Source organism: Pangasianodon hypophthalmus, chromosome 25 (assembly GCF_027358585.1).
Source record: "Pangasianodon hypophthalmus isolate fPanHyp1 chromosome 25, fPanHyp1.pri, whole genome shotgun sequence".
Lineage (NCBI taxonomy): Eukaryota > Metazoa > Chordata > Actinopteri > Siluriformes > Pangasiidae > Pangasianodon > Pangasianodon hypophthalmus.
The window spans coordinates 3,349,144-3,421,232 of record NC_069734.1 but is presented as its reverse complement, the minus strand read 5'-3'; the positions used below and the strand labels follow the sequence as shown (position 1 = coordinate 3,421,232).

The window sequence follows — 72,089 nt, the reverse complement described above, 5'->3', positions numbered from 1 at the left end:
CATTTATAAATGTATCTACAACATTAACATAAACGTTTTCCGTAAGTTTAGTGGCAATGTTCTAATAACGTTGTAAAGCCAACTTTTATTACTGTATACATTTTTAAAATGTTACAGGAGTGTTATTTCTGTAACGTTAAGCCTCCTAGGCCTTGTGGTATTTGTATGTAACGTTTAGAAACGTTCCTACAACGTTATATAGCGTTAACATTAACGTTTCCAAAATTTTACTTCATGTATAAAAGTGGGAACATTCTAATAACGTTGTGAAGCAAACCCTTATTACATTATACGTTTTTAAAATGTTGCAGGAGTTTTACTTTAGTAATGTTAACTTTGTTGTAACTTGGTATAATGTTGTAGAACATTCTGATACCATTTTGTGTTAGCGGATAGCTGTTCAGTTCGATTGAGTTTCAGTTCGTATGCAACATTTACAGTAAAACACTTAACGCGCTTAGCTGTGTAGCAGCGTGCAGTCATGTCCTGCTCGCTAAAGCATGAAGCAAACTCTGAGAAACACTGAGAGCTCTTGGCTGGAGTTTGTTCCTTTGATCACGGTATAGGGTGATCAGGTATGCAAACAAGCACTGACTGAGAACAATAAGAGAGCTTATCAGTATCCGTGTGTGTGTGTGTGTGTGTGTGTGTGTGTGTGTAAGTGATCTGAGAGTCATATCTCTCAAACGCTGCACTGACGTGCAACCACTGCTTCAGCTCTCAACATCTGGCAGCTATCACAGCTGGAGCAGGAAGTATATGTGTGCGTGTGTATGCGCACGTGTGTGTATGTGTGTGTGTGTATGTGTGTGTGCGTGGAAAGGTCAGAATTTGGTTAATTCAGCGTTAGGTTGTGTGCTTGACTCTGTCGTGGATTGGTCTCACCTCTACAGTGTCTGGCAGGGAGGCACATCAGATAACATCGGTCTGATTAAATGAAGAGAAAACACAGCGCAGCTCAACATTCTTAATCATCATTAACACAAGGATGTGTGTGTCTATGTGTGTGTGTGTGTGTGTCTGTGTTTGTGTGTGTGTGTGTGAGAGAGAGAGAGAGAGAAAATTTGTATTCGAGAGATCGTTCTGCAGAGCGTTCAACAAAGCCTGAATGAATTTATCAACACTGCAATTACTGCTAAGGCTGTGTGAGGTGAGATTGGCAAACCTTAGCTCTCACACATCTACACACCACACACCGCACACGTGCACACACACACACACACACACACACACACACACACACACACTGTAATATGTTGTTGGCATTGTATCAGTGACCTTGGGATGTTTCTACAACTTGTGGGGATAAAAAAAGAACGACAGATAGGCTTAGTCATTCTCCCAATACACAGCTGCGTCACAAATCACCCCCCACAAACACACACACACACACACACACACACACACACATACACACACACACACACACACACACACTCACACGCACATCTATTAAATACAGATTAATACAAATTCAATCAAAAATCTAAGGAAAAAATCAATATAAAATGTGTTAGTAAGGTTTCGGGCCACGATGAGAACAGCTTGGCATCGATTCCACACGTCTCTGGAGCGATGAACACGGCTCTTCCAGGAAATATTCCTTTTCTTTTACAGTGTAATAACATGTAAGCCTCTTGAAGTTATGACTTTGTATTACTACAATAAAATAATTTTTTATATTTCATATCTGCCACACTGACAGTACTCATTGAGAGTAGTATTTACATGCCACGTATACTACAGTCATGTTGAATTCTCAAATCCGATTGCTCAGGAGGTGTTGATTAATGTTCTATAACAGCAGCTCTGACAGTAGCTTCATCTGAAAGGCAAATCGTTGGCTTATTAATGCGCTCATTCTAATATGTTATCGTTTCTATAGTAACAGCTCATTTACAGGGACATGTAACAGAGTTTCCACTAAGAAATTTTGGTGCCGGCCATCGTGTTGGAGAATAGTAAAGTTCACCAGACAAAAGTTGCACTATTGCATGCTAGCTTGTCTTGTAATGTTTTAGCTATGTACCATGCACACACACACACACACACACACACACACACATACAACCTACATAAGTATCAAGGATGTAATTGCGAGCCAATCAGAGTAAATACATGTATAAATATATAAATAAATATTACAGGAGAAACATGTGACAAAAATATTTGCGCAGACAGACACTTTATATATATCGCAACTGCGAACGTACTTTGTCTAACGTATGTCTGCTTCATGTTCATATTTTTACAGACATTGTGTCCGACAATTTTGGATTTTTTCAGACACTGGGAATTTTTAATGGTCACAAACCAGCTCCACAAGATATTTTTAAAAATGTGTGTAATTAAATGTAACTATAAATGGATAAAAAGGTGTCATTCTTTAATCAATTGCAATCTGAAAAAATTGCAACGTGGTATAAATGGAATAAAACACTCCTCGGTGTGCAGTTACTGGAAAATAATCAACGTCAGGATGGTATTAGTAACTAGACTTGGCACCGTCTGTATCACACCACCCTGTCTTTGATTATTTTCCTATAATTGCATGTGCAGAGGTGTTTTATTGCTTATTTATAGTAAAAGAATATTGCTCTTGGTCCCAACATATAAAACTTTAGTATATCAGGATCATGATGTTTAATACATGGCCACACACATATTTACAAACCCCCCACCCTTCCCAGCATGGCTTGTTCCTCTTTAATATCTTCATCCTCCACAAGTTTGGCATGGATCTAGCGTGAACAAACAGGGATTTGAGCCGTAGCTGAGTAAACGGGTCTGTCGCCTCTATCTGAGCTATTAAGTCTCTGGCAGGACTTAACTCCGGCCGTGTTTTAGCCCGGCGCTCACACTCATGCTGAAGTTAGGTAACAGTGTGTGTATACACTCCGTGGTGGGTGTGGAGGCTGAAGCGTCTACTCTGTGACTCACTTCGCTACCATGAAGCTCAGTCAGGTCAGTTAGAAAGACCTCATCATGTTAAGGATAAAGCTGTTGACATTCTGTTCAACCTGTCGGCTTGACTACGGAAAAAAATACAGACGCTTCTGATGAGTCAGTGAAATGAAACTGATGAGCCGCCAAAATGTTACGGTGCAACACAATCCAAAGGAGATTAAGTCCAAAATTGGTTGCACGTTTTTAAAAATTTTCCTAAAAACATACTAAATTTGCCGGACTTGCTTATTTTTATGTTTTGGCAGTTAGTTAAAACAAATACTTGATTGAAAATACTCAGGAAATATTCTTTTTTTTTTTTTTACATTTTTCCTGCTACATCAATGAGAGAAAAAAAAAAGTTACTGGAATTTTCATGTCTATCTGTGGCTTTTTTTTTTTTTTTTAACATTTTTTTAGGATGCAATATTACATAAAATTTCGCTACTTATGGTATGTAGTCTGATGTTAATCTGAGGCATAATTAATAACACAAAAATGATTCGTTAAAAATTGTAACTGGTAATTGTATGTGCTTTCTTTTTTGCATTTGAACAGTACATCTACATACATATTCAATTTCTGGCAAATTAGCACTACTGGATACACTACTATTTATATATTCATTATTGTTTCATAACATGCGTTGAGAGACAGGTGCGTATACACACTGTGTGATTTATCGGGCATAATTCAAATATCATCCTCATGGCAACATTAAACAAGAATAATCCATATCGGAAAACAACGAAACACAAGCGAGGGTTGATACCAGGAATCTCAGAACATGGAAACTAGAAAACATGGCTCGGAACTTTAAATGCATGGTAAGACTTCGTGAGGAGACAAAGGCACCGAAGGGTTTATGCTGCCTTCAATTCCCTGGATGTTTGTGAGTATGAGTTCAGTGGTCATGATTACAATGTGGTGTAGATGTCTCATTCATATTGGTGACCACAATGATTTTCTGCTATTGACACGCCCCCTAGCACTTGGAAAGTCAGGGCTCACAGCAAAATACGAGTTCCTGAGTTGTCATTATGACATTGTGGTGCCATTCAAGTAATAGGACTTGAAGGCAGCTTGAAATACACAAACTAATCAGGAATGAATAACAAAACAGGTACACATAATCACGACACAACAAGAAGATAAACCAATGACAAGACAGGGGCGGAGACAAGAGTCTAATCATAACAAAGCGCACATGGCTTAATAAACCAAACAAAACACGGAAGTAGCAGTGTTCACGAAGGGAAATGGGATGTGTACTGAGAGGGGGAATTCGTGACATATTTATGCGATGTCTTTTATGACCAACTAAAAAAAACCACATCAGTTTGACGATCAGAAAAATGTCGCCTGGTCTTTTTCCAATCTTCAGATTTCTAGTTTTCAGTGAGCCTGTGCCCAGTGTAGCCTCAGACTCCTATGTGATCTGAGATGCTTTTCTGCTCACCACGGTGGTAAAGAGTGGTTATTTGAGTTACTGTAGTCTTCCTGTTAGCTTGAACCAGTCTGGTGAACCATTGTGTCTTTTTTTGGTTGTTTTCCAGAATTCAGAGTTTTTCCACGTATGTGGTATGTTAAAATAAATGTAACAGTTATATTGCTGTGAAATAATACTAAGAAAGCATGTGGTGAAACATTGCTAGGTCGTAAACAGAACATGAGAATTAAATGTGATACGCTCTCAAATGAGACTCGGTAATTCAGAGAGCTTCATCCACCTCAGCCGTTAATGAGAGGGTATCATGAAACAATCAGAGAGAAGCTCCAGAAGCCATCAGAAAGCCTGAGGTATGAAAAAAGCAGGGATGAAACCGGCGAAGAGAGCGAGTCAGTGCGAGAAAGATTAAAGCAGAAGAGTAAATGGCATATAATCTCTCGTACAATTAGCGTTGTTGGTGCTATTACGCCTTTGACTCACGTCGTTCTGAATGTCTGGCTGTGAGCCATCTTTCTGTCTTTCTCTCTTTTTCTCACTCTCGTGCGCTGAGTCTGGACGGATGGCGGATAATCTCTAGATTAAGCCCACGGTCTGTATGTGGAGGCGTGGTGCTCATTAAGCCATTGTGCTGATCCTCCATCATCACCCACTACAAAATAAACCGTGTGATTTGCCATGATGAGTTTCTCTCTCTCTCTCTCTCTCTCTCTGTCTATCTCTCCGTCCTCTAGAGGTGCTGCCCTCCCACGCCGTCTGTTTCCCAAAGCCCGGTCTCAGTCTAAACACACAAACATTTGTAACACACAGTAGCCATGGAGCTCATCTGGCTGTCTGTGAATGTTTATCAGAAGATGGACTGTCACATTTTTCTTTTCTCTTTACACACAAAAAAAAAAAACATGTTCACAGATCCAGTAAATAGAAAGTTTTAGAAAGTCTATGAAAAAGACAAGGCTGATAACTAAGTGATGACCTTGACTTCTTATAAGTAATGACACCCTTCCAGGGTCACAACCCCTCCGGTCACGTCCTCTTCGCAATGACCTTTGCACCATCGCTGTGTTTTTCTGTTTTGTTTTCTTTCGTCCCTTTTTGTTTGTCCTCCGGATATTTACATCCTCCGGCGAGAAATGCTGGGACGCGGCCCAAAACAGCTGAAGAGCTGCACCACAAGAGGGAAAAAGAAAACATAACAAAACACAACACAACAAAAGAGACACAGAGACACGAAGCATCCAGTGTCTCGAAGGCGGCCGAGTCGGAGCTATTTGTTTTCCGTAGCCAGGCCTCGAAGTATATTTCATATTGTTTTTTTTTTTTCCGGGGTAGCCTTTCTTGCGATTAAGTAAACACAGGGAGATGGAGAATGTTGCCTTTTCGCTCTTTTCACTTCCTTTTGTTTGATTAGAAAAACAGAATGAAAAAAAAAATACCATGTGGGATATGTAAACTGGGAAAACACAAAAAAGAGAGTTGATGAGGCTTGAGAGGCAGGAAATGATGCTGACAAATAGTGAGGACAGAATAAATGCAAGGAGAAAGAAAGAATCTAGGGACATGGCGCTCCTGGTTAAGAAAAAAAAAAGAAACTGAGACTGAATAAAATAGAAAAAATGGAACAGAACATTAAAAAAGGAAAGACGTTCGACATCTCATTACATGAATTGATGTGAAAAAATAAATAATTAAATAAATCCAAGTGACAGTGCAGGACCTCTTGCACCTTTAGCAACAAAATTGGTACAATCCTCTGATATTATATGATGTTTGTCATGTATAAAGAGTTAAAAGGATCACTGATTACTTAAAAAAAGAACTCTGAGAGAAGATATCTGAATATGGTTCCCATTAAATGAAAAAGTTCCGATGAAATTAAAATCATTTTACTTTGTTTGTTTTTTTCAGATATTTGACATCTCACTATTTTTCAGGAACAACAGAAGACTTGATGTGATTATTTTGATTAACAGGAAAAAGGGGGGAAATCATTTTAATCAAAAACAGATGAGGGTGTTGTCTGACATCTTAATCCATTTTAACCAAAAGATTAAATTTCACAAAAAACACAAGTGGCCATGTCAGACAGCTCAACACATTTCCTGTAAATAAATGTAATAATATTAGCTGGAAAATAAACAATATCTGAACAATGTCTAAAAAAATATTAACCAAAAAAAGTAACAGTGTCCTCCATTCCATCCTAATCAATGCTTAAAAAAATTTACCATTTCAAATCTCAGACATCTGAATATATTTTCCATTATCAGAAATGATTTTAGCAGGAAAAAAGTGCCAATTTCATACTTTTGAAAACTAATAGATTTTCCATGAACAACAGAAATGTAAATTCAAAGAAAAAAATTAAAAAATATTTTTTAACAACTTAATCAAAAGCAAAAATGTGAACAATTTGTCAAACCTCTGGCTTTTGAATATATATTCCATTAATGAAATAAAAATGATCATTTTAGCACAGAAAAAAACAACAACAATTAAACAAAAAATAATAATGTGGTCATTTTAACTAAAAACAAAACTTTTAGGTAAAAATTTCAGACCTTGTGATCATTTTAAGTAAGGGTAAAATTAATTTTAACTATAAAAGAAGGAGTGGCATTTCCAACCTTCTGATAACTTCAGAGATTTTTGTTTGGATTTAACAGTGAGTAAGAACAAAACAGACTCCTTTTGTTTTTCCTCGGTTGGCGCGTCCCACCTCATCTCAGCTCGTGTTCTGCTGACGATTACCGAGACAAACATGCTGGTGTGTCATAAACCTTCCTCCTGAAAAACAAATGAATAATCAGGCTCAGGTCCATGTGTATGAGTGGATCTGCTAAACGCTCTCTGAACGTGTAGCCGCGCCGATTGCATTACAAATCATTAGGATCATGTGATCTCATCTCTACTAAGCTTAAAAGAGACGTATGTTTGCAAAATCGTCGCTTATCGGTCGTAGCCGAGGTGTTTCAATACACGCGAATATCAAGTGGAAAGATTTTTCAGCACTGAACATACATATACGTATGTATATTGATTTAATTGTGATTAAAAAAAGCCGTAATCGCTACAGTTTCCCAAGGGGTGGAAAGAGCGTGGAAAAATTATATTTAATTGAAAATATGAGTATCGTGTCAAAATTGTACTCAATTAAAGGCAGTAGTTGGTCAAAAATATACTTACGTTAAAAAATGTCCACACTTAAATGCATTCAACTGATTATGATTATTTTTATCTTTCAGTATGGTACTGCAAATTTATGAGAATTATTCCAACATTTTATACGACTTTATTTTATCCAAAAAAATCCAAGTAGTTTTTGTTTGAATTCATATTTATTTTTCAAAATATCAAGCTGAATTTACATTACGCAAATGTATTTTAAAAATGGTAATGTTAAAATACACAGAAATGCGAATTGGTAGCCACGTGATATTAATTTTTTAAAAATTTAATTTTGGCAGCACTGTCTATGAAAGTCCTAGTTATAATGAAGAAGAAGAAGAAGAAGAAGAAGAAGAAGAAAACATACAGTTACTAACGGATGTCTACACACCTTTGGTGCTTGGCCCCCTAATGAGCATATTCATGTCATGTTATAACAAGGTATTACAAACATTGTTATAATATTCATGAAAATGTATTGCACTTTATAGCTATCTGTATTACGCATTAGGAATTGCTAGCAACTGTTAGTTATAAGTAGTGTTCATGAGACATTATAACACTTAGCACCTTTCTATAGTCCATCACCAGAACTGTCTGAGGGACAATTTATATATATTGGCAATATAATGTGTTATAAACACTGCTTATAATGCATTCTGTGCCAATTTACAGCATTATAAACATTGCTATACATTATAACGGCTTTTCCTAAACAATTATATCAATGTCTATAATGCCTTATGAAAGCATTATAACAGGTTATAAATGTATTCATGGGTCATTATACTCATAGAAAGTGTTTTTTTTTTTTTTTTTCATGCCTTGATAGAGAGGAGTACTGATTAAAATGATACTTAAAATAATACTTATAATTGTAAGTTAGGAAGAAATCATTTTGGTGTGTGCTGTTGTGGGAAAATAATCAATGACCAGGTGGTGTAATGAATCAGAGATAGTGTTACCACCCTAAAGTTCATTATTTTACAATAATATCACAAAATGTGAAGTGTTTTACGCCTCTTATACTACAGCAATTTGCCTACAATTACAATGTTTCATTTATTAAAGAAGGACATTGTACTTCTTATCCATTTATTGTTGTGGAATGTTTCCTCACTGACCTCTCTTATTTTCTCTCTCTCAAGTAAATAAGACAGAAAAACACAGCTTGTCATGTTAATGATAAAGTGTAAAGCTTTACTGCTGACTTTTACAAAGCGCTGACACTGGAGACTCCTTCCTCAAATTGCAAATAAATGTCTCCTAACAGAAAACTGCACCATATCAGTGATTACCTTTTTTCTTTGTTAAATCACAGGTTTTTTGTTGTTTGTTTGTTTGTTTGTTTGTTTGTTTGTTTTAGGCTTAGATTTTGTGGAGTGTCCACCAAACAATTCTCTATATGGTTACTATAGAAACGATAACAATAAACCTGTGATTTGTAGCTGCACCTACAGTCTGAGCTGCTGTTATAGAAAATGAATCAACACCTTCTAACCAGTCAGAATCAAGGATTCCATGAGAACCACAAGAACAGCTGACTAAACAGCTGATTAAAAGTGATTTCTACGGGAAATAAGAGGAACTTTAAAAACCTGAATTGATCATTTTGTTTGATTTCTAAACTTAAATTCATAAATAAATAATATATGAATTCTAACTCCACCCCTAACCCCTGACTTTAACCTTTTCAACCTTTCATATAAATGAAATTGTCCAAATTCTTACGTTGACTTTGGTCGCTATAATTCTCTGAAGGTTCGCATTGGGCGCCTCGCTGCGAATGTTCTACCAGACCCGACCTCCAACAGAGCGCTGTGGAATTCTGGTTCTCAAACCATTCCCAGCATTTGAAAGACAAGTGGGAACAATCCCGAAATGCTGCGGTTTGTGTCAGCAAGGATGACCAGAACCTAAAACATCTTGCAAGAATAATAGTCGTTAAAGGGCTTGAGGGAAAAAAAAACGAATGAAAAAGTGCTTCGGATGGCTTTTGTTAGGACACTGTGAATTCCATACTTGATGCCGAGCCAAGGTGGTGAGAGAGGGTTGGTACTGAGCCCTGTCCTGTCACTCTCTTTCTCACTCTCTCTCTCTCTCTCTCTCTCTCTCACACACACACACACACACACACACACACACACTTGTGTCAATGTTCACAAACACACTCACACAGGAGGTAGGGAAAGGTCCGGGGTCTGTGTCGCTGCATGGTTGTGGTCAGTGGAGAGGCGTGGGTGTTTGTGAGGTTTGGCTAGGACACACACACACACACATACACGTATAAACACACATGTACACTTACACTGCCCCCTGAGGTGAGGGCAAGCTGTGAAACCCCAGTACCCACAAAAATTCCCTGAACTCAAGAAATCCACACATGCCAGATTTCAACAGTTTTCAGGATAAGCTAATAAGTGAGAAAAAAAAATTATTTTCATTTTTTGTCCATAATTCCTCTATTCCTCTATATAACCTTCACCCCACACTCTCTCATTTTCTCAGTTTTTTCACTTTCTTGCCCTCTTTCTTTCCTTCAGAAAGGGCATGATAGAAAAAGAGAGAAAGAAAGAAAGAGAGAGAGAGAGAGAGAGAGAGAGAGGCATTTTTGCCAAGAGCTGAAACAATGGCTAAGCAATCCAGAACCTCCCTGGCTTAAAACAATACCATCAATCAAAGGCAACAGAAAGAACATACAAACACACAAATTTATGAAGAGGAGTTGCACAGATTCTTTAACTCTTCGCTCCCTCAAATCTCGAACTGGACCAAGATGGTCTGGTTGGCATACTGAACCCATTACAGAGAGCAGAACTCAGCTTGAGCAAAAAAAGCAAACTTCACAATCTGCATGCTTAGTAAAACAAACGTGTGCACTATATATCATGACAACTATTGTTCAGAAAAGTATTAAAAGGATTGGTATATTATATAACCTATACATAATATCAGGAGTGGCTCGTGATCATGGGATGAGATTTGAGTGATCTAATTATTTACAGAGGTGTAGCTACGAGACAGACGAGGCAGGAACTTGCTCGAGTTTTGAGATGGACCCTGAAGTCCATGAAAATATCTAATCTCAAAGAGCAGAACTCCCCAAAACCTCGGATGGGTAATGTACAACGCTATACCAGGAGCTCTCTCTTAACAGCGCCCTGTTTTGCTAGCATGTGGAAGCGAATGTACCTGTCTGGAAGCCAGGGAAAAAAAAGAGAAAACATGACATAGAGGAAAAAAGGAAGCAGTATTATGTGGTGGAGATAATCTAATACCAAAGTAATTACGGACGACAATAAGCTGTAGGCTGAGCCATAAAGTAATGTAATGCTAGCCCAGCGTCATATTAGCACTAGGTTTGGTGCACGTAATGTTATTTATTTAGCTAGCGATCTCAGTAGAATTTGTCATTTTTCTCAAATTGGTTTAATACGTTTATAAATTTAAACTATATACAGAGTATAATATAAAGTCAACACTTTACTGTAGGAGTTCTGTTGTAGCATGTGATCTAGCGATGGTTCATCTGATTGAGAAGCTTGATCTAAATCATCTTAAAGTTTACTGTGGTTCATCTCGTCTTTAACAAACTCTGCCCTGAGGTCACAGAGCTGGTCCAAGCACACACACACACACACACACACACACACACACACACACACACACAGAGGCCAAGCAACCCCCTATCAGTGTTCAATAGCAGTAAATATTATCAGTCCTGAGTAAACACCCAGTTTGGCCCCGTAGGCATTTCTGCTGTGTGTTTTTCAAATCAAGAGCTATGACTCCAGCAGCCATCTTAACATTTTTAAGGGTCATTCTTAGAAGAGCAAAAAAAAAAGAAACTAGATTTTTTTTCTTCCTACAGACCACCACCCTGTGCAAACACGATGTGTGTTTGTGTGTAAAAAAGATAGGCTGGGTGACAAGAGGGCAAAGTGCTAGATCAGAGATGAAACCACACACACACACACACACACATGCACACGCACACACATACACGCGCACACACATACACGCCCAATGCCATATTCAGCACAAGTGATTGATTATAAGGATAAGAGACGTCTACCTTCTGTACTACTTTGTATCTTTGTGTACTGATGAAGAGAGATTAGATTTCAGCAAACATTATTAAACTTGACATGAAGGAATGCACTGAAGCATGAATTATGCATGAGCACACATGCATAATACACATTGTAGCATTATACCTACTCTAGGTCAGTTGTTTGCCAAATTTTATGCATCAATCTTGCACTGATTTGTTTTAAGTTCTGGCTAAAGGGATTTCTGTGGGTTTTTTTAATACACAGAACTCATAAACTTTTCTAAGTAATTATGAATGTCAAGTGGACAAGTGTAACGCAATGACACTATCTGTATCTGTATTTGTATCTGTTTAGTGCTACAAATATCTGCACCTGTATCTGTATTCGAATTTATGGTGCAATCCAGTGTACAAGTTCCAAGTCGTTTTTTCCCCCTAAGTGCATTTCCTCAACCTCAGCTACATCACAAGTTCATAATTGCTATAGATTTAATCTCATTCACTTTATTATAATTTTGTTTGTATTATTGGCCTGTAATATTTTTCTAATAATTTAATTGGGTTTTTCCCGAAAATGAACACAAACTAGCAGCCTAATTTAATTTTAAACCACTGTGACCCTGACCAGGCAGTCACTAAGGATGAATGAATGCGTGCCATAAATGCATTGCTCATGTTAATAAACATGGTCTTTCTCTTTCTTCCAAGCTTCATATCTAACTGCTTGCTCCCGCCTGCATGATAGTGAAAACTTCCCACTTGTGTGACTTTTTGTTGCATCCTGATGCACACCTCGAGATGCCGAGTGAACTTCTCTGGCAAGCTTTCTTATGATTCGGCGTTCAGGTAAAATGATATTTAAAAGTTTTATCGAAGAATAAAAGGTACTTCAATGCAAAAAAGAAGGATCTTGTGTGAAAATTAAAAGGAATTATAACAAGTGAGAACATGTTCTTTGGGATTTCATATGAATAAGAAAAGCTATGACTTAAAATAATCCGATTGTAGTTACTTTAACAATTTATAAGTGTTCATGCGTTTAAAATTTTTGCAAATGTACAATTCTGAGATGCTGCTGCATAAAATTATGGCCTCATATCTTTTTCTACATCTTTTAATTCTGTGCATCTTTCAGGCATTATTTGTCAGTTTTAAATTTAACCTTAATTATTTGTTTTTTGTTTTTTTTTTATTAATGTGGAAATTCAATTATGAGGCAATGTCACTTAAAGAACTAAGGCCTCAGGTCTTTCCCTTTAGTTTTATATTTAACTCCTCTGGTTAAAGAGACGTCTTTTCTTTTCTTTTTTTTTTTTTAAACTTTATGATGATCCGACCAAATGGCACTCGACAGAATGAGCCTGTCATTGGCTGAAGGTCAGGACTCATGCTGATAAGCACATTACAATCCAATCAACACACAAAAAAGAGGCCAAGGTTCAATCAGGGCCTCGACTGAACATCATCTCACAAACGTCTTTATCAAAGCCATATTGATAAATCTCTCTCCATTCAAAGAGAAAAAAAAGGAGTTTGCTATCCTTCCATGATAAATTTTATCAATTACATCATCATGTGGAATTTACGACACTAATAGGGTGCGGCTCTCTGTAGGATTCAGTGCTTTTAAACGTGCAGAAATTCAGTTCGGGGTGAAACTCCCTGTTTTAAAATCTTATTCATCTTTATTTAAATCCTGCGTCTTAATCTTGACATAACCATGTTATAAACATGTCATGGAAGATATCATATAATCTCATGATTTGCCATAACAGTTTATGTCCAGTGATATGAGTATCAAGTTACTAATATTGATAACTGTCATCATTTTTGATATTTGCCATGACATACTGTACATGCACCAAAGCATCTTAATATCAGATAATATCCTGAATCTTGATTGTCTTTATCTCATTCTTTTTTTCCCCTTCTATTTCCTTTGTTCAATATTACCACTTACATATCCCATACTGAAAACACTAGTAGTACTCTAGTTAGTACATATGTTATGACAACTGTCATAACCCCCTTATGATGCTACCATAGACTTAGTAAGAGCAAAAATGAACTAAAAATTTGATAAAACTTCAGAGTTCAGAGTACAAAACACTTATTTTCTCACTTTGCTCGACCCTGTGTCATAAGAAAACAGGGGCTTTGTGATATAACATTTTATGAACACTACACTACTTCATAATGCTTCATAAAGGTATAATTATAATGATGTGTATAATGTCTTAGGAATGCATTATAACACGATATGAATGTTGATTGTAGATATGACTGACAAAGAAAGTGTTACGAAAACATTGCAAAATATCATTTTTGAATATCTTTTTTTATGAAGTTTAGGACTGTTGAATGATGAAGTTAATTTTGGAGATTTTTTTAAAATATATGTGTATATATTTATTATATTTATTATATTTATATATATAGAATAGAATTTATGTAGAAAGTTAGTAAAGCTATACCAGAGATATGGTGTGCTGCACTGAAAATGGTAAATAGTCTAGAAACTGTCTAGAGAAATCAATATAATGGTTTCTATTAACTTATAATAAAGGTCTCAAGTGAGTGGAGGTGATTTATATCTTATATTTTCCTAAGATTTAGCTGTAAGCCTTAAATCGACTGTCTATACGTGCACATGAAAGCGTTAAAACTTGTCTTTTCCTCCATCTTTCCTGTAAGCTGGGGCCCAAGAAGTGAAGATCTTTGCACAGCTTGATGCTATCAATTTAGAACCCGAGAGGTCATGAAGGTTAATTTTGAAACATTCATGGTTGAGTATTTTCTTGCATCCACAAACCGCACAAATGGTGGCAGCCGCCAGTTTGATGCTGTTGGTCCTATTCATAAAAGAGAGTGAACCATGTAAGGGTTCTGGGCTTCGGCGTTTTATAGCACCCAGAATTCCCCTAGTCAAATGGGGCATGGGTCTATGGGCCTATGTCGTTCTCTCTCTCTCTCTCTCTCTCTCATACTCTCTCTTCTCTTCTGCCTCTCAGTCTTCCCTGCTGGGTTGGGAACGCCAAGAATCCAGCCTCAAAATCACCAGGAACCAGTGTGTTTTCCACGAGGCGTACCATCCAGAGGTTTACACCCATATTAAAAATGCTTGGGCCCCAAAACTCTGCACCTTTAAAAGAATGTGGTTGGAAAATCAGGCACCCGTGGTTGTTAGGTGTGATTATGCATGAGAAGGCACTGACACCTCCAAGGGGGCAAAATGGATTATACACAAAAAAAGGGTGAGGAAAGATCAGTGCAAAGAAGTTATACAAGGTTCTACAAGGTTCTCCAACCCCTGAGATGCACCCCATGCCTGCCAGAAGCAATGAAACGGCCAACTTTAAGAGCTGCCCCGCTTTGAAACGCTCTCGGTCTAACTTCTAGCATATGCGAAATCCGAGAAGCTTCTCAGGATCCTAAGGGATATGCCTGGAATATTCTGTGTTGGACTCATGCCTGGTGTTATGTACTGTAAATGTCAGAATCGACAACTATAATCATCAGTGACGAGCTCAAAAACACTTTTCAGCTGGGGTTTATATTCTACTCAACTGCACACATTGCAGCAGGGATCGTAAAAACAAGTGACAAGTGACTTTGAAGGAGTTTGCGTTTTCGTTCAAAATGTATTTAAGAAGCATATAATGCAATCATATCAATCAAAAACTGTTAACACCCAGAATTATAGTCCATCTCATGTTTCAACAGTGTTGAAGTAAAAGGAATTAAGCTAGTATAATAAAATACAGCAGCTACTGGATCACTAAACAACCCTCTTAGATAAAGACAAATTTTGTTCCTGATGCAAAAAACATGCTTATACATGTTATAAAGTAACACTTTAATCAAACCCAGCATCATGTAACTGACATAGCTATGTTATAAACGTCCCATGACTAGTCATATACAAGTATTAGTGGTCATTGTCATGCAAGCTGCTATAATGGTTGATAGTCGCCACGACAGCTTATGTAAGGAAATAAAACAATGAAACACGCCTCCATGTTGTCTTGTTATTTTCATCTGTACTCTGATTGGTCGGTATGTGGTGATGGTAACAGCTAATTCGCAGGAACTTGTATGGCTGATGCTCCACATAATCTAAGCGACTCCAGTGTCAGAGCTTTGTAGCAATCACCAGGGTTTGGTGTTTCTCAGTTACATCAAGAGAAAGAAAAAAAGAGAGAGGCTGGTGAGGGAACAGCTTTTTTTTATAGCTTTCTATGTTTCTGCCGGTGTTGGCATTGAAATTGGGAAACTTTTTGATTAATTTCTGTGCTTACATTTTCATCTACAGCTTCTAAAGGTTATCATTACTACTTAATGGCCACTAACACCTTAAATGGTTCAAAAGCCCCGCCCCCACTTTAGTATGCAATTGGTTCAAGTAAACGTTACTTCTTTTTTACTAGTTTTGTGAGCGCTTGCAAAATAATATTAAATATAAGAAAGTAAAATATACACTTTGGGTTTTAGCTGCATATTTACATGAATTGATTTAGTATAGAACTTAAATAAGAAGCAGTTAAGTAATTCTAATAATTTTCATTTTCGTGTGAAATTCACAGATTTGTTTTTGTCATATTTACTGAACCACTGAATGGTTTTTTTTTTCAGTGGGTACAGGTGGTTTTAATAACTGCTTTCTGTTCATCCAGACCACATTATAACACTTCTCAAGTTGCAGCAGACAGAGAAAAGAAATTTGTATAATTAAACACAATACGTCTATTTTGCTCATGGAGCTACTGGATCACTAGCATCCGGTGAGTAAACTACAGCCATGGAGATGGCCTCTCTTAGATAAATACAAATTCATTTCTGATGCAAACAGCCTGTTTAGTGTGACAGGCTCTGACCTCGGTCCAAACCAGACAAAGTTTCTCTGACCACAAAAATTCTTATCGTTGGGTTTTAGCACGAAGGGGATGTGGAGGTTTTCATGCTAAGCCCTTGATCCCGAAGACCCACCACATAGGCAAAATACACAAATACATAAACACATTCTGCTGCCCAAAATCCAAACCACATGCCAATCTGATGTAAAAAAAAAAAAGTGTAACTCGTGTCCAAACCAGTTGTGAACGCTGTCGTTTCTGAGAAGCAATCTTTCAAACATGAAAGATCAGGAACATGTAGAAAACGCACTATGGAGAATCGTCTGTTCAATAGAGAAACGATGTTGAAGAGATATGAAGCAACGAAAAAATTTTTGGTTTTGCTTCTGAGTTTTGAGAGGTGTGATACACCACTATAATTGCTAATCTCGCACATGACTGAGACAAGCAGTCAGACGTTAGAGACAGCCCTCATAGCCAGGAAAGCATTAGCCCTTATTCATGCCAGATCTTTGCCAAACCACCATCACACACCTATGCACACAAAAAACCCACAATAAAGACTTACACTCTCCACTTTACATACTTTTTTCAAAAACAATTATTTTCACATGGACCTTGAGAAAAAATCAAAGGGCTGGAAGGGTGTTACTTTCTTGTGAATAAGATAAGATGTTTCAAGCTGTGAACAGGATAAGATGAAAAATAAAAAACAACTTTGATTTTGAGCCAGAGGCAAGTAGTAAAAGCAGCAAGGTGTTTAACCTTCTGACTTCCTTAGAATTATACGGTCACAGATCATTTCATTTTAGCATGAAAAATGAAACAATGCAGCAAAAAAAAGACTGATAAAGTTCTCAACTCCATGAACAGTGCCAAAAAAAGAAGAAAAACACAAAAGTCTTGTGATGGCTAGTAGAAAAACTACTAACATTGAATTTTTTTTTTTTAACTGAAACACTTCACACTGAAACGCTTTGACACAAAAATCGCTTACATTGTTTAATATAATAAATTTAATAAAGTGTAAAGTATAAATATAGTGAAATCAAACCTAAAAAAGAGAAAAAAAGTTTCTTTATATGAAAAAACTTCTTCCAAAAATACATTTCTTTTCCAAATCCAAACCTTTGCCATTTGTTACAGGATCAGTGCCATCTCTACTTAAAATCCTCATATTGGAATCATTTTAATAGTTTTTGTTCTCGCAAAGTCTCATTGCCTTTAAGATACAGATCTGATCATCTCAATCCCATACCCAAGTGTGCCAATAATTAAAAAGTTTCAGATTTTCCCTTTTTTCCTGGCCACAGATGGCTATAGCGTCGTTGGGATTTGAATTTGCGATCTCTCGAAAACATGCTTATTTACGCTTAATTCCTGCGAATACTATATATGCTTTTTGTTTTCTGTTTCATATGATAGAGTGTGTAGGTGGACTTGTCGTTTCATGTGTTACCATAATGTGAAGAGATAAGGCCTTGTCTGGAAGGCTACCAGTATAAACCATAGCTAAAAAACAAATGTGCAGGCTTCAGGGTGGAAAATAAACAGCGTTCTCAAATCTCACATCTTTGTCATGATGTCAGGTGAAGAACAGGTTAAGGCGGTGGGGGATGGAGGGAGATGAAAAAAATATCTTTGGACATCCATGAAAAAGAAAATTCCAACTTCTCGGAATAAGACACGGTGGCACAGCGTTGCCGCCTCCCAGCTCCAGGTTTCCAGGGTTCGATCCTGAGCTCGGGTTTATGTCTGTGTGGAGTTGTGCATGTTCTCCTGTGTCCGTGTGGATTTCCTTTGGGTTCTCCAGAGTCCTCCCACCTCCCAAAAACATGCAGGTAGGTGCACTGGCTGATCTGAATGAGTGTGTGAATGTGTGTGTGGTGCCCTGTGATGGACTGGCAACCCATGCACGGTGTATTCTCGCTTCACATCCAGTATTCCCAGGATTGGATCCGAAAATATGAAAATATGACCCTGTGCAGGATAAAGCAATTATTGACGATGAATGAAGGAATAAATATCTAGTCCATGTATTCACATGGTTTGTTAAGGGTTCATTAAGTAATTATGGGTCCTTAGCCTCTTAAAATGGTTTTGGAAACCTTTCTGATAGGGAAACACTCGATTATAAGGTTCAACATAAAATCCAAACCCACGAATACTCGGTAAGACTATTCATATCAACCCAGGATCTTACTGAAAGTGCTACAAACGCTGAACTCACTCCTCGCTTCAACCTGAAGCACTCATAAACCTTCCGTGAGGATCATGAAAATTTAGTACATTCTTTAAAATTTTTGTAATGTATAGGCCAAATGACTTGATTTCTTCAAGGAGTTCCTATATTAACTTTCCTCTTAACCAGTGACAGACCTCTGATGTCATCAGTGTGCGCCACCTACTTCTCCCACCAATCACTGAAGTGAGTTACCATCAGTAACTAGAATCAGTGGCTGCGTCCGAAATCACGTACTGTGACAGTACGTACTGCATTCGATACCGCTCGGCCGTTCATATGGTACGTACTGATCAGTACATGTGTAGTACGAATAAAATCCAGACATACTACGTCCGCCATGTTGGCATTGTCATGTGACCTACGACGTCATAGTAACCACAAAAACAACTGATTTTTTTAGAGCAACTGATTTTTCTTTCTTGTTTAAACCTTCAACAAGTTAACAGTTTACTCAGGTGTTGTTAAACAAGTACGTTTTAACCACAAGAAACAAGGCACAATGTTTCAAACCTATAGCACTTACACTTAAAAAGAGCCGACACGCTGCCTTCCGCCATTTTTACTCCAGTCCCGTTGCCTTATGGGATAGCGCAGTGTCCACTGCCTCCATACAAGCAGTAGGACATCCGGGTATTTCTTGCTAACTGTTTTATGAATGCTGAGAATTCGGACATATTGCTCCTTTGGCGTACTGCTTTTCGTCTACTGTATAGTAGGGTAGTAGGGATATTCGGACACAGCCAGTGTGTGATTTGAGGCAAACATCATTTTCTTTTGTGAATCTTTCTTCCACTTCTTTTTTTTTTACTTTTCTATTTTAAGTTGAGCAAATTTGAATTTGAAGCCATACTTCAACTTTTACCATTTTTTTACATGTAAAGATTTTCAGTACTTTTACCACCTCTGCATAAGAGTGAGAACTCTCACTTTATACGTACTTGTGTCTGAAATTCTCCTTTGAACATCCCCAGTACGGTCGCCTCTGGATGCTGAAACACTGTAAGCTATAGTCAGATCTTTCTTTCTAGCCAACCTCATGATTATGTTCCGAATTTATGATATTTTCTCTCTATTGATCTCAAGTTTTTCCCAGCGTGCGATAACTGTGATGTCATTAGAGATCTCTGTTGAGTTTAAACATTTCTACTTTTGAAGAACACACACATACACACACACTCGCTGTGGGTCATCCATATGGAGCAGCGCGTGGCTCACCATGACACACATCCAACGTGTCCACATTGGGATTCATCCATTGGCCAAGTAAACACACGTCATGTTCTATCATTCCCTAGTGTACGTCCGTGTTTAGCTGGGCGATAAATGAGGAATGTTAAGTTTTATTAGTGTAAACACTTCAGATTTTTTTTCAACTCTGTGATTACATAATGCAGGGTTCACGCATGCGGTTTATGGTACGGCCAGATGTCAGAGATACTGCCAGTAAATAGATAAGAATGGTTTATATGTGTAAGTGTGTGTACAGCTGAAGGAGATGGAAACGTGTGTCTGTGTGTGCATGCGTGTGTGTTTTCTCTCTCCTAGTTTTTACCACGTCCAATATAACATCCAATGTACAACTATTTTCCTTTTTTAATGCACCTATTAGTTTCTAATGACTTTAATAAATCATTTTCAGCAATAAATCATTGTTACTGCCGTTCATTACATCTTCCAGACCGCACAGACTGCATTACTACTGCTCCTGAAAAAACAAAATAATAACCCACGTATTACTTTGGCGCATTCGCTGTTATATTGGAAACCAAAATATTATGAAGTTGGTTATTTGCTTCCCTCAATAAAGTGGCCTGACTAGACATTTTTTGGTTATTCCTGAAAGCCTGTTTAATAAAATGACTTAAGTGCCTCCACCACAAAATTTCAGCCTTTTCAGCGCTTTATGGACCGTGCTGCTCATGTGAGCTGGTAACATAATTGTGCAGGATAATGATGATAAATGTAAATGCTTAGCAGCACCAACCCGAAGACCTTTTCCTAGATGACATTGAGTTTTATTTCCAGCTATTCTTACGTATTAATCTAGCAGACAGAGAGAGAGACTTATGGAGACACAGAGAGTGAGATATAACAGAGAGAGAGAGAGAGTGAGAGAGAATAAAAACAAGTGCAATGGGTTCTTCAGCAAAGTAAGAGAACTAATTTGGGAAAATAAGAAGAAATAACTAATGCACACATTTGTTCCTTTGTTTAATATTGAATTTAAGTCTTGATATTTCTAGCAATAAAACATTAAGAACATTAGAAATGTACATTCTCATTAACAACCTAAATCTATGTGCACATTAATGACCACAGAAAGCATATCTTTGAGTCCAAATATGGAAGATGAGCTGAGTGGGCGTGTCCTGAAGGCCATAGGTGGGAATGTGGGTATGTCTTTAAGTCTATATATGGAAAAAGATCTGAGAGGGTGTGTCCTGAAGGCCATAGGTGGGAATGTGGGTAAGTCTTTGACTCAATATATGGAAGAGGAAAGGGCATGTCCTGGAGGTAATAGGTTTATTTTTTTTAAAAAATGTAAAAGACATTACTTTCTGTAATGTGTTTCATCTGTGATGGATACATGACAAATGTAACCCTTGTTTTATTATATCTTGTTGTGAATAAAAGTTTTTTTGTTTGTTGTTTAACTCTATGCCATTTTGTAGATCAATTTGTGTTGTGTATAAACGGGGTAAACAACACATACGTTTGTGTCAGAATGATCGATTTTGAAGTTAGAAATGCTAGAAATGCAATGATATTAGATGACTAAATGACTTTATGTGCTGGGTGTAACTTTGTCTCTAATGGAGATTAGAGATTATGTGTAGCTCATTTTGTGTTGAGGGTAACAAGGTCAAATACAAGTGAAAATGAGAGTCAAAAAGATGCCATCAGGGGAGATTCCCAAATATGTGGTGCTCTGTTTCTATCAAAACTGCTCGTCTTGTGCATACTGCATGCATAAAAGGCATATTTTAACAGTTGTATTCCTTTCAATCCAGAATAAATGACATAGACACAATGGGGCCATGTATAAGTACACTTAAAAAAATCTTAAATCTAGAATTCTTAAGAGTTATTTGGTTGTTCCTTGGTTCCACAACAGTGTTTCATTATCAGATTCGAAAGCCATTTTAAAAATCAAAGAACCCTTAAAGAACCTTTTTTCCTAGTGTGTAGTGAACAGAACATAAGGGTTAAAGGTTAAGTCCTGCTAGTGGGTATGGAAAGGACTGGAGTGACTGGAGTGGATTGTCTTGAATTTGTGTGATATAAGAGGAAATAGCACTAGGTTAAAAACTCAAACACAAACTAAAAAGCGTGATAAAATATATCTAGTGGGAACAACAGGAATAACTGCAGATGTCTGGCTTTTGTACAAGGAAAGCTCTTTTCTCAGTCAAGAGCACGCAGTCAAATTCACAGTGAAAGGTCTGGTTAAAATTTTATCAAAAGACAAATAAAACAGAGTGGACAGTCAAATAGTACAGTTAAACATATGTGCACAACCCACCCTCCCTCTCACATACACACACACACACACACGTACACACACATGCATACACACACACAGTTATTGACAGTACCACAGTGTTTGACTTTACATATTTCTCAGTACACTCAGACTTTGATAAGGAATAGGAGCCAGCTGGAATTCTTCCATGAGGAATGCATTCAAAATAAAAGCTGCAACACGTAACGAACCACACATGAAGTGACGACAAGGGCTGAGGAAGAAAATGTGCAACGATGGATGTTACAGATAGATAATGCAGGATGTTAACTTTTCAATGTGTTCCTAAAGTTACAACAAATATAGAGGGAGAGATCGGTCATTGTTTTGTTACCCAATTGTGTTCACCTGTTCTGTGTTTAGTTTGGATTAGCTTGTCTGTTTATACCCTGTTGAGTCAGTGTCTTGTTGTGAAGTCTTATCATGTTTTTGTTATGAAGTTTACGCAATGCTTTCTGTGTTTCTAAGGCCCCGTCCATATGTATACAGATGTTTTTTAAAATGTCGTTTTTACACCTCTGTTTTCAAAAAATCCCTGGCAGCATTTTCGAAAATATTCCAATCCACTTATGTGAGCATGCTGGCATAATTACGTAGTGATGGTATTTCATTCTATCTTTAGGTGTAAAGATAGCATTATGTGTAGTCTTGAAGTGCAACATGCAAGTAAGAAATTAATTGTACTTCAGTGCACATGATAATAAAGCAACTTTGTCATTAACTGTTATGGTAAATGACTCAAGAATAACATTGAGAGTAGTAGAGTTGTGTGTTTTGAGCTGTAGAAAAGGAGAAAATGTGAAGGGAAAAAAACACCAACATGGTCAAAGGCTTATTCATTTATTCATCTTCTGCTCTGCCAAAAGTTTTCAAACAAAAAAAAATGACAAATGTGAGCATTTATATATGTGGCCAGACAGTGAGGTGGAACTACTGCTTAAGAATACACTATCCAAAATCTCAGTTCTCAGTGCTGTAGCTGTTGATTCAGGAGCAGTACAAAACCCACACAAGGGTCTACTAATAAAACAAAGCGAAATTATATTAATCAAATAAGAAATAACAGCTGCCATCATAAACAGAGTCCTAGCACATGTATAACAGATGCAAAACCACAATAAGCATGCACACGTTGACACTGTGATGTCAGTTTTGGAGGGTGTTTTTTAAAAAGTTTCTCTCTCTTTTTTTTTAAGTGAACCAAAATGCAGTTTTCGTGTGGACAGGAGGCCAAAACGCAGACAAAAAACTGTCAGTGTACATGCAAGCGTTCTATAGTTCCATATTTTCCTGTTTAAACCCCTCGCCTGTTTTCCTCATTTCCGATTATGGATTATCCTTGTTTAACTTGTCCCTGCCTGTGTTTGGACCTTCTCTATGGTCGTGGATTATGATTCTTGGATTCATCCCAAAAAAGCATTTAACAAGTTTGTGCTCTCTCACAGAAGGTTACACACATGACCAATCATCACATCATAATAATTTCATTATATTTAAGTTAATTCTGTGTTGTAGAATAAACAAGCCTGCACAATTGAAGAGGTGGAAACGACCGGACCAGCCAGTCACTATGATCACGCTGTTCACATTCGATATTTAGAGCAGTGGTTCGGAAAGTGATTTCCCCTAGGGGTCTGTGAATTTTTTTTTTTTTCTGCTGGAAATCACAACCTATTATTCTCAAAGCTATTATATTTATTTTTGAATTTGTACGTTTATTAGCATGTTTCACTGGTCACACGAGTTGAATGAGTTTAAATCCAAAACCTCAATAACTCAAATTCAAGTCTATAAATAACGTCAGTTTGGACCTAATATGTTCTGTCAGCAGGAATGTCAGGAATAAAGCTCTATGGCGCCAATAAACAGGCAAAATATTATTGCACATATTTAAAAATAATGAGCCTTGTTGGATTATCTGTACTGAGAGGGTGCGATGGAATTTATTTTACACTTCAAGAGATCCATGGCTGAAAAAAAATTCTATTATCCCTTTTTTTTTCAATTTTCCTTTTCAGATTATTTTCCCATTGGCAATCCATGTAAGTTTCTACATACATCACACGACATGATTAGAAAGGATAACAGCTGTAAATAATTCTTCCAAGATGAATACACTCTTTGCCTGGGTGTTAAACACTGGCCTTAAACATCAATACGATGACAAACGGATCTCGGCAGATTCGGTCCAAGCTGCAGGACACGCCTTTGCTTTTTAGTCATTGTTTACCAGTGAACCGTTCGGGAGTCAGCTATTAAACAAACTGGAAAACGTAGTGCAGATGCTGGGATGGAAAGTAAGTGTAGCATTGCACTTAGATTTCTAATCATATTTGTATGATGATATTCTTTCAGTCAGCAGGGTCACGATGTGCGTAGTTGCTTCAGGCCTGGAGGCTGCATGTCCTTGTGTTTGTTTAGCTCAGCCATGTAAATGTGTGAAGCACATCACAATTCATTCAGCTATCCTATCAAGATGTTGCTTGTCCAAGCAACACGTCATTGGACTGCATGTCATTAGGCAGAATTAAACAGTGCTGATTTGTCCCTGGCTACGAGCAGCACCAGAGCGCTCGAACATCTGTGCGGAAAGTCTTACCGGAGCCTCACGCTGGTGTGGGAGAGAAGCTGCATGAATGGGAGGGGAAAAGAGGACAGAACAGGGGGTTCGGCAGCAGAAAGAGAGGAAAAGTTAGTGAGAAACATATTGAAGACAGAAGTTGGACAGCAAAAAGGTGAAAGATGCACCCATCAACGTAAGCATTCGGATATCATTCACATGTGACGCTGAATGGGGATCAAACTGGCCTGAGAACTGAACTCGCTAGAGAGAAAGATGGAAAAAAAAACTGTGAGAGATGAACTGCAAAAAGGAGGGAAGATAAATGATAGAGTGCAAGAGAGATGAAGACAGACAGAGAGAGGGAAAGAGAGAGAGACAGACAAACAGACAGACAGACAGAGATAAAGAGAGAGAGAGAGAGAGAGAGAGAGAATTGTAGACAACATGGTGAAGAGATGAGGAGCAAAGGAGAGACAAGATAAATCCAGAAGACAGAGTCCAAAGAGAGGGGAGAGAGACAGAGAGAGAGAGGGAGGGAGAGAGAATCATGGATAACATGGTGTACATGAAGCAGAAATTCTATCAAGTCAACTGAATTAATGTGTGTGTGTGTGTGTGTGTGTGTGTTTGTGTGTGTGAGAGAGAGAGAGAGAGAGAGACAGAGAGACAGAGAGAGAGAAAAATACTAACATTATATTTATCAAATAACCAACTGAAACCAAAACGAATTAAAAAGGTTTTTAAAAAATGCGAGCTCTCCGATAGAGCTGAGTGCAAAAGTTTGCACACCCCATGGATTCAGGGTGAAAAAATGGAACATGTACCTCCGCTGTTTCCTCACCAGCCTCTTTTTTCCTCTCAACTTAATAAGACAAAAAACACACAGTGTCATGTTACAGAGAAACCGCAATGTGTAAAGTGGAAACTGTTACAAAGCGCTGACACTGGAGACTCCTTCCATAAATGTTAAATAGACGTCTCCTTACAGAAACCTTCAGCATATCAACAATTACACACATTTTAAAATCTGTTTATGTAGATCTTCTGCTGTACAAGACCTGTGAATGAGCTGTTACTATAGAAACGATAACGTATCAGAATGAGCGCATTAATATAAACCTGTGAATTGAATTATGGCTAGAAGTACTATCAGAACCTCTGTTATAGAAAATTAATGACCAATCTGACCAATCTGTGACTCCTGTTCTTGTGTATAAGCATCGATAATCACGTGACGAACACTGCAGCTCTGAAGCAGTGCTTTAATCTTCATTCTGAATGTCACTTTCGATCGTAAACAAGCGACTGACGCCTTCAGAGTCCTCACTGTAGCCTTTAGTGCTTAGACATGATCACCTCAGAATAAACGTTAGTCTCTATCAGTAACACACAGATCATTCTGTCCGACTCCATCTCTCCCTCACACACTTTCTCTCACCTTACCTCGTCCAAGACGCTACTCGGCGTGACGAGATCAGCGGCGTTTAATGGTAGATCACATACTGATCAATTCAGAGCTCAGGACAAAGGGCCTAATCAATGACGTGTACTGAAGAAAAGCCACGGAGATAGTGCTTATCAGTGATGACACTCATGACACTCATGACGCTGATGACGCTGATGACGCTGCGCTTATAACGTGTCATTTATTGCAAATGTACTACATGATTGTAAATGTTTGGGATATTTGTTAGGGGAATGATTGCTGACACTGTTGCAGGGTCGTTAGGCTCTTCAGCTCAAATAAAATTTAGAATATCAGCATGAAAAATAATTCAAATCAACTGAATAATTTAACATTGTATGTATGTATTTCCTGTATATGTGCAGATGATTTTTTACAACATATTATAATTTTCTCAGCATGTTTGCTCGATGATAGCTAACCTGAGTCTGAGAGTGGGGACAGGTTGATGTTAAAAAAAACAAAAGGCATAATAGGCATAATATAACTGGTTAGTGTTTTATTTCCTGCTTTTGTGTGCATAGTAAGGTTGTGAACCTTGATCCTACTGAATCTGCTATGATATGATTCAATTTAATATTCTCTGATCGATCGATGTGACCAACTTTGTTCAGAATCTGGATTAATTCATGGATGATGATGATGATGATGATGATGATGTAAAGAAGGACTGTTTTAAAAAAAAATGTCAGAGTTAAGGATGAAATCATCTTGCTAGCCTATGGTTAGCCACATATGTTTTAAAAAATATGAATTATTTTTTAGTTGTCCAGTTGTCTGTCTTTTTTTGATAATAATCTGTGATGCATCGATCCAAATTGTCGAATCTTTGCGTCTTTATTGCATAGTGATGCAGTGAAGTTTTAAATGGTATTGATAAAGTGTGCACTAAATGACCAGGAACTCAAACAAATAACGTAAAAAAGGTCAGTTTTGGTTTTACATTGAATTTACCTCGGGGTATTTAGTTAGTGGCATCAGATTTAACTACAATGTTAAATCAACAGTGTGATTGTTGAGCTGATGTTGAGTGATGAAGTTTCGAGCTATTTTGTCATTTAGAGCCATTATGATAGTGGCTTTACTTTGTCGTTTTAGTGTATAGGTGGTGATATTAAGTACGATATTAAATAATGCTACTTTTGACTGTACTACACCAATTCTCTTTTTACTATCAGGGAAAAGAATGAAGATGATGATGATGTGAATCCACAGTGTGGTGCAGTGGATAAGAGAAAGGTGTCGTATAAATGAAATGCAATGAATATTATATTCAGTAATGTTTTCTCAGCCAGGCTCTAACACACTTTAGCTGACTCATGAGGTGTTTAAGTACTTAATGGGTTAAATCAGGTGAATGACTTCCCCCGGATTGATATTTAATCTCCCACTCTTTTATCCAGTGTTTATCCAGAGCACATGACTTAATAGCGCCATCTACCGGTGAGGAAAAAGGCTCCCAGTGAATGAGCTATAAACTTTTTAGATGCAAACTTTGTGCTTAAATCAGTAGCTTAAATCAAGATCAGAATCCAACTCAAACTCAGGAGCCTGTGGAATAATGTACAATATCATCAGATGACAAATAACACCATGTTCTTATGTAACACCATGTTCTTTTATTATAATTTGTAAATTTTTTGGCGTGTGTATATATATATAATGTTGTTTTACATTTCAATAACAAACATTCATATAACATTTGCAATATGGCGGCTGTTGGATATTGTTGTTTTTGTTTTTTTTTTTCTAAAAGTGCTTTCTCTTCCTTGCTGTAGCCTATATTTCATTTTTTTTTAATGTGGAAAAAACATTCAAAACATTTCTCCCATGATGATGATGATGATGATGATGGAGACAAGTGAAAAGGCACTGAGATTGGAGTCTCCTACACAAAAACAAACAAATATGGGCTACACAGCACTTTCACTGCAAAAAAAAAAAAAAAAAAAAAAAAAATGATGCGAACAGCCATTGCATAGAGGCACCTTTTTCACATTTCATCTCAATTCTGCTGCATAAATACAAAGTTTGGACTGTAAAAAAGCGCCCTCACAAATTCACTCACTCACACACACACACACACACACACATGCATATACATACACGCGCGCGCGCCCTCCACATCAGTACCCGAGCCTATGGCAGTTTTTCAGAGTAAAAATGTGCTTCATCGGGTCGTACAGTCTCACGACTCATAGTGCATACGAGCTGAAGGGCAGACACCAGAGTTTGAAGATTTGGCTACGTCCCAAACCGCACATTATCACACTAAATAGTAAGCAATATATATAGTGCGCCACTATAAATTACCAGTTATGCACAGTTTGGGCATGGGATGTAGGAGGCGGTTTGGAATGTAGCCTGTTGTGTTCCAGTCCTTTGCTTTGGCATGTCGTTTTCAGTCCATTTGTAGACAAATTCCAACATACAACATCTTAAACATAGAACAGGAATAGCAGGGTGTTTTTTTTTTTTTTTCGTCAGTGCACTTTTGACGCTTTTGGTGAAGCCTTGTGCAGTTCTTACAGTTCAAGAGGGCACATTTTAGACACTTAGGCCCTAAGAAAAGTTACTTTTGTTTTTAATACACTTTTAATACAACTGCTGCTGATGTGAAGTCATGCCCTACAGGAGCTGCGCTGATACGTTTCGCACATTCTTTTAACATGGAGGACGCGAGTCCAGAGAGGAGCTTATCGAGTTTTTTATAGGGTACAAAAAAGGCACGTGTAGACGGCAGCTGCCTGGCTTCTGTATAGAAACAGTTTCAGTAATTATGATCTGTGACATCTGTCTAGTACATATCCAGCGGACGCTATAGGAATAGCACGATTTCAAAAAAAAAAAAGAGAAAAAAACACAAAAATAAAGAAAAAAAAGTCTGTCCTGTTAGGCGCAGCCGCCCATGGCTTTGACGTACGAGCCGTCGGGCAGCTGCCGGAAGATGCCCCGCAAAGTCTCGAGCTCGCGCGTGAGGTGATCGACCCGTTTGCGCAGTCTGTCGTTGTCCGCCGACAGCTCGATGACTTTCTGTTGCGTCTCGGCGTTGCGCATCTTGGCCTTATCGCGGCTCTTGCGCACGGCCACGTTGTTGCGCTCGCGCCGCAGCCGGTACTCGGCGCTGTTCTTGTCGACGTGCTTTTTGGTTTTGGGCCTGTCGCCTGTGCCGCTGCCCATCATTTTGATGCCGAGGCCGCCCTGCTGTTGGTGATGGTGCTGGTGCTGGTGGTGCGGGCTGGGCACCGGGGTGGGCGGAGGCGTCGGGTGACCCGGCTGCAGGTGCACGGCGGTTTGCGCGCAGTGGGCGATCTGGTACTGCAGGTGCGACAGGTGTGGGTGGTGCGGGTGGTGCGGGTGGTGGTGGTAAGCGCCGGACTGTGGCGCGTGCCCGAGCTCTCCGAGGTCGCTGTCCTCGCGCGGCTCTTGCTTGATCGCCACAGGTCTCATGCGCGCCTCGTGAGTCTCGTACATGGGCTCGAGCTTGGACGAGTCGCCGTAGCTCGCCACCGCGCAGCCGTACGAGTGCTGCGGGCCGGGTGCGCCGAGTCCCAGGCCGTGGCCGTACTCGTAGTCGCCGCCGTTCGCCAGCTTGAGCTTCTCGTGACGCGCGCCGCTGCTGTGGAAAAGGTCGGCCAGGAACTCGTCGTTAAACGCTCCTGGGTCGATGTACGCGCTGATATCGATGGAGCTCTCGTTCTCGCAGATCGCGCTCAGGTCGTCCTTGTAGCCGTAGGCGTTCTGCGCGCTCGGGGCGAGGTTCGTCACCAGGGGCCGAGGGGCTGCCTCGTACAGGTTTGCTTGCTCCATGGAGTACCTAAAACCCGCCTGACATGGTGAAGGGCTCCGGGAATCCAGCTTGCTCACACTACCCAGGGCAAACTTTAGAGAAAAAAAAAGGAAAAAAAGATAAAGAGTTTTCTAGAAGGCGCAAACTCGCCGGCCTGACCGCAGGGAAGCGGCTCCCGTTGTGGCTGGGAAGCGAAGCGGGAGTCACGGAAAGGCTCAGAGGAGCAGAGACTTCACCCTCCGTCTGTGTGTGTGCTTGACCTCACATCTGTCGCTCAGTGCAGCTCTGACACTCTTATATAGAGAGAAGTGCGCTTTGGTGGGGCACGCCCCGGGTCCTAATGCGCCGCTGAGACGGGTTTCTGACTGCGCCGAGCGCACGTAACACTCCACAGCGCAGACAGACTTATTTCACATAACCCGATAAAGAAGACAGAGTTATTTCAAATAGCCTGATAAAGACAATAATGTAACAGCAAACATTATTGCATATTTAAAATGTAAGCAATTACATCACCGTTTATACAGGCTATATAGCCATAACGCCTTACATGTTGCTATGATTTTTTTTTTTTTTTCAGATTTCATCACGCATACGAATCTCAGAATATTTGCCTTCCACTCATCACTGATTACCAGCTCTTTCATTTTGATATCAAACACATAAAGCACTGCACTGTGCGCTCCATCTAACAGACAAACCCGGGTTCACCACTTCATTTTTTTCCACCACTCATGTGCACTAATGTGCAAAAAAAGCAAAATAATACTTCAAGGATGCGTTTGGAAAACTGTGATCTAAGGATAGAGGGGTTGTTTTTGCTTTGTATGCAGAAAAATGTGTTCTAAGAGGGGAAAAAAACAACAAATTTGGCTTAAATACGTGGAAAGAAGAGAATTTGAAGAGCTGCGTGTTTTAGAGCTGAGTGTTCAGCTCACACTTCATGTGGATCTGCGTGGATATAAAGGATAGACAGAGACAGGTAAATAGCCTGTGTAATGCATTTATCTGCCAAATATCTCTAAATTAGAGCAAATTGTCTTGGTTGAATAAAATGTATAGGTAGAAAAGCACCACTAGTCTGACTCAAAGTTAAACTGAACAAGATTTAGTGCTACATATCATAAAGCATTTAACTTTAATGAGGATTTAATAATCATAGCAATAGCTTATTCGTTGAAATATCCGTGCATATGAAATGAAGGCTTTAGCGCGCGACCCTATATGACATCTGACAAGATGTCCATCCCGAGCCATAACGTTTGCACGCGTTGGCGCACACTGTAGTTTTTTTGTTTTTTTTTTTTTCTTTTTGTCCACCCCAGACACCTAAAGCAAACTCTCTGTCTCCAGTCTCAACGCGCCGGTGGTTGGATAAAACACAACAACGTGATAAAACGCACCAGAAACTGCCCCTGGCACGCGCGCTTCGGATCGCGCACCGATCAGCGCGTGCGCAGCTCCCTCTATTGTCCCAGCGCGCGCTTGGCACGAACCGAAACGCGCACAGCGAGAAGTGAGGCGAGGTAAAAACGATGTAGATCTAAAACTGAGCAAAACGGATCTTTAAGGGTTAATTTAGTTCTCTAGAACTCTAGAACCCGTTCTGATGGGAAAACAATCAACTATAGGGTTCTACAGAGAACCTTTAAGGGTTCCTTCTCCTGCAGAAGGACAACATTAAGGGCTCTAAAAGTTCTAAGAGTGTGTTTGTGTTTTAATGCGACTCTTGCATCATGCATTAGACTCAACGCAAAAAGGGTTCTTTGATGGTTCTTTAAGGGTTCATCGAATGATTAAATGTTTGTAGCTTTAAAAATGGCACTAGAATCCATTCTGGTAGATCAGCTATAGGGTTCAACAGAGAACCTTTAAGAGTTCCTTCTCCTCCAGAAGGACAACATTAAGGGCTCTAAAAGTTCTATGAGTGTGTAGTTGGTTGTGTATCAGTCTGATGAAGACAGTACCTCTTGCCTCATACATTAGACTCACCTCACAAGGGTTCTTTAAGGGTTCTTTATGGGTTCTTATAGCTTCCTGTTGTAGGTTCTCCTAAGACCTTTTAAGGATTCATTCAGAGGGACCGTGTAGTGTGTAGTGTTTGTGTATGAATCTGATATGCATCATGCATTATACTCAACTCAGTATGCACATCATGTAAATAATGATTTATAGACAATATTTTGAATAATATAAACCATAATGTGCACTCTTTGAAAGATTAAGGGTTCTTAGATGCCACATAGGGTTCTACTCGGAACACTTTCTCATATTAAACAATCTGTTGTAGGTTTTCTACACAGAACCTTAAAGGGTTCCTGCAGAAGGACAGCCTCACGCATTTCTCCTAAATTTTTGAAGCTTATGAATCTAATAAGCTGCTATGACAAATTATATTAAATCCAAATCAAGTGATTCACTATGAATATGGTCTAATTTGGGGTTTAAAGACAACCTTTGCTGATTCTGCTGTAATTATTTGCATTGCCTAATATGTCTAGAACTGATCATTTGGCTTTATTTAGGTGTTTATTTCTAACAATTTCTATTGCAGTAGCCGTGCAATTATGCAAATACACTGAAGAGGCAATTTAACAAATCCCAAGGTGTGAAACAATGAGTGAAAGCCAGATAAAGATCAGTAGAAGTCCAGCACATCACTCCAGTGTCTTTAAATAGGTGCAATTATACATTCTATCTGAAAAAGGGAGCTGTTTGTGTTCTAAGTTACATATAAGTGAAATAGACATGGACATTGATTTATGAATAATAATTATCAGTCTTTCATAAGATCCTGGCATTAAACTGAATATGTTGCGTTGTATTTCTTGGTCAGAGTTCATCATTTTAATCTTATTCTGTAACCCTGACCTCAGAGTGTTGGATCAAAAATACACATTTTGAAATGTTTGTGTTCAGTGTAGAGCCCTTACCTGGTATGACTTCTTGTTCTTTTGTGTGTGTGTGTGTGTGTGTGTGTGTGTGTGTGTGTGTGTGTGTATATATGTGTGTGTGTGGTGGGGGGTGGGGGGTCACTTGATGAAAGGTGACTTGATGAAACTAAACCCAGCACCAGTTAAACAGTGATTTTTTTTTCTTTCAATGTTGCATCATGTTATTAATGAGCACAATTAGCTAATTGTATAGGCTATAAATAATAAAAAATACATTTAAAAAAGTTCTTCCGACACTAAATATTGGTGTTTTTTTTAAATCATGTCTCTTTATATTATTTATTCCTTATAATATCTAAAATAAAAGCAGCCTTCTGACTACTGTGCACTCCTCCAGCTCAAGCAAACGCATCCTATGATCTCATGGCTGATCCGGTTACATAAAAAACCCCGCCCCATAGTGCACCGCGTCATCTGATTGGTTACATGAGCTGTCAATCATGTGAGGTATGTCGTCATCCTCTTAGATACTCCTCTCTGATTGGCTGAGCGGACAGATTTCCCTACATGGTCATAAGAAAAAAAAAAAGAAAAAAAAAAGAAAAAGATTTCGCAATACTCCCAGGCACGGCTTAGTGGAAACCAAACAATAACAGCTTCTCCGATGCTTCCGTGCTGTTTGGGGAAAAACAACCTGTTTAATCGCTGTACGTGTGGATGATTGGCAAGGTTTAAACCTTGATAAGGTAAGGAAAGTTTTTATATAATGGTGCAGGAGAAAATGAACCGGAGTTTTGTTTAGTTCTGGAAGCTTCCTCTCCTTCGCTCGTTTGCGTGCTAACTGGCTAACTTCAGTAGCACCTGATTGCAAAACAGGTTTCGTTTTGGGCTTTTTTTTTATTTTAAAATACATTTTATGACTTTCATGCTTGATAGGAAGACACTACAGATGTTTCATTAAACTGTCTTGTGTTGTGAATGAGAATTTTTTTTATATATGTGTCAACAATAGAGTTTAAGTTAGCTAGGAATGTGTATGTGTGTGTGTGTTTGTGTGTGTATGTATATATATAAATATATGTGTATATAAATGTATGTATGTAGGTAACAGGGTGACGTCATCGCCATGGTTACGTCTATGTACAGTTAAACACTTCACCATATTTCTGTTAAAGTTAAATTCTTTGTCGTGTCGGAAGTTTCTTGAAAGCTAGGTTAGCATGGCTAGTTAGCTAAGTGCTTAGCTAGCGGTATTCCCCGTCATTCCTGTTCAATTACGTATGAAGCAATACTTAGGTAACTGATGTAAGTGTGTTAGCATAGCTTGCTAGCTGCTAGTTAGTCTCGTATTAAAAATACAAACAAATAAATAAATAAATAAAATAAATATTGAGACGTTTTAACAACCGAATAACTCATTGCGGATTTAAAAAAAAAAAAAAAAAAAAAGAAGAAGAAGAACTTGGGTTTTGTTTTTAAAAACTCTCGCGTTAAGAGTTGTGCACGCGCGGAGAGAGTTTCCTGTTCCGTGCCACCAGGAAAAAAAAAAAAATAGACCCAGGCGGCGGGAGCGCGAGCGCTGATTGTGGTGATGATGCAACCGAGAGCAACGCGCTTACCGAGAGAGAGAGAGAGAGAGAGAGAGAGAGGGAGCATGTAGAGAGAGAGAGGGGGGAGAGCATGGAGAGAGAGGGAGAGAGCATGGAGAGAGAGGGAGCATGCAGGGAGAGAGGAAGACAGAGGTAGAGAGAGAGCATGCAGGGAGAGAGGAAGACAGAGGTAGAGAGAGAGCATGCAGGGAGTGAGGAAGACAGAGGTAGAGAGAGAGCATGAAGAGAGGGAGAGAGCATGTGGAGAGAGAGAGAAAGGTAGAGAGGAAGAGAGAGGGAGAGAGAGCATGCGAAGAGAGAGAGAGGTAGAGAGAGAGCATGCGAAGAGAGAGGTAGGGGTAGAGAGAGAGGTAGAGAGAGAGCATGTGAAGAGAGAGGTAGAGAGAGAGGTAGAGAGGAAGACAGCGGTAGAGAGGGAGAGAGAGCATGCGAAGAGAGAGAGAGAGGTAGAGAGAGAGAGAGCATGTGAAGAGAGGTAGAGAGAAGTAGAGAGGAAGACAGCGGTAGAGAGAGAGGGAGAGAAAGCATGCGAAGAGAGAGAGAGAGGTAGAGAGAGAGAGAGCATGTGAAGAGAGAGGTAGAGAGAAGTAGAGAGAGAGAGCATGTGAAGAGAGAGAGGTAGGGGTAGAGAGAGAGAGCATGTAGAGAGAGAGGTAGGGGTAGAGAGAGAGAGCATGTAGAGAGAGAGAGCATGTAGAGAGAGAGGTAGGGGTAGAGAGAGAGAGAGGGGTAGAGGTAGAGAGAGAGAGAGAGCATGTAGAGAGAGGTAGAGGTAGAGAGAGAGAGAGAGCATGTAGAGAGAGGTAGAGGTAGAGAGAGAGAGAGCATGTGAAGAGAGAGGTAGAGAGAGAGGTAGAGAGAGGTAGGGGTAGAGAGAGAGCATGTGTAGAGTGAGGTAGAGAGAGAGAGCGAGCATGTGAAGAGAGAGGTAGAGAGAGGTAGGGGTAGAGAGAGAGAGAGAGCGAGCATGTGAAGAGAGAGGTAGAGAGAGAGGTAGAGAGAGAGGTAGAGAGAGAGGTAGAGAGAGAGGTAGAGAGAGAGGTAGAGAGAGAGGTAGAGAGAGAGCGAACATGTAGAGAGAGAGGTAGAGAGAGAGGGATGAGGTGGATGTGCTGCTGCTGCTGCAGCTGCATTAAACATTAAACCCTGTTGCTGAAGGTGCTCTGTGGCGTGACTCTGCATGAGGTTTCAGACTGACCACCTGCACACAGTCGAGCCACTACGGTCAACTCCAAAACTATTGGCACCCTGCATGAGAGATCTGTGTAGCTCTGCTGTGTTTATTTTTGCAAGCGTGTCTACAGCACTTTGGACTAAATGTGCTTTTTAAATAAACTTACTAAACTTACATACTTAATACAACAGCCACAAGAGTAAAGTGCACATAAACCCATAACTCCAGTTATTACCTCCATAAACACTTTATTCATGCTGGATTAGAAAAGTGGTACGTAATTAAATATAGTGTGTGCAAATAAACTTTCTGGGATCAGTGGAGCAGCAGGTAGCGTACTTACAGTCTTTCATTACTCTTTCTTTATTAGTTGATGGGAACAAAAGTGATCTGTGATAGGTCACTGGGAACAGTGGTAACAATAATAATAATAATAATAATAATAATAATAATAATAATAATAATAATAAACTTTATTTTACATAACTCCTTTAAAAAGGCCTCTCAAGGTGCTTTACATAAGAGCATAGAGACGTATCAAAAAACAGTTAATAATAAAATACACTTCAATTATTATTAATAATAATAATTAAATAACAAAAAAAAAAGTAATCAAGTAAAAGCAATCCTAAGGTAATAAGTTTTCTTTCTGTGGTGATTGATGATTGGTCTTCGGCTACAGTGGTGATTGATGATTGGTCGTTGGGAACAGTGGTGATTGGTGATTGGTCATTGGGAACAGTGGTGATTGGTCTTCGGCTACAGTGGTGATTGATGATTGGTCGTTGGGAACAGTGGTGATTGGTGATTGGTCATTGGGAACAGTGGTGATTGGTCTTCGGCTACAGTGGTGATTGATGATTGGTTGTTGGGAACAGTGGTGATTGGTCATTGGGAACAGTGGTGATTGATGATTGGTCTTCGGCTACAGTGGTGATTGCTGATTGGTCGTTTGGAATATCAGCTTACATAAACACAACTCAGGCTTTACACACTGGTGGTGGGTCGAGTGAACCAGCTCGTATAACCAGCAGCGGTACTGAGTGCAGGAGAGTCGCTAAAATCTACTCTGCAAATCACTAGAGTTGTCGGAGGGATCTAAAAAGTCGTCAAATCTAGCAACAGCGACATGCAAAACCAAAATCTTGTACAAATAATCTGGACTAAAACAATGAGTTAAGCAAAAGACTTAGCAAAAGTCGCTGAGAAACCCCGCTTGGAAAACTGACTTTTGGTTTGGAATTCTGGTTTGTGTTCAGATGCACTTCCTGTCAGGCGTTTTATAGACACTATACAGGCCACGGTAGATCCTGGGGGCGGAGCTTCATGAACATGGGCAAGTGACCTCAAGGAATATTTATAAAATAAATAAATAAAGAAAGAATTAAATGTTGAACCCAACTAAACATTAGAGAACTAATCCTGGGGAAGAAAAAGACTAATCTTACCTAAAGCAGCTTTATATTATTAAGCACATTATTTAAATATATACACTAACATTTTGGCTATTTATTGGAGCCAGAAAGGTGTATATGTGTGTACACACACACACACACACACACACGCGCGCGCACACACACACACACACACACACACATATATATATATACACGATCAGGTTCAACAATCGACACAAAATAAAGGTTGAATTCTCACGTATTTTAATACAAAGCTGTAGCCGATATGTCTGTGATTCTCAGATTTGTAAGCAAGCTTCAGCTTCGTATTTGTTTTAGTTTATAAAACTGTTGTAAAGTTTAGGTGGAGTTAATTTCTTTGATTTCCGTTTGCAGGTGCGCATGACTCAAACTGAAAGTCAAAACACAAGGCAAATGCCAAAGTAAAGCATCTGTCTAAGCATTCAGAATCAACATCATGAGCATCGTTGTAAAACTTATGCTAATGTAGTGTATCTATAGTAATGTTATACAGTGCACTTAGTATATCAAGTATATTGAAACATAAATGAAATGTATGTGTGATAATAAGGAGTAATTTTGTGCTGTAAACTGGGTGATTGTTTTATTTGAATGTAAAACTAATCGATGCGTCTATTTCAGAGGCAGTGATTGAGATCAATTATTTTAACAGGTATAAATTGGTCATTATTGAAAAAGGACTGGGGTGTAAAATGTTTCATATTTTTGATCTGATGTAAAAATTGGATAGGCTGGCGAGGTGATTTGCCCGTAACTGTGTTTTAAAATCTGATCATTCTTCTCTACGGCATCATCATTCATGTGTTAACGGTAGGTTACAGTTCAGTGGTGTCATCAAATATCAAATCACTGCGTTGTGAATATATATATATATATATGTGTATATATGTATGTATGTATGTGTGTATATATATATATATATATATATATATATATATATATATATATATATATATATATATATATATATATATATATATATATATATATATATATAGAGAGAGATAGAGATAAAATTAATCTAAGCAGAGCCCGCAAGCTGTGAAGGGAAAATATAAATACAGCGTGTCCCAAAAGTCTCCATACGTAGGGGATAGTGTTTGCCAGCACCACATCGGTTGTGCCTTCATCAGTGGATGTTCGTGGACGTCCACATCTCGGCCCGCAACATTTCCAGCCTTTTTGAATTTGTTAAGAACTTTGGAAAGAAGCGTCGTGTGTGATGTGCTTGCCATGTTTCCTGATCCAGCCGTGAGAATGATTTCAATACGTTCTTCTTTTGTCAAAAGCATTCTTAAAGACTATCTGAAAATATAAATGTATAATATAAACTCAGTATGAAACGTTTTGGAAGACTGTTCATTTCCCCTATGTATGGAGGCTTTTGGGACACCCTGTATATTAAAAAAAAAAAATTTAAATGACAGTAGTTCAAAAGTAGCCGAGTTCTTCCTGCAGAAATCCAGCAGACCTGGCAACACTGCGCTGATGCTCTGATGACAGTTCCTTCTCCGTTTTTCTTTCTACTCAGAACCGTACAAGCGCGCAGTCGCAACCAGCAGCAACCAGGCTTTTGACAGCATTCAGCACCATCCAGCAGCTGGCGAAGGTGCAGACGTGAGCGCGCGAGAGAGGCAGCGGATCCAAATGAGCAAGCAGCCGCAGCAGAAGTTAACCAGCACAGATCAGAACGGAGTGAGCGTCATACAGAGCCAGGCTCATAGCAGCGCAGCAAACTCTGCAGGAGCTACAGCAGGACTGCAGCAGGTACACACACACACACACACACACACGCATACCCCTGCACAGGCTGACATGATTATATACGTGCATGCCATCTCATATTAAATCCACCTGTCTGCCTCACACACGCAGATTAACCAGATTGATGGGTTTTATTATTGTTGTTTTATTATACATGTGTCTTCAGGTGTCTTTGTGTGTGTTTCTGTATGTATTTGTGTATATGTAGGTATATTATTTATTACTGTATACGTAGCACGCAGTGTATTTATCATTGCATTTGATTGAAATTCAATTAATTTTAATTAGTTTTTTAATTCAGTGAAATAAAATTTTAACGAGTCTATTTTAAGTTAAATATGAATGAGCCTTTTTATTTATTTATTAGCTTCACCTACACAAACACGCAGCATCCTCAGCCCATCTTTTTTCAGAAGTTTATTTATTCATTCATTATTTATTTATTTATTTATTCGTCTTTTATTTTTAGCCCCATGTAACACATACATAACACACAAATCCCCTGACGTACTTGCGCACTACATGTGGTGTTACGTAATCATTGTAAAATCTATATAGTGCACTGTAGGCTCAGTTGAACTCCATTTGAGATTAGTTAAGTTAGTTAGTTAAGTCAGCAAGCACTTTACAGGGGATCCGCAGCCGGACTGGGGGAACACTTGACATGTCACATGCTTGTTGGAAATACTGACACACACACACACTTTATTTATGCTTGATTATGTGCAAATAAAGTGTCTGGAAAACACAGCGTCATTCTCCGTTCAATCCTGAGCTCAGGTTAGAGTCTGTGCGGAGTTTCGTATGTTCTCATGTGTCTGCGTGGGGTTCCTCAGGGTTCTCCAGTTTCTTCCCAAAAACATTACACAGTAACACACAACATCGCATGCGCTCTACGTCAAGTTCGTCCCTGTTTGATTAGCTGGTGATGTGGCGCTTGCATGATGGACAGTATTAGTCAGTGTGTTCGTTTAAAGCTCATACTCAGGGTTCACTGATGCAGTTTCTTGATTTTCTAAAAGTTTAATTCTAAAACAAGCTCCTAAACATAGCCCGATTATCAGTATCAACATAATACAAACAAAACTTTTAGGAAATAGATACAAAAAGTCGCTACATGCTTACAGATTCTACTAATAGCAAATGTGAGTGCAAATAGAAGATGGCAGTTACATGACAGCGACTAAAATCTTTTCTGTAATGTAAATATGTGAAATATCTATAAATATATCAACCTAAACACAAGGCTTTAATAGCACTTCTCTCTCTTTCAGGTTCCTCAACTCGTCGCAGTAAGCCCCGGCGGAGGTGGCAAAGCCACGCCACCCAGCAAGATGAAGAAGACGATACTGGACAAGGACAGCGAGGAGTACAGGCAGCGGCGCGAGCGCAACAACCTGGCCGTGAAGAAGAGCCGCATGCGCAGCAAGCAGAAGGCGCAGGACACGCAGCAGCGCGTCAACGAGCTCAAAGAGGAGAACGAGAGATTGGAGGCCAAGATCAAGCTACTCAGCAAAGAGCTCAGTGTGCTCAAAGACCTGTTCCTGGAGCACGCACACAACCTGGCCGACAACGTGCAGCCTGCTTCCGCGGCAACCGTCGCCCCTGGAGACCTCTGTAACAACAACAACAACAGCCAGTGAGATTGAGTCACTCGTTAGGGGTGGCAACTCTGTACTATAATATCTTGTTTAACCTTTTCTTAAAGAAATGGAAAAATTTCTTAATTTTTTAGGCCATTTGCATTTCAGAAGAATGAAGCTTCCCCCCACTAGGCATCAGATAAAAATACTATAATTATAATTATTAGCACTCTGGACTTTAAAATTAGTAATAAATGGTTTATTTCCCGAACTGAACCATCAGATGCACTGCGCGATTCGGATTTGGATTGGAATCGGGCGTTTTTCTCTCAGTTCGTGGGTTGTACGTGATCCCTCTCATCTTTGTTCCTAAACTGAGATATTGTTCTCCATCTGACGCGGTGTGTAAATAAGCATGGAGGGAATGCGGAAAAGCATTAGCAGAGCTTAGGAATGCCGTAGGGTTGGATTTTTTTTTTCTGTTTAAGACTACAGCGAGTCACTAAAAGAGATTTGTTGTTGTTTTCGACGCGGCTTTTCGCAAAAGCCTGGCTGCCGTTTTGGCAGCTTGTCAGATTCATAAGAAATGCTCCAAGCATGTTCAGGCAAATCGTTCCGACTCCCGCAAGGCAACGGCAAAGAAATGAGATGGGAAGAAGAGACAAAAGGAGCAGTGTCCTGGAAACAGATTGAAATTATACCCGAGGGCTGTTTTTAAGGGGCTTCCCCCATCTCCTTGTATGATATGTTTGTTATAAGCGCTTTTTGTTTAACTTAAAAGATGTTCCTGAGACAGAGAGTCAGTCAGCGATGGACGTGCACGATCATGGAAGTTAGATGGTCGTGTAAATTTGGTTGACGTTCAGCTCTGGTGAGATGAAATTGCAGGGGTGGACAAATCAAGAGCCCAGGACAATAAACAAACAAACAAATAAATAAACACTATTCCTTTATTGACTTTCATGAAACAAAATTTTCATTTGGTACGTAGTTAAGTTTAAACGTAGTGCACTTTGTGTGACGTGTCTCGATTCTGTAACTATAGCGCAAGCTTCTCACGCTAGATCGCACCACTTGCTGTACTACACACATCACCCGAAATAGATAGAACCGTTTGTTTACTAGAAGTTTTTTTTCTTTCCTTAATTTAGTGTACATGGATGACTTTTTAGAATCAGAAACACACAGGAATGTCCAAAACCGAGCAAAATAAAGTGCAGCACAAAGCCGTCATGTATTTCTCCTGCCTACTACACACACAAATAAAGACGCTACCCAGACTCAAATATTATCTTTTACGTGCGTTGTGAGGACAGAGCATCACATCTCGTGCCTAAAACATTGACTAACAGCTTTCTTTCGCGTCGAGGGCGCAAACACAGTATGCTACGTGAGCTTTACCACGTCGATCGTTACTCTTAATGCACTTAATTAGAGAACTATCTCACCATACGTTATTATATTACCGCTTTATAGCCGTCAATTAGGTTTCCAGGCAACTAAAACATGGGACTGGGTAGCACACTGCAGCTGGTAGGCTATGTGATAGAGTTCCGATTTGTCCACCCCTGAATTACACACAGATGTAAATAATGTATTTTATTTTTTTGTTCTGTTTGGAAGAAACAATCCCTCAAGTTTTCCCTAAGAACAAGAACCTTCCTATTATGTCTGGATTTTTTTTTTTTTTTTTTTTTTTTTTTTTTTTTTTTTTTTTTTTTTTTTTTTTGCTTGCAGAAATGCAGCTCATGCTTAGAGATCAGTCCTGTGCTGGGACGGAAGAACCAGACAGCGTGGACAGCCTGAGTGTGCTGAGCGTGTTGCATCAGACCAAACAGCAGACAGTGCTGGCGTTCACAAAATCCGTTAAATTGCACTTGAGCCTCAAACCCTTCTTACAAAACTATCCCGGGCATAGACAGACAGACAGAGAGAGAGAGAGAGAGAGAGTGGGATGGGACGGGACGGGACACACTGTCTGGGGTGTTGGTCGAATAAAAAAAACAACTCAAACCGATTTCATCACCGCAGCCCGTGGTCCGGTCTGTCTGCGTCTCCGTCTGATGTGTGTTTGTGTGTTTGTCTCGGTACATAGCAGAGGCTTAGACACTGAGGGTGGATTCTTGCTGACTCACTGATTAGGCTTCTGAAAAATACAGAAGCATGCAGTGATTAAAAAAATAGTTCAGCATAGTCATTTGTTTTCTTTTGCTTTCACGATTCTCTGACAGCCAAAATCTTTATAGCATTTCTACACTGACTTTTTGTACCTCAGGCTACGCCACTAAAGAGACTTTAGTGTATTTGTACACCTGCTTAAAAGAAAAGAAAAAAAAAAAACATACACACAAGTAGACAAGGTGACCTAGGTGATAGTGAAAACTTAAGCATCTTTTCTCGGATTCTTTTGTAATATTCTTTTGTCATTTTCTATATCTTTAGGTTTTAAAGGTTTGAAAAAAAGCATGATGCATGGTTATAGCACTGTTCAGGTAAAAAAAAAAATGCACAATGTGTTAACAGATTAGGCTTTGAAATGGGAGCGGAGTGAAAAAGAAAAAAAAAAAAAAATCAAAGAACCGATTATGTTGTCCATGTTATGTTCTTCAAATATTTGATTAGCATTTTTGCTGAAGTATGAGCGTTGCTGGCCAACTTGCTTTTTTATATAAGACTGGGTTATTGTGCATTGTAAATTAAAATTGATTACAAAATGTCAACACTGTGTATGTGGTGTTCTCTTTTTCTCATTTTTTCTCTAGGTATATTATACTGTGTATTTAATTAGAGGATTCTTTTGAGCAGCTCATAATGGCGATCGCAAAGCCGTCCACGCCTGCACGTTATTAGTTCCTCCGTTTACTCGTACATCGTGTACGGTGTTTGCTTGCTCTCTGCGTCATCCACCATTACAGTCAATATTGGCAGTATTAACAATATCGCTGTACAGTGATGTCGGATAGATGACCCCGTTCGCTCCTTTAACGTGTGAAGAGTAACGTCACCGTAGCAGTATCGAGGAGAAGGGTTTTTACACGTCCTCACGTCTTCCAGCGTGTTTAACTAAACCTTACTTGACCTATTTATTAAGCAAACAATGAGAAATGGTGCACAGTGGGCACGAGGCCGCCTCGGCACATGATCTTATCTCAATTCTGCACACCGGCGTGAACCAGTCTCACTTTCATTAAATAATGATTAACGTCAAGTTACTTTGTTTGATAGAGTGCTCAAGATCACGCGAAATTCTAAATTCTCTCTCTCTCTCTCTCTCTCTCTCTCTCTCCCTCTCTCTCTCTCTCTCTCTCTCTCTCTCTCAGTTCAAATAGCTTTACTGGAATGAATTGTATCTAACATCCAGCACCCAAGAATTAAATAGAATAAAGGAAATCAAAAAGTAACAATGATGATCATGGTATTAGTGAAAAATGAGACATTTTTTTACATTTTCAAATGTCTGAATAGTTCAAATGCACGTATATAAATATTACACACACACTGTATGTGAGAGTTCTGTACATAATACACTACTGTTCTGTTAAACATTTTTGGCCTCTCTCTCTCTCTCTTTCTCTCTTTCTCTCTGCCTCCGTGTCTCTCTGATTCTATCTTTTTCTGCCTCTCTGTGTCTATGTATATGTCTCGTTCTCTTGCTGTCTGTCTCTTTCTATGTCTCACTCTGTCTCTGTGTTTGTGTGTCTCTTTCTGTCTCACTCTCTTCCTGCCTCACTATCTCTGAGTATGTCTTTCTCTCTCTATCTTTTTTTTTTTGTCTCTTCCTGTCTCTGTGTGTATATCACTTTCTCTCTGTCTTCTTCTGGGTCTCTCTCTCTTTGTCTCACACTCTCTCTGTCCTCCTGTCTCTGTCTGTCTGCTTTGTGTGTGTCTCTCTCTCTCTCTCGCTCTCTCTCTCTCTCTCTCTCTCACTCACACACACACACACACACACACACACACACACATTGAAAAGAAGAATATAAAGCCCCCATACAGAAATCATGGATAGTGCAGAATCAGTCTGTTATGAAATACATTGTTTTGTGGGTTCAGGATTGTAGTGTTTAAAAAAAGTACAGATGAATCAATCGCATTTTTCATTTTCAGTGCTATACTGAGTACAGTCACACCTCGATCAGTTACGGCACAGGTTCCCCACCCTCCTAACTCACCTGATTCAGCTAATCCGCTACTGAACAGCCCTTCCTGAGTGGATTGAAGTGTGTTAGGAGCAGGACAATCACCAGGAACAGTTTGAGATTGTGTGTGTTTCTGAAATGCTATCACTGACAAGATGAGATCATTGTTCTCATGTGCAAAAACACACATTAACTTTATTTGACTTTTGACTTTTTTCATTTCTTGCTGATGTGGTCAAATGCAGAAAGTAAACCAGAATACCCTTTTTTTTTAAATGAAAATATAAAAAAAAAATTCTTTCTAGCAGTTTGTGATGAAACAGTGATGCTTCATTACAGGGGGAAAATGGATCCAGATCTAGATTTTCACTTCCTGTATTTGCAAACAACCATGATTTATTTTTGTATAGTTTCTGTTACAAAAGTGATTCATAAAATGAGAATTTCAACATTGCATGATCAGTGATTTCTTGCAGAATTTGTCTTCCTTGGAAGCACGGCTGACATGAGGCCGAACACGCAGTTACCTCATCAGGCTGTGAACTGGTATGAGCTGGTCATGTATTAAATGGTGATTAATGCCAGGTTGCATTGTTTGATTGAGTACTTGGTTTATCAGGTGAGTTCCAGGTCAAGAGCGTGTTCTCTCTCTCTCTCTCTTTCTCTCTCTCTCTCTCTCTCTCTCTTTCTCTCTCTTTCTCTCTCTCATTCTAACACAATGTACTTGGACCAAAAATAGAGAATAGTAATGCCTGAAAGCTCCACTAAAAGGTCTCGTCGAAACTATGAACAGTGTTAAATAGATTTGGAGATTGCAGGATTGTTGGGCTGAGAGGAAAGTCCTTGTTCAGAATTCCCCAAAGCTGTATTTCACTTGTTTAACTGCAAAAAATACAGAACTGCGATTTTTGTTTTTTTTTAATTCCCCTGTTAAAAGTATCCACGTCTGGGGATACATGGATCCATATGGACTTTATTTCCTGTCTCAAATAATTGTGCATGAATACAAATGTATAACTTGCAGCACAAATTTTTAACAGAAGCCTGGATGCAACATTTACAATAACTGTTTTATAGATTTATAGATTTACAGATTTACCAACACACACGTGAAATTTTGTGGCTGCATTGCATAAAATTGATTGTATTGGCTCCGCCCCCTCAGCTCTCTGGTCTGGTTTGGCTTTACATGACTCCGCCCCTTATAATTTAAGTTCAAACCCATGAGTTGTGGTTGTGTTTCAGCTGCATGATTTAATCAATGATTAATAAATGTAGCAGTAACGTTGTAAGTGGATATATTGTTTTTTGTTTTTTTTTTTATAATTCACAGCATGAAAGTTGTAACGACATAAATTAAGATTTGTGGTTAATTCCACGATTGCGGTATCATTTAGTCTAACTCTTAAAAATTGAATCTAATTCATTCAATCTATTTAACCATTAGATTTTTAGATATAAGTATCCAATATCAAAATGTGGATGACTAGCATCCATGCTAATGGTTTGAGTTTACTGAGCTTATTCTAATAACTTGCTTAAAATCTACTTTAGCTGTGCTTAAAATGTCTTTTACCTTTACTTTACATACATATTTGTAAATGTAATATCAGTGCATTTCATAAATTCTTAATGTATTTATGAATGAGGGAAAATTCACAGGGAAATGGCTCTATAATATCGACCAATATCTAGAATTCATGTCTCGAAAGTATAGCTGTAAATTTCGTTACAGTGACTCCTGTAGAATTTGGTTGAAGCAGCAAGTCATAAAATGTCTGATTATAGGCTAATCAGTTTAATCAGACATATGAAGACTGTAAAACAATAAAATGTGGGACAAAGATTGGGAAACGCTGCTTCAGGAAGTTAAAGGCTAAACTTCATCCTATGGCCACATTCTTCCTCTGACGTCAGCCCACGCTGAGTCAAACCATCCCTTACTCTTAAATCTTTACACAGAATGTTCAGAGACATTATCTAAATCCATTCATTTCCTCCTTGTTTCAACATGCACATTCACAGTTCATATTTTACCTCAGCTTAACACGCAAACTCATTCATAATCCGCTTATCAACAGCGTGTCTGAGAAAGAATTAAAAAAGCTGGATCATTTTAATTCATTGTTGAAGTCAGAAGAAGAGGGTAAAGTGCCGTGGAACAAGAGCAGCTACTGTTCAGTTTCTTAGCGTACTTCATAAATTGCGGTTACACCCCAGCACTGTTGAATGCTCAATTCTGATTGGTCAGAAGGACCAAGAGGCAGCTCTGACGGTAGATACTACATTCGTGTCTATAGTAACAGCTCATTCATGGGGACTTCTATGGTAGGTGCTCCACATAAACAGAGTTTAAAAAGCACGTATCATTGTTGATATGGTGAGGTTTTCTGTAAGGCGATGTTTATTCAACATTTATGGAAGGAGTCTTCAGCGTTAGCGCTTTGTACCAGTCAGAGGTAAAGCTGTAACTAAGTCTGAGGACCTTGTGCTTTGCAGTTTATCAGTAACATGACAAGCAGCATTTGTTTGTCTTCTTAAATTCAAGAGAAAGTAGAAAGACAGGCTGGTGAGGGAATGACTGTTTATAGCTGCTATACCAGTGATACCAGGAAGTAACCTTCATCGATGTTTCACAGCAGGAAATGTAGTAACTTATAAACTACTAAAGTATAACTATAACATAACTACATCATAGCTATAACTATAACACAACTACAGCTACAACATAAATACTATAAACACTATAACATAACTACAACATAGTAGCTCTATAACATTATACATAGCTATAGCAGAATTATAAAAACTATAACTATAGCATAGCTATTACTATTGCATAAGCATTATGTAACTACAATATAACTATAACTTAACTATGGCTATAGCAGAACTATAACTATGACGACTAAAACACAACTATAGCTACAACATAGTTATAACTAGAGCATAACTACAACATACCTATAACTATAACATGACTATAACATGACTATAACAGTAAACTATTAGGATAAAAAGTACCTCATCATTCTTTAATTCAGTAATTATTGTTAACAAAATATTTTTTTTTAATAATTTAGCAAACTGGCAAAATTTCAATGTGATCACACCACCCTGTCTCTGATTATTTTCCTCTATTAGCATATCCTCAAGTGGTTCATTCCTTACATTCCTTACATTTACAAAAAATGCAGATACACGTTGCAGATATCTTGTACACAGTAATCTTGTGCATGCTGTAATGAATATTAATCACTTTTCTGCCCCCAGATTAGGTCTAAACCATAAGTCTCGGTTAAATGTGTTCAATCATGACTCCTCTCACAATGTGTGCATTTGTGATTTTTGGTTTCTATCCATCTTTGTGCTCTTAAATCACATGAGCAATATATTATGTCGTTGCATGTTTAGTTTAATTTCTAATACTTTACTGCAGAAATAACAAATTGCAATCATAAATAGCGAAAGGAGATTTGGAGGTGAGTAGAGAGTTTGATAAACTGTGAGAACAAGAGAACAGCTAATAGGTTTGTGTGTGTGTGTGTGTGTGTGTGTGTGTGTGTGTGTGTGTGAGAGAGAGAGAGAGTGAGTGTGTGCGTGCAGGTTCAGCATGTTAATCTGTTCAGCGAGATAAAGACGTGTGACGTATCAAGGTTTCCCAGCACAGCAGAAAGAGAAAGAACACGATGAACTTCACAAGTCTCATATCTCCATTCCTCTCCCTCTCAGCTGTTTGCACAAAGTCAGACCTTTACATTGGATGTTTGATGTTAAATATCTAATGTTGGTCAGACTCCTTCAAAAGCACTTGTGAAGGGAAAAGGGTATCTTCTTCAGTTCTCTTAATCTTGCTTACTGCATGATTAGGTTAAGATTTCTCAGGTAATGTAACACATTTTTATTTGGATTTCTTGGAGTTTCTATCTCCTATCTGTCTCACTAGATATGAATACGACTCTCTGGAATGGCACTTAGTGACTTCACAGAAAAGCTGACTGCATTTTTCTCCATGAATGCATTCTTCGGTGCAATAAACCCAACCAGAAAGGCTTTACTACTAGAAAAAGACAAGTTTCAAGTTTGGATTGACTAAAAGTGTCTTTAAATGGGCTTAATAATCATATATTTCTTTTATCATAATCCAACAATGAGAATTATTAGATAATATTCAATATTTCTTTACTTGATATCAGTTTCTGGACTGATCAGCTGCTGCTTGAGGTTATTGCCAATAACAAAGGTTCTACTAGTTACTGAACTATAAAGAGCGCTCGATTTGAATGGGGTAAAATAAGGTGACAAAAATGATCATTCATACAAGTACAAATGCCAAAAAATTCCATAAATGTTTAAATAAACATCTCCCCACCTTCTGACCAATCAGAATCCAGACTTTAACAGCAGGTCGCTAACTGTTAAACTCTTCCACTGTAGAACCATTGACTATCCAAACTTATTTTTATGTAGTGTAGTGAGATTTTTGACACCTACTAGGGTAAAAGTAATTTTATCTACCTTTTCTTTGGTTTGAGATTTTTCAATTTAATGACATTTGGGAAATCTCATGCAACAAGCACGCTAATTATCAAGCTACGAGTCTGTTTTTAGGTGTTAAGTATTGTAAAAAAAAAAACAGTAGATGTCTATGGTTTTATGCCTCCACCACTTGAGGCATTATGTTTTCGAGTTGTCCGTCCATCCATCCAAGATTCACGTTAGTGCGATATCTCAAGAAAGAGTGGTTGAATCTTTGGAGGATTTATATAGACTTATCACTGAAACCAGAAGATGAACAGATTACATTTTGGAATCGATCCAAACAGGGTCAAGGTCACAGCAAGGTCAAATGTCTGAAATACTTTTTCTTCAATAGCTTCCTTCCTGTTTGAAGTTCAGTATATGGCCAAAAGTTTGTGGACACCTGACTATCTCACTCATCTGTGGTTCTTCCCCAAATTGTTTCCACAAAATTGTACAGAAAGCACACAGTTGTATAGAATGTCTTTCTATGCCGTAGCATTACAATTTCCCTTCACTGGAACTAAGAGACCCAAACCTGTTCCAGCATGACAATGCCCCTGTGCACAAAGGGAGCTCCATGAAGACATGGTGTGTGAAGATTGGAGTGGAAGAACTCGAGTGTCCTGCACAGAGCCCTGACCTCAACAGCACTGAACACCTTTGGGATGAACTGGAACACCGACTGCTCACTTCACTAATGCTCTTGTAGCTGAATGAACACAAATCCCCACAGCTACACTCCAAAATCTAGTGGAAAGTCTTCCCAGAAGAGTGGAGCTTATTATAACAGCAAAGGGGTAATAAGTCTGTGATGTTCATCAAGCACATATGAGTGTGATTGATCAGGTGTCCACATACTTTTAGCCATATAGTGTAGATTTTAAGAGTATCTGAGGCATACAAATTAGTAACAAGAAGGACTTGCCTTGTTGGTGACAGAGGCATCCTCATTTTTTACATTCGTTTTCCTTTAAGTGATTCGTGATTTTTTTTAAATTAAAAAGACATTTACAAAACAAGCAGAATTCAAAGCTGATTGGCTTCAATGGGGATGTTTCTGCCACCAGGAAATATAGTCCTTTGTGACATTTGACCTTGCTCTGACCTTGACTCTGATCTTTCTTTAGTGAAGTGAAGTGACATGTGGCCAAGTATGGTGACCCATACTCGGAATTTGTGCTCTGCATTTAACCCATCCAAGTGCACACACACAGTAGTGAACACACACACACAGTAGTGAACACACACCCAGAGTATTGAGGGTGGAAGAGCGCACTGCTCCTGGTTAAAATGATAATTCCATATAAATCATACAAACATTCAACCACTCATTCTTGAGATATTGCACCCATGAGAGTCTCGGACAGACGCTGATGCACAGACATCACTTTAAATAGATAATAATATAATAATACAATAATAATAATATATTTTTAATATTATATTATTATGTATTATTGTATTATTTTTATACAAACATAATAAGAATATATATTTTAGTGTACTATACCCGCAGCCCCTCTGCTTGAATCCCCATTTTCCCCAGAAGTGTTTTTATGATTGAATCACTTACTATAAAGATTTACATTTACACATGTTTTCCAGTTGTTTGGTGAATACTCATGCCTTCAGTTAATCAACTGCAAAAATGTGCAGGGTGAAAAAGGCTCAGAGAACAGCTGGAAAAGGAGATGAAAACTCATGTCGAAGAATGAAACTGGTGCTTGGAATTAGGCTAGTTCTCCTCCCACACTTTATTGCATATCTTTATCACGGCAGTGTTCAATAAAGCTGTCTCTATTCATTATCACGGCCTCAGATGAAGTTCAGATAACATTTTAGTAGCCGTTCATGCAGAAACGTCGAGCCGTGATCATTCCAAAGGGCTCACAAACCTTTTTTTTTTGTCTTCATGACTGCAATAAATTTGGTTCTCTGCTTTGGACGAAGTCATCGACATGTTCAAGGCTGTAGATTCTGTGTCACTGCTGCCAGCTGGAAATGCGAACGAGCCAATATAGGCGAGATAATAAAGTGCTGAATCAATAGCAGGGTAAATTCCCACTGCTGAGGCTACGGTTCAGATGTGCAGCCGCCCAGCGGTACATTAGTTAATCAGTGACCCGCTGATGTCAGCGTCCTTCTGAGACAGGTAGAAGTGCAGGTAGACACAGAAACAAGACAGACAGAATAAGTGCTATGTATATCTGATCCTCTCAAGGGCAGAACATGTACTCTGACACATGAATCTGTTCGTCTGATCTCACAGAGACCTCACATGCACTCTACACTTCACTGTTACTATAATTATCACTTGGCCTTTCAACATGGAGGCTTACAAATACGACCTGATTTATGATTCATCTGTGTGCGTGTGTGTGTGTGTGTGTGTGTGTGTGTGTGTGTGGAGGTGCAGCAAAGACCATGGCACATGTTGGGGTTTATGTCATCGAGTTTACTTTCAGCTCTGTTCTTTGCTCTTATTAAATTTACCACTTTAGTGTAGAGTGTTATAATCTCAGTATAATCAGTAAAAATTTGGTATCGATTTTTATTTTTTCAATTTCATTTAATTTTTTTTTCTTTCTCACTTCTTTTAGACCTTCTTTTTCATGATCACCAATCAGTACTATACACCTTGAAATAGGTATCCTTTCATTTTATACAGTATTATTTTATTTATTTATTTATTTGTTATTTTTGTTATATATTTTCTTACTTGAAAAGCTTCTTGACTGTTTTTTTAGATCTCCAGGATTACAGTATTACACGCACCTTAAATACATTTCCTTTCATTTCTCTTTATTTTAATTTTATTTTAAATTGTAATTTATTGAATATTTTTTTTTCTTAGCTTCCTTTTTATGATCATCACTCAGTATTCCTCTCATCTTATATTTCCTTTAATTTGATGTCATTTAATTTATTTGATTTGATTTGTTTGTTTTTTGTTTGTTTTATATCTTATTTCTTTCTTGCTTGTGAACCTTTTTTTTTAAATTATTATCGCCAATCAGTATTACATTCACATTAAAATACATTTCCTTTGATTTCTCTTTATTTTACTTTATTTTATTTTATTTCTTTCTAACTTGTAAACCTTCTATTTTATGATCACCAGTCCATATTTCACCTTGAAATACTATTTCTTCCATTTTATACCTGCATGTTTTTATTCATTCTCTCTTAGTAGTCTGGGTTTCAGTTCTGTAAAGCACTTTGGACTGGATTTTATGCATGAACAAACTTTATATTATTATTTATATTTGTAGGTTATAATAAAAAGTTATAAAACTTTTTTAATTATACCCAGATTTTTTTTTTTTTTGTCTTAAATAATAAATGGTTCTGGATTTGATATTATTCAGGTGTGGAATTAACAGCGTTCTTAATTACACATCAGCCTAATTACAATCATATCAATGCTTTATTTATTTATTTTTACATCATTTTGATATTGTATATTGCCTAGTGGAATTTTAAAAAATGCTAAGTCACAACTCTTTCCTTAGTAGAAACATTTTATCCAATGAGACAGTTTGGACAGTTTGGAGCCTCGCAAATGCAAGATCTGGAAAGCATCACTGCAAAAAAAAAAAAAAAAAAAAAACGAAAGAAAAGAAAGAAAGAATTAATTTATCTCATATTTCTCATTCTGAGATTAGGAAAAAACAAATATAAGATTATTAGGCCTATTTCTCATTTTTATTCATTTCAAGTTTGAAATAGTCTCGTTTTATTGCCAGATAATCTTGCTTATTTTAAGCAGTTTTATTACTGAAGAGAAGGAAATTCATCTACCAAAAGAAACAAGATCATTTCAAGCTTGAAATGAGAAAAAAATTCTTGAACTAGGCATAACAGTGTTATATTTCTTTTATCATAATCTTGCATTGAGACGCCAAAGTTGATTATTTTCCAATAACAGCACATTCTGAAGTGTTTTATTCCACTTACACCACAGCCGATTGGCAAGCATGGCAATTTTTATTCATTAACGAATGACACACCATGCTTTTTATCCATTTGTAGTTCAATTTAATGTTGTGGACTGTTTGCAGCTAGTTATTAAAAGTGTGTTACTGAAAAAAGTAACTCCTCCGTCCTGAAGATGTCAGAAAACTTAAAGTTACAGCTTCACCTCAGACTCACACTGGAGACTCCTTCCATAAATACTAAATAAACATCTCCTTACAGAAAAGGTCAACATATCAATGATATATTTTTCTTTGTTTCTTTGTTAAATAACATTATTAGTCTTACATTATGTAGCACATCCACTGTACAAGTCCCTGTGAATGAGTTGTTACTATAGAAACAAGAGCATGTTAATATAAACCGGTGATTTGGAGCTGCATCACTATCAGAGCTGCAGTTATAGAAAACTCATCAACACCTTCTGACCAATCAGAATCGAGAAATCTAACCTAGCATGCAAGTTCTGCCGGGCGTCAGTGTCATCGTCCTCTAAGCTCGGATGTGATAGGTCCAAAGTCACGGGGTTTATACTGTGATGTCACTAGCTGAGCTCATACGTAGCCCCACCCCCAAATCAGTTATATAATGTTGACAAATTTACCAAACAAACAGCATGTTTATAATCAGAGTTTGCATCTAGGAGGAGTTAACCATTTAACCATCACACTTATGTATTCACAATCTGGCCAAACATATATGAATATACATTTTTGTATATCGTCGAGGGAGTTATTGCTGATGAAGTGTTCGAGTGAGTGCAGGAGTACGAAGGGCTCCACAGTGGCCATGCTGCTGTAAATCAAATGAAGGAGTGAAACGCACAGGGCTTACAGTAGGAATCTGAGCTATGCTGATTCTGTTTACTCTCAACACCGCTCTCGCTGTCTCCTTTTTTAATATTCGGAATATATTCATATCACACGACGTGACATGGACAACGCTTCCAATACAGCGTTTATCTAGCATACTTGACTGACACAGCAAATCCTTCTCATATCACCAATCAGTCTCCTTTTTTTTACATAAATTGCACAAGAAACACAAAAAGTTAGTGATATAAAGGTGTTAATGATTACATGCCACAAATACTGTGTGAAGAGTCTCAAAAACAGACGGTCAGTGGTATACACCGAACTGTTTGGTGTTGTAGGTGGTTTGGTTCAGCTCTGGTCAGAGAAAGGTCATTGGCCGCTGGCCTCCAACAGACGATGTTATTGGCTGGAGCATCATGTGGGAGAAGGTCATTGGCTGGCCACAAGGTTTTGCTTGCCAGGTGCCTCTCGCATGGTGCAAAGCAGAACGTTCCCCCTGATAAAAAGGCATCTCGGCGGATTCCTCATCCAAACATCTTCTCTGCGTTGAAGAGTTTAAACTCTAAGCAAATTCTCAGACTAATGAAGTTGTGTTAGAAGGCTTAAGATGAATTATAACAACCATCCACTTGATGGAAAGTATTTACTTTTAATATATCAGACGCAAATTATGCATAGATTATAGTTAATAAAAACGCTAGCATGATGTAGTAAAGGGTCAGAGCCACGATTTCTGCCAGATCAAAGATTTGTATGATTTGCTGGACTTGTGGGTTTATGTGCATTTTGCTCTTGTGGATGTTGTAGTAAATATGTAAGTTTAGTAAGGACTTTAAAAAGGATACTCAATACAGAGTCATCTTCATACACTATATGGCCAAAAACCTGTAAACACCTGACCATGACATTCATATGTGCTTTCTTTTGTGGCAACTGTTTGGGGAAGAACCACATATAGGTGTGATGGTTAGATGTCCACACACATTTGGCAATATAGTGTACATTTGCACCAACCATAAAAGTAAAAATAACACAATAGACACAACAGGCATCCAGTTTTAATCATCCGAAAGCTAAAAAAAAAAAAAAATGATGATGATATGTAAAACAGTGCATGCAAGAGGGGAAAGAACTATAAAGATCTATATTATTGACTTTATTTAGGAATGTATCAAAATCTTTTTTTTTTTCAGACCAAGTATTAGCATGAGTATGTGTTCATTGGTACTCGATACCAAAACTGACACTTGACAAATGAGTACTTAATATTCATCAATCAGCGACATCATGGAATATTTTATTTAGCTCTGTTTCTGTTTCACACGTATTTTAAACAACATGCATTAGTTTGCTAAGAGTTAGCGTGGATCGGCAAAGTGCTCAGGCTTCTGTAATATAATAAAGTACTTTTTTTCCCCATTGTGTCTGAATCCCTCGTTGTAGACGCTCGATAGTTGCTGATCGTCAAGAGCAACATACTGGCTAAGAGCTGTTATTTTCATTCACCTTGAGTCGTGTAGAGTTATGGACATTTTTTCTGACCTAGCCGGTATTTGTTGCTAGCAATGACCTCCTCGTGCTGAGTTTTATGTTTAATATGTTTGATCAGGATACTCATATTGTAAGAAAGATGCTGTAGTCTGCTTTGTATTGATTGCCATTGTTAATCGTGAAATACGTCCAGATTGCTGTCATTTTTTGGGTTTTTTCTGTTCATTAGCCAACAGATGTACACTACGCTTACGTCACGTAGTATCATGTGATGTTGAATGTTTTATCGGAACATTTTATATGAGTCCCTAACCACAATAAAAACCCCAATCCAAAAAGCTCAGATTTTCCTGAAAAATAAAAAACACTGCATTTCACATCTCATCGCAGTGTTTCTCACAGAAAAACGGGCAACCCAACCAACCCAATCAACCCCTCACCCCCGAAAAAAAAGAAAACGAAGAGCGCATCATAAAAATGAGCGATGTCCATTTGGTTGCACCTCTCCTCCCTTTTCCCCCATTTTCCTCAGCAAACATGCCAAGATACATTTAAAATAAACCTCCTCGAAGAACTTGGCAGAGTCTTTCCACTCAGGAACATCTGGCAAATATGTCCCATGGAGACGTCGAGCTTTTGTTGCTCGCTCTTTTAAGCCTGTAATGGTTTTCATAATTCAACACACAGCAAAGGATCTTATTTTTTTCCATCGTTTCATTCATACAGGTTGCTCGCTTAAAAAAAAGGGGCGAAGCATTGAGCAGCGCACGCTGATGCCAAGACCTCTCAGACTCATTCAGAGGTCAGATAAGGCAAGCGAGAGAGGATCCTTTCATTCTTTGTTTGTCTTCAACATTCTTATGATGTCAGAAATATTCACAAGCTCTCAGGAGTTTTCACAGATAGAGCTCCAGGTTTTTGTGGGTGTGATTTACTGCCACACATGGATAGCTTTAATTGTTTGGCAAGATTAAAAATACATGCACTGACGTGTGTGTGTGTGTGTGTGAGAGTGAGTATTTGTTTACCCCCTCCGTGATTCAGAGAGAGACATCTCAGTACGCTTGGGTCACGGGCCGCTATTTGCGGCGTGCTAAGCGGCTACAGCGCGACTCCCCCAAAAAACGCCAGAGACCAAAAATAAAGCGAAAACATCCTCCCATCTGAGCCAAGAACAGTCCACCCCCGCAAGGAGAGAACGTCCAGCATGGCCCTGCTTTTCCCTCAACACACACACACACACACACACACATACACACACATACACATACACACACACACACAAAATGATTGTTGCCAACAATGTGCACTTTATGCAACCACAGCAGAAAAAAGGCATTTAGGGGATGGGGATGGATGAGCGAATCAGAGATAGGGAGTGTCTCTATCTCTAACATTTTCTTTCTATCCCTCACTTTTTTCTTTTCTTTCGCTCAACACTTCAAATGTCTTGAGGCGTCCAAATGTCAGAATGAGTAAAGAGAGACGAAGTAAAACATTAGCAAAGTGATGAGTAATGTTTCACATCTTCTCCAGCAATACTGCCCTCTTTCAACTGATGCACCTTGTGTGTGTGTGTGTGTGTGTGTGTGTATACAGACAGTAAGTCTTGATAGGTTTGTTCATCTATTCCTTTTTCTTTTCTCATGCAGAAGTCATAGGAATGTCAGAGTTCTCATGAATTAAAGGTGCGATCAGTGATTTTTGAGTCAGAACACTGTGTAATATTTGTTGAAATTCGCTTCACGTTACAGCAAGCTCTGATAAAATATCTGCCCAGAAGAGAAAATCACCAGTGCTCAGATTTTAAAATCACTGATCGCATCTTTAATTCATATGAAATCTGACAAATTCTTTATTGGTTGTTAGAATTCCTACGATATGTGCGCCAGAGTAGTAAAGATTGTAAGAGGTGCGATCAGTGATTTGTAATTTAATTGAATGAGGCTCTCTTCACATTCTCCAATAAAATTTCTACTCAGAAGAGAAACTCACCAGTGCGCTGACTCAAATATCACTGAATGCACCTTTAATTAATAGTAAATCTGACAAATTCTTTATTGGTGATTTTTTTAATGACATTTGCATGTGAAAAAAGGTGCAATCAGTGTAATATTTGGTGACTTTCTCTTCTGGGCAGATATTTTATTGGAGCTTGCTGTAATGTGAAGAGAACTTCTTTTGACTTTTGACTTTGACTTTGAACTTTGAAATGACTGATTGCACCTTTAATTGGTACAAAATCTGACAAATTCCTATGACTTTGTGTGAGAAAAGAAAAATCTGGAATATAAGAGGTCCTCCTGGTCAATTTTACGTGGTCATGTGTGTTCACTTGATGCCAAGCTCTGATAAAATATCTGCTCAGAAGAGAAACTCCAGGTTTCTAAGCGGAAGGTAAACACAAATGAAGTGGACCACCAACTTTCAACCAATCCCTGAGCTGAGTGCTTCCCAAACGCTTTAGAAAGTCCTGAGTCTTGCATTTGCTTTCGTGCATTCTAGCCTAGGCAGGAAGACGTACGTGTTTCGGGGCGTGGCTTTTGAATGAATACTGAAAGGACAAGTTGTTTTGATTGTGAGTTACAAAACTCTGATTTATCTACATTTGTTTGATGCTTTTATCCAAACTGACTTACTTTAAGGCAGGATACAACTGAGCAGTTGAAGGTTTAGGGTCTTGCTCAAGAATCCAACCGTATCAGCTCGGCGCTGCTGGGATTTGAACTCACAACCTTCCGATCAGAAACCTTAACCCTCTGAGCCACCACATATCCTTAGTCTCTGATAAGTGATGAAGAATTTCATTCTCGGCATGACTGGCTTGCAGCTCCTTCGTTTTTTTATACATTGAATTTATGCTTTTTGTCCTGTGATACTTCTGTTCACACATGAGTTCTCCTGATAATTTCCCAGGAATTGTTCTGGATATCATCTAATTACATCACTGCATCAATTGACCAAGAAGTTCAACTCTGGCTCATGTTTACACTTTAACCCTTTTCTGATTTTTTTACCTGATAGTTTGCATTTTGATAAACAATAAAATCATCACCTGGATGCAAACAAAAGTTTATTCAACTATACTACAAGTTCATTAATCATGAAGTACACAAGTAACTATAGTTAAAGTTTAGTGTTTCCTTATTTTTAGTATACCTAAAGAGACGTACACCAAGTTTCATGTAAGCTATTGGAAACTTATTTCTGAATATACTAAATATTCGTGTTTGTTTATATTATGTCCAGATTAAAATTATTTATTTGTTTTTCATGTAACACATGTGTGAACTTCCTGGATCTACAGTTTCTGCATGTGCATCAGGCATGCAAACAATTAATAACTCACCACAGAGAGCTGAATCCTGTGTGAAAAAGCATCAGACATGCGAGATTAAAACCTGTGTGTGATTCTTGGCTGTGGTTGAGAATAGATCAGGAACAAATCACTACGCTCATAACTGAATGTGTGTGTGGGTGTGTGTGTGGGTGTGTGTGTGTACATATGATTAGGTCTAGAGCTGGATAAAAGAAAACATGAGCTTGTGCGGTCAGCATGAGGAATAAAGTGGGGAGGAAATGGACTGATTGGGGTTAAAGAAAGTGTGTGTGAGGGGAGTCATGTTTTTATATCTTGGTGGGGACCCAATTTCCCTACAAGGGAATAGCAATATCTGACAGGTTCGACCTTGTGGGGACATTTGGGGGCTGGTCTCCATGCGACCTTTTGGTTACTGAGGTCAAGGTTAGAGTTAGATTTAGGTGTAGCACAGTATTAATTAGCTGCATTATGATGAAGGTTCTCGCAAGGATAGTAGGAAAACCGTGTGTGTGTGTGTGTGTGTGTGTGTGTTTTCACTGGACCTCACACTGGATCTCAAACATTCTCTGTGTCCTCCAAAGCGTCTGTAAGCAATCAGGATGGAGTTGATTGACGCACCAGAACGAAACAATTGTCAGGGAGAATTATGGCATGGCGAAGGAAACAAGGAGAGAGAGAGAGAGAGAGAGAGAGAGAGAGAGAGAGAGAGATGAGAGATGAGAACTGATTCATGGACATCTTCATGGCTTATGTTAGGTTGGATGGAGGAATGTCAGTGTGTGTGTGTGTGTGTGTGTGTGTGTGTGTGTGTGTGTAATTTTATCATACCTGGTTGATTTGCCTGAGTTTTGCGCTATCTGCTGTATCTGGATTTGCTGTATAATGTTATTACACACATTTTTTGTTTTACTATCCTTGTGAGGACTTTCCACTGACCTGGTTATTAATGCAGCTAATTAATTTCTATTTTATAAAAAAGGCAGGTTTCCTCTCAAGGTCAAAACTGTCAAATATTCCTATCCTTGTGGGGACATTTGGTCCCCATTAAGATACAGAAACCTGCAAGATTACACACACTTTCTCACCTGCTGTGTTTTGGGGTTCTTGAAGTTCTCAGGTTTACAGTTAGCTTTAGCAGTAAAAAATAAATCAGCCTGTCTCACACAGACACACACACACTTTGCACTTTTATTTCAAAATAAGAAAAGAAACCTCTTTATTTTTGTACTAAAGAAGAAGAAAAGTTTTTTTGCTGACTGCAGATCATCATGACTCCAGTATCACATGTGTTTGATTGCATATAGAGGAGATACACAATGTAATAACACCCAGCTGATACACACACACACACACGCACGCAAAGCTACAGCTGGAAGACATCTGGGTTGTGTCCTTGAGGACATGGTGAAATGGGTCAGAGAGAAGATCCCTTCACTGTCAGAGTGCGAGATTTGAGACAAGGAGAAGTGAGTGTGTGTCCATTACACGAGATGCTGCGTATCTGTGTGTATCTGTGTATGAGCAAAATCAGGAAGTCTCTCAGATTCTAATACTGATCGGATTACATACATAAAGTTTTTATAGATATACATTGATTATTTAGATTGTACAAGGATGAATAAGATGAAAACCATTTCTTTTTGTTTTGTTTTGTTTTGCATTGTTTATTGCAAATGAGTCACAAAACTGTATCATTATACTACATAATCTCCATTTCACTCAACGCAAATGTTCTCGCCCTTCACGAGTGTCTGGATTCCACGAGTGTCTGAATTTTTTTCAGTTCAAAATTATGTCACACTTATAGGGTTTTCATTTCCTCGTTGATTTCCTTGTAGATTTCCTTGTAGCTTGGCGGGTCAAATTTGTTCCATTATGCAAAAGTTGCATTTTTCCATTTTAAGTGTTTCTGTATAATCCTACACTCACACTACTGAGCATCGCTTGTAGATTTGTCGCTTGTGTGCATGGCCTGTCCAATCTGCATGATTCAGAAATAACACTTTTGTTTAAAATGGCTTTATGTTTGATTTACGTTATGTCCCATACAAGCAAGCATGCAAAATGCACTCACTACATACACTCACCAGAGGCATGGACGATTTCTACTCAGTTCTTCCAAGCTCTAATTTTTTTTCGGAATGTCTCTATGCACATTAAAAAAAACACTTCCTCTTTTTTTTGTGTCAAATTAAAAAAATGTGAACTCATTTCAGGTAGAAACTGAATATCATGAATTCCCCCTGTCTGCACACTTAATGATTTGCTGTGATTTCCCTTCACATGGTTCTTTATTTACATCGTCATCTGCGACTTGCTTGTTTTTTTTTTTTCTTATCTCCGCCCCTGGTGTAGCTCTCACCTCTTCCCTGTTCCATCTTTGATTAGTTTGTGTATTAATACCCTTGTGTGTCCTTTTGCCTCTGTTAAGTCTTACCGTCCCTCCCTGTCCTTAATCCAAGACGTGTCTTTGGTAGCTAGTACTTTTGACCCTTGCTCGTGTTTTATTTGTTTCTTTATTATGGATAGTGCTTGTTTAATGTTGTCTGCCTTCATTGTGCGTTTTGCTTTGATCACTGTCCATGTGTGTTCTGTTGTGTGATTAGTGTTTATCCGGATTGTTCTCAAGTGTTTTCAGTTCACCTTTGATTAGTTCCTCTATTTATCCTCATGTGTCTCGGCGTCAGCATGAAGACTTCTCATGCTTATTGTCTGTTAAATCTGAGCTGTTGTTTTCTTGTTTCTCAGTTATCGTGTTGTGCCTAGCTCTGTATACATCCTGGTTTTGACCCTCACCTGTTTTCTTGGTTTCATGATTATGGATTATCCTTGTTTGATGTTGCCTGCTTGCATTTTGACTCCTGCCTGTAGTGTTAACAGTGATTTCTGCTCATAAAAACCACGCTAATTTCATGCACTTCTGTACTACCTCAGCACGCTGCATGTTACACTAAAAGTGTACATCAGATCAGATGCTGTAGGGTTGCTCATTCCAGACAATCGTTTATACCAGCCATTCCTGATAATTGATGATCCAGGGCAATTTTCCAGCTACATCAAGATTTTTAAAATCTAAGTAAAATGAAAAACATTTGTCAGTTCACTTGCTTTGATTTTTGAATTCTGCAGTATCCTGCTTGTGATCAGTGCCAGACTAGCAAGTAGCTCGCCTTCATCGCCAGCATAGTCAAGCCTCCAAATCGTCCAATCTCTTGCTTTCCAAAGGCCTCGCCCCCGGAACAGTGACACTCTCAGGGAAATGTCATCTGAGGTTAGATATCTGAGGGAACATATTCAGACAGACTGATAGGCATGATGACAGATTACACAACAGGACACGAGGCCAGACTTTAACCAGCTTTGGTATTGCTAGAAGTCATGCAGAGGTGCACTCGAGGAAATATGGATGTCTCTTGAATTTTAATTGCATTTCTTTATAAGATTGTCACAAATCTGGTCTAATATAATACAAGAATGATTATTCTCCTGTAGCTTTGGGTTTTATCCGATCATAAAAACTACCATGACAGTGATGGGGTTCTCTTTTTTTTTTGTTCAGAATGATAGACTGATGGAATCACAAACATTTTAAGAATTGAAATGATTGTTGTAAAAGTATTTTTGATGGTACAGCAGGAAGCATTGCCATCTCAAAGCTCCAGGGTTTGAGTCTGAGCTCTCCCTGCATGTTCTCCCCATGTTCCTGTGGGTTTTCTACAGGTTCTGCAGGTTCCTCCAACCTCCCAAAAACATGTCAGCTGAATTGACTGTAAAGTGTTCCTAGGTGTGATTGTACGTGTGTGTGTATGTGTATATGTGTGTGTGTGTGTGTGTGTGTGTGTGTGTGGTGCCCTTTCCAGGGTGTATTCCCACCTCACGCCTAGTGTTCATGGGATAGGCTCAGGATCCACCACAACCCTGACTGGGATAAAACCCTTACTGAAGATGAATAAATGAATAATCGACCGAGTACACACAATAATCTGCTCTTATTTGAAAAATGCATTGATTTATTGCTCAGGTTAAAAACAAGCCTTAAGGCCATTCCTTTCAGAGACTCCACTGTTGAAAATAAACCCAAATTGCTTTAGGTTTACAAAGATGTAGTGTCATACACAGCTAAAGATTACCTGCCTTAGGAAAAGTTATTTCCTGTCCTCTCCCCGCCAGCCGAGGAAAGTGTACCGAAGCCTTCACATCAGAACGAGGACTCGGTTTTTGTGAGTCTGGAGTCTTGAGTTACATTTCCCAGAACTCTCGGATGGAATGTTGAGTTCAATCCTGTTTGCTGCAATGCTGTCACATGGTTGCGTTGCTTCAGTGTTTGAGTTTGAAACTGTTCCCTGCCACCACACACTCACTGGGTATCTGCCATTTCTGCGACAGCGTCCTAACAGCATGGACTCAATAATGCAAATCGTAGGAAAAAAAATACCAACGACTAAGATTAGAGGTGGGGTTAGCGGTGCATTGTTGACTAATTTTAATTTTCTCTGAAAGTAGTTCCTGACTGTAAGGCCCATCGAAGGATTATATTAATGCACACGTTCTAATACTTTATTGTTTCTAGAGTAAGATAATTTTAGCCTAACCATAAACAGATCTTTTCTGAAGTATGATTTATACAACATACGTATAAACGTTGCCTGGGGAAACTCTTCATATGGGGAAATTTTCACATTTTGTTATATATATATATATATTTCTGAGAACTAAAAAACTTCCCTTGACTGAAATATGTTTCTCAAATTTTAGGCCAAAGGCATAATTACTTTTTGGGACATTAGGCTCACCTGTTTTCTAAAAGAACACTTGTCGGATGTTGTTTGCCATTTTTCTGCTTTCTCTCACTCTCTCTCTCTCTCTCTCTCTCTCTCTCTCTCTCAGATAGACAAAAGGAAAAAGCAGGCAGATAAGCAGAAACTTACAATGAAAGATGCAGTCTCGTTTTACTACAAATATCATATCAAATTTAATATTGCTATAATTATAGACGGTATCAGATTTAAAAACCAAAAGCAACTTTATTTTCCAGGCTTTCGGAGGACCCCAGTTAGTCTGGTCCAGCATTACCTGTGGTCAGACACCCCTGATCTCAACCGCAAGTAAAGTTCTAGCATTTTACTGTTTAGTTACCCAAAACTGAAAAGAAGAAACGATTTCATTCTGACCCTGATGCAGGACTGCTGGTATCTGATTACAAACGTAATTAATTAGGATTATTTCCATTTCATTACGGCACACAGCTCTCCAACAGCTCCGATCAAATCCTGACATTGACTGTGTGAGGAAATCACACTTAGCTAGAGAGGTTTTAGCTCACTAGCCCTCTTAATGAAGATTTGTTCAAATGCCTCCTTACACGACATCGTGTTTTCAGGAAGACGTCAATGAGAGGTGAGAATGCGGCCTAAATAAAACAATTTCAGCATTGTTTCAGTGAAATATATTTAAGATTTCTTATAGTTAAGGTGTGAAAGTAGAGTCAAAAGTCTGGCCAAAACCAGATTTTTTTTTTTTTTTCAGAAAAAAATTCAGACAGAGAGACATATGATGGGTTTTCCCAGACACCACGCGCATATACTCTATACTTGGATTTAAATTTAGGACAAAGTTCACTCATACTACCTTATAGGCTACCTTATAGTGTGTGTGTGTGTGTGTGTGTGTGTGTGCGTTATCTGTAGTGCAATGGGCTTTTAAGAGCATTTGTACATTTGTGCATGTACAATCTCTCTCTCTCTCTCTCTCTCTCTCTCTCTCTCTCTCTCTTTCTGCAGCTCACATACACACAGACACACACACAGTTTCAGTCAGACCATACTTGTGTGTGTGATAAGGGTTTCTGGTGTTGTCCAGGGTCCCAGAAAATAATTAAACTGAACAAACACTTGCATGCCCACAAACGCACCCAGAGCAAACACGGCATGTCAAAGAGGACAGCTCTATTCAGACCCATCACACATCTAGTATGACCTTATGCACACACTCACACTTAGCAAACAAACCATGCCAAATACACATGCAATCTTCAGCAGCATCAAACCTCATATATACACACACACACACACACACACAATTATCATACAGACACACAGGACTGACCTCTAATACATTATCGTTTCTATAGTAACAATATAATTCTATAGGGACTTGTATGGCAGACATTGCACATAAACTGATGTGTGTAATATTGATGTGGTGAAGTTTTCTGTAAGGAGAAATGTGTTTATTTAACATTAATGGAAGGAGTCTCCAGTGTCAGCACTGTGTAACAGTCAGAAGTAAAGCTGTAGCTTTTAGTTTTAAAAAATCTTCAGGACAGAGGAATTTACGGTTTCTTGGTAACATGACAACCTGCGATTGTTGGGTCTTATTAACTTCAAGAGAGAGAAAGAAAAAGATGCTGGTGAGGGAATGACTGTTTATAGCTGCTATAACGTATAACTTTTTGGGAGGTTGTTCCACACTATAACTGGATAAAAATTATGATGTCATTCTTTAATTAATAAAAAATGTAATCGTTGTCAAATTGGGCTCCCTGGAGGACTAGTGGTTAGGCCTTGGTGCTCTCACTACCGCGGCCCGGGTTCGATTCCCGGCCAGGGAACCGGCCCCAGTCACTGGGGTTGCACACGTCAGTGCACTGCCGCTGCAGGTCTGAAGCTCAGATAAAATTGGGAAGGGTTGCATCAGGTTGCATCAGTTGCATAAATACTGTGCCAAATTAAATGTGCGGACCAGTGATCCTCTGTGGCGACCCCTAACGACAACAACAATCGAATAAAACAGTTCAGGGCGTGCTGGAAAAAAAAAAAATCACCTTTGGCGCAGTAATAGTGACACCACGTCATCACACCACCCTGTTGTTGATTGTTTTCCTATAACAGCATGACACTGAGTGTTTTATTCCTCTTACACCACAGCACATGATTAAAGTATACATCAAATCACCAACTTTCTAGGCGATGCCACAGTAATGGAATTTTTAGGTGCACACACACACGCACACGCACACACACACACACAAGTACATACACAAGATATGCAACTCTGCAGAATACGTCATAATTCTTAGCTCTTCTCTTGCTGCAGTGTTGAAACTTGTAAATGATTCATGATAAATCAAGCTGTCTATGTCTTCAAATATCACACAGACACACACACACACACACACAGTCGAGTCAAAGGGTCCTGTCCTGTTTTTATTGCTGAGGATTAAGTGCAGTTGGGAAGAGGGTATCCCTAAAGGCCAACCAGTTCATAGCTTATCTATGCGCCTGTTGATTGTGTACTTGTACTATTTCTCAATAAAGTACAAACACACACAAACACACACACACACACACACACACAGATGTACACACACACACACACCTTACACGTGCATTGGCACCCACTGAGGTGCTTGGCGAGGTTTAGAGTTCCATGCAATGCTGATCAAATATTGTCTACATTAGATAAAGTTGTCAGGAGCAAAAGAAAAAAAAAATCAATGAAGTTCAATGAACTTACCGTCAACTCCATAATTACTCTATAATTATATATGAGTATATGAGTAAAAATAAATATATAAAATGAATAAGACATGCAATGAGTGATAAGATTTCTGCAATTTCAATATATCAGCAGTGCACAATAAAATCCACAATGAAGGCTGTCGTTCACTGAGCCTCTTTCTGTAATGTTCAACAAGGTCCGAGACACCTGTAGAGGATCTTACTCCACTCCTCCATTTTAAATTCATTTTAAGTTTACGTTCTCAGGGTTGTGCACGTGGACATCATCGTCAATTCAGACCACAGGTTTTCAGTAGGCTTTACATCTGAACAATGAGATGGTTTCATGATTTATGATTCATGATTTTGAGTCACAAGCCTTTGTCTCTGATTTTTTTCCCCAATTTACTCTGGGCACTTTTCCAACCCACCAGCCAGTTCGCCCTTATCATATGACAGCCACCATCGCGGGAGGGAGAAGGCTAACCCTGTGCTTCCTGCGAGACACATGAACCCGCCAACCGCATCTTTTCAAACTGCTGCTCTTGCTGCATCATGTGGTGGCGTAACACACTCTGGGAAAGCCGAAACATTGGTTTCTAAACTAGCAGCACTTACAAAATGAATCATTTATAATTAATATTATTAACTCACAATAAAATAATAAATGTATAAAACTACATTCAGCGGGCACCTTTTAGGTGTTTGTAAGCACAGTGTTGAAATAGAATATTTTCAAGAACAATATGGCTTGCATTTACTCTAAATATTCCTTAAAAATATAAATTTTTAGTTATGATAATGAGTTTTGGGCAGCTTTTCTGCCTCACAGCTACAGGGATCTGGGTTCGATCCTGAGCTCTGGTTACTGTCTGTTTGGAGTTCCTGTGCATGTTCTCCTCGTGTCCGTGAGTTCTCCGGTTTCCTCTCACCTCCCAATAACATGCCAGTAGGTGGACTGGCTAAGATAAATCATGCCAGGTGTGAATGTGTGTGTGAATGTGTGTGTGTGTCTGTGTGGTGGGGTATGAGGGTGTACTCCTGCCTCACATCCAGCGCTCCCGGGATAGACTCAGGATAGGATCCACCCTGACCAGGATATAGCGCTTACTGAAAGTGAGTCATCGTTACCTATACTCCAGAAGGGTGCCTATAATTTTGCAGCTGACTTTATTGCAAGTTCCACAATAGAAGTCCAACTGCAATAAAGCTTTTATATAGGACTAAATGTAATTATTAACTTGCAGTAGTTATTCAAACTGACTAGGATAACTTAATGCGATACACTTCGTTGCAGTTGCATGAATGAGGTTTAAAATGCTAGATGCCAGATGAAAGTCATTATTCAGTAATATCCCTGCGCTGGTCAGCCAACTGAGTGACCCGAGGCTTTCGTCAGTGTCCAGCTGCTCGTCTTTACGCAGAGGAACTGAAGCCTCACAAACAGTTATAACCGCAAAGTGCCGACTTTCAGAGCCACCTTCAGCCTACTAATCTGTTTTTCTTCTGGGCCACCTCCTCTCTGTCTGTCTGTCTGTCTCTCTCACTTTCCCTATCTCTCTCTCACTTTCCCTATCTCTCTCCATCTCTCACTCTTTATCTCTGTCTGTCTGTCTGTCTGTCTGTCTCTCTCTCATTCTCTCTTTCACTTTCCCTATCTCTCTCCATCTCTCACTCTCTGTCTCTCTTTCTCTCTCTCTCTCACTTTCCCTCTCTCTCCATCTCTCAAACTCTGTCTCTGTCAGCCTGTCTGTCTCTCTGTCTCTCTCTCACTTTCCCTCTCTCTCCATCTCTCACTCTCTGTCTCTCTCTCTCTGTCTGTCTCTCTCTCGTTCTCTCACTTTCCCCATCTCTCTCCATCTCTCTCTCTCTCGTTCTCTCTCCATCTCTTCCTCTGTCATTCTGTCTCTTTCTGTCTGTATCTTTCTCATTTTGTCTTTCTCTCTGTTTCTCATCATGACTCTTTCTCTCATTCTGTCTCTGTCACTCTCTCACTCATTCTGTCTTTCTCTCATTCTGCCTCTCTCTTTTAATCATGTCTCACTCTCTCATTCTGTCTCTATGTCTCTGTCTCTCTCATGATGGCTTTCTATCATTCTCTCTCTCTCTCTCTCTCTCTCTCTCTCTCTCTCTCTGTCTCTCTCTCTGTCTCTGTGTGGTGTTGAGGCGTTTCAGGTCTCCCTGGCAGCTCTTCTGTGTGCTGATTTTGTAATCAGACTTTGTGCAAATTGCACATTATCGGCTAAGTCCTTAGAGGATTCCAGATATGTATTTGCCAAGGAGCTATATAAGTAGATGAAAAAAATCTGCTGAATCAGAAGTGCTGTGTTCATGTTAACCTCTCGAGCTCTAAAGTGTGAGTTCCTCCTGTCAGTCAGAAGCCGCTCTGATCTACAACAATGCAGGGTTGCACTTACCAGAAACTAAAAGTACGCCTATGCTTTGTTATACATACGCAAAACACTAATAATTGGTTGTAGTGCAACTTAAATTCAGAAAGAGAATTAGTCAAAGGGAACTAAAAGCGGTTACTTTAGGTTTTTTTCCGATATGGGAAAGTCTTCACGATGAAGGGCTTTGCAGTTTCTCTGTAGCATGACAACAGAATGACTAAGTAGCATTTAGAAGCGATAAAATAAAGCTTCTCCCCATTTCCATGTGGATTTTATATGGGTTCTTTTGTTTTGCGCTACCTCCATTGACTTTATGTCACTAACAAGTAAACAAGTAAACAGAATCAAGTAAAAAGAAGTAAAAAGAAAAATAAGAGGAAAATCTAGACGAAGGATTTCTTGGAGAGTTGCAGGCAGTGATGATTGTCTGTTCTGCAAAGAGAACTGGAGTTATAGTGCAAAAAAATGTAGCTATCTTTATACTGTGAGCCACCAGGAATCATGTTGTGTTTGTTTTTATTTTTGCTGTTCCTAACAGCCATTAGGGTTTGACATGCCAAATGATTTTTTCATAGAAGTGATATTATTGTGCTTTCACTCTCCCACAAAATCACAAATAGATGGATGACAGAACTGGATTCAGAGATCTGCTGCACGTGACAGCAGATGTATTTGATTTCCTCTCAGACTCTCATTGGCTTTTTCTCAGCACTGTACCTGCAGCTAGTCACAGAGGGGTTCACCCTATCCTAATTCATCACCGAGAAAATCATAAATATCGGAGCCTCTGCGATCACTCACAGAATGAAAAAATCACATAGCTGAACTACTCATGCCATACGAGTAATGTAGTCAGTGACTGGAAAACTGGGGCTAAAGGCATGTAGCATGGACTCGGTTTAAAATAAATTGCCCCTAGGTGCATGGTGCCCTGTGATGAACTGAAATCACATTCGGAGTGTATTCCCACCGCATGCCCAGTATTCCTGGGATGAGCTCCGGATCCACCGTGACCCTGACCAGGATAAAGCAAACTTTTGGCCATTTAATGTAAGAGTTACTTTGGGACAACCATCAAATACTGACAAAGCGAATAATTCATTCATTTATCATTCATTTATTTGACCAATTTTTTCCCCTCTCGAGATGCTCTAAGCTTGGGACGGATTCTACGCCAGATTTCACATTTCCACATCTGTATTTGAGTCAGAAGTGAAAACAAACATGTTGCAGAGGGGCTTCGATGTGGTGACTCACAGCTCCGCAACAAACCGTGAGTCAAACAGCTACACAACACAGCGCTAACACTTTCACAACTTCATCCACTTTTTACGGCTCCCCTGATGTGCAGCAAACACACACATACACACACACACACACACATACCGTTCTGAGCTCAGTACATTTCCCTTTACTGACATTATTTAACACATAACACGTTGAAATGAACAGATTATGAACTTGAATATTATTGCACAATCTGTAACATTAACAAAGTAACTAGCACCTGTATTAACGGGTCCTTTTCACAAAAAACATGGAGGTTCGTAGATGCAGGGTAAAAAGCTAACAGCTGAATGTTTACCGCAGACGCTCTGGAGCTATACGATTCTTTGTCAACATGGCCGACACTAATCTTTGAAGATGAGTCCTGAATTGTTGTAACTCAAAAAAGGGTTAATAGCTGAGCTTAACAAAAGCTATAAATCTCTTCATGGAAGAATTTATTCATAGCTATTAGGGTAAGGTTACCATTGGTTAAGGTTAGCCAATGTTAGCTTGATAATAAGTTGCTAGATGTGTAGTTAATATAAGTTAATATATTTGTGTGTGTATTATTTCATATCTACCACATTTCAGTTCCATTAAGCATTTCACAAAATGATATGACTGTGGTTAGTAAACATTTAAAACTAATAGCATCCTTCTGCTAGCATCAGCTAGCTTTCTTGTTAATTGAGATTTAAGTTAACATTTGCAGTTTTTTTTTTGTTCTGTGTCAAATATTCCTAGTTTTTCTATAACACCTCTCATAAACAGAGTTCAACTCGGACACATCGTTGTTGTTGTTGTTGTTGTTGTTGTCTTAGCACAAGTAAAGTTAGCCTGTGAATGCTAATTCCAGCAGCATAAAACCTGGTAGTGTGAAAAGGGCCTACATTTTGTTTTTTTTCTTTTTAATAATAAAAACATTTAATAATCACATGAAATGTATGTGATATTTCCATAATCAGTTAATAAATGTTAATTTATATTGTTACTTAGTTACCAAAGTACTGATGTTTATTAATGTTTATATTTTATTCATGTTAACAGATGCAGTAAATTATGTGCGTTAAGGGAACCTTAATGTTAAGCATTAGCAGTAAAACTTTATAATGCGCGACTGCACTATGGGCAGATGATTAAAGTGCACAGTACTCTCAGTGCTCTAATCAGGACACGCGCATGTTAGATTAGAGCACTCTGTTATCAGCTCGCTATCAGAAACAGAGCTGGTGTTGTGTGATATGACAGACAGAGATATATAGGAAATTATCCTATATGATCAGTGTCATGTTTATATCGCCTGCTGCTATTGAAAACTCATCGAACTACGTTTCCCATGATTCCTACATCACGTGACCAACCATGACCAATCAAGAAGCAGTTCACAATGTTCTGCATGCTAATTAAGCACATCTGATCCTAATCAAGACCCTCACTTTAAATAAGCTGGATATCTCACTCCTCTATCATGCGAGTGATGAAGCTGAGCATTAAACTATATTCCTCTGTTTATTGTATTGTTTATTTTTTCTTTTCATTACTGTTTTAATTATTTAAAAAAAAAAAAAAACTTAACCCTATTTTTTTATGCAGTGATTCCTGTATGAGTCCTGACAATCAACAGCAATCAGCAAAGCAATGTTTTTCAATTTTCAATTTCAAAGAGTATCAGTTTAAAGGTCATGTCACTTTTTCAAAAATATAAACAAAAAAAAGGACTTTATTTTTATACGGGCACAAAAGTAATTTTTTTTTATTTTCCTTTTTTTTTTACTTACCTAATCAAAATTAATTTCAGCATTTACAGTACAAACCCCTTAATATTTTTATATAAATGAACAAATTTATTTATTTAGCTTTTAGTGTTTATTTATTCATTTTTGTTAAGCTTCATAAAAGATAAGTAGATTTTTTGCCTTTCTTAACCCTTTTTAGTTTTGTTGCACTTCCTGTCCACATTTTGGAAATGAACAAGCAAAAGAAAGTCAAATAAGAAAATAAATTTTATATATATATAAAGATGAAGATGAAGGATGCTGTCTGAGGGATAGAGGAGCTGTTAATCCCTGCTCATATAAGCAGGTAGATGATAACAATAATTCAAAAAAGGGAAAGTAAAAGAGTTACAGGAACTTCAGCAGAAACAG

The 72,089-nt window shown here is 38.6% G+C and overlaps 2 protein-coding genes across 2 annotated transcripts; one reads left to right on the top strand and one right to left on the bottom strand.

The window, feature by feature from the left end:
* Positions 1-27,860: 27,860 nt before the first annotated feature.
* cebpa (CCAAT enhancer binding protein alpha) lies at positions 27,861-30,340 on the bottom strand. The gene has a single exon (XM_026937356.3). It carries the CDS (start codon positions 30,072-30,074, stop codon positions 29,157-29,159), a length of 918 nt encoding a protein of 305 aa, XP_026793157.2. The 5' UTR covers positions 30,075-30,340; the 3' UTR covers positions 27,861-29,156.
* A 3,196-nt stretch (positions 30,341-33,536) lies between these two features.
* cebpg (CCAAT enhancer binding protein gamma) lies at positions 33,537-43,238 on the top strand. Its single transcript, XM_026937599.3, has 3 exons — positions 33,537-33,694; positions 38,703-38,938; positions 40,210-43,238. Exons 2-3 carry the CDS (start codon positions 38,819-38,821, stop codon positions 40,576-40,578), a joined length of 489 nt encoding a protein of 162 aa, XP_026793400.1. The 5' UTR covers positions 33,537-33,694; positions 38,703-38,818; the 3' UTR covers positions 40,579-43,238.
* The last annotated feature ends 28,851 nt before the right edge of the window (positions 43,239-72,089 follow it).

What these genes read in the sequence shown, in the direction of transcription:
- cebpa (XM_026937356.3), bottom strand. Translation starts at nt 30,074, where the DNA reads ATGGAGCAAGCAAACCTGTACGAGGCAGCCCCTCGGCCCCTGGTGACG.
- cebpg (XM_026937599.3), top strand. Translation starts at nt 38,819, where the DNA reads ATGAGCAAGCAGCCGCAGCAGAAGTTAACCAGCACAGATCAGAACGGA. An exon ending in CTACAGCAGGACTGCAGCAG is followed by an intron (nt 38,939 to 40,209) that starts GTACACACACAC and finishes TCTCTCTTTCAG; the next exon opens with GTTCCTCAACTCGTCGCAGT.